Source organism: Salvia miltiorrhiza, chromosome 7 (assembly GCF_028751815.1).
Source record: "Salvia miltiorrhiza cultivar Shanhuang (shh) chromosome 7, IMPLAD_Smil_shh, whole genome shotgun sequence".
In the NCBI taxonomy this organism is placed as follows: domain Eukaryota; kingdom Viridiplantae; phylum Streptophyta; class Magnoliopsida; order Lamiales; family Lamiaceae; genus Salvia; species Salvia miltiorrhiza.
In genome coordinates, this window is record NC_080393.1 from 35,055,544 (window position 1) to 35,127,632 (window position 72,089).

General features: G+C 37.1%; 3 protein-coding genes and 2 long non-coding RNA genes across 6 annotated transcripts; 1 reads left to right on the plus strand and 4 right to left on the minus strand.

Moving 5' to 3' along the window:
- The first annotated feature begins 1,968 nt into the window (after window positions 1–1,968).
- LOC130996174 (probable transmembrane ascorbate ferrireductase 3) lies at window positions 1,969–3,499 on the plus strand. Of its 2 annotated transcripts, XM_057921684.1 has the most exons (4): window positions 1,969–2,314; window positions 2,394–2,442; window positions 2,809–3,008; window positions 3,090–3,499. In XM_057921684.1, exons 1-4 carry the CDS (start codon window positions 2,144–2,146, stop codon window positions 3,345–3,347), a joined length of 678 nt encoding a protein of 225 aa, XP_057777667.1. In that variant the 5' UTR covers window positions 1,969–2,143; the 3' UTR covers window positions 3,348–3,499. The 2 variants fall into 2 exon arrangements, with proteins under 2 accessions (XP_057777667.1, XP_057777666.1); XM_057921683.1 differs by having other exon boundaries at window positions 2,030–2,314; window positions 2,809–3,499.
- Window positions 3,500–3,544: 45 nt separating this feature from the next.
- LOC130996173 (protein OBERON 3) lies at window positions 3,545–7,236 on the minus strand. Its single transcript, XM_057921682.1, has 2 exons — window positions 5,153–7,236; window positions 3,545–4,362 (listed from the first exon to the last, which is right to left on the minus strand). The coding sequence occupies exons 1-2, from the start codon at window positions 7,029–7,031 to the stop codon at window positions 3,779–3,781; spliced, it is 2,463 nt and encodes an 820-aa protein (XP_057777665.1). The 5' UTR covers window positions 7,032–7,236; the 3' UTR covers window positions 3,545–3,778.
- Window positions 7,237–15,330: 8,094 nt separating this feature from the next.
- LOC130996175 (zinc finger protein 4-like) lies at window positions 15,331–17,858 on the minus strand. The gene is made up of 2 exons (XM_057921686.1): window positions 17,371–17,858; window positions 15,331–16,345 (listed from the first exon to the last, which is right to left on the minus strand). The coding sequence occupies exon 2, from the start codon at window positions 16,308–16,310 to the stop codon at window positions 15,606–15,608; it is 705 nt and encodes a 234-aa protein (XP_057777669.1). The 5' UTR covers window positions 16,311–16,345; window positions 17,371–17,858; the 3' UTR covers window positions 15,331–15,605.
- A 24,104-nt stretch (window positions 17,859–41,962) lies between these two features.
- On the minus strand, window positions 41,963–45,455 carry LOC130996176 (uncharacterized). The gene is made up of 3 exons (XR_009092424.1): window positions 44,957–45,455; window positions 42,818–42,882; window positions 41,963–42,222 (listed from the first exon to the last, which is right to left on the minus strand). It is a non-coding gene; the product is annotated as an uncharacterized LOC130996176 (long non-coding RNA).
- Window positions 45,456–51,540: 6,085 nt separating this feature from the next.
- Window positions 51,541–55,039, minus strand: LOC130996177 (uncharacterized). The gene is made up of 3 exons (XR_009092425.1): window positions 54,537–55,039; window positions 52,396–52,460; window positions 51,541–51,800 (listed from the first exon to the last, which is right to left on the minus strand). It is a non-coding gene; the product is annotated as an uncharacterized LOC130996177 (long non-coding RNA).
- Between the last annotated feature and the right edge of the window lie 17,050 nt (window positions 55,040–72,089).

Genomic DNA, 72,089 nt, shown 5'->3' on the forward strand with positions numbered 1-72,089 from the left:
CACACACATGTATGAAAGAGATCATATAGTACCAATTTTGAACAAAACATTTTGTTAATGTCGTGCACTAAGAACATGACACGTGGCTTAGGCTTTTCAAGGAAAAAAAAAAATGCACGCAAGAGTAAAATAAGAATAATAATTTTGAATAATATATATATTAATCTGAATTTCTTTAATGGATATAATTGAACATAAAAATACATATATATAAACACAAATATGCATAACTTTGCATATAAAAATATGCATGATGTATATATGAATTTTTGTGTACAAGGTTATCCATATTTTTGTTTATAAATATGCATATCTGTATTCACTAGCATAAAGAGCGTACGTTGTACGCATAATTAATGTTATTTTATTTGATAAAATAAAAAATATAAATATAATATTTATTATATTTAATTTTTCAATTACCAAGTTGGTCTATTTAATTCTATTATTTCTTACAACAATTTTTTTAGAAAATCTATTAGTTTATTACTTCTACTAAATATAATTTATTGGATAGATATATTTATTTATAAGCCTTATCAATAGCTATAGATATATGTTGGGGATGAATCCAACGATTTACGGATAAGGACATCGGGGTCGTCCGATACGATGGGCACTAGCAACCTGAAACACGAACAACGTTAAAGCCCTTCTTGGAGCACCGGTGGGTGTTGATGGAAGGGCCTCCGACGCTCAAGTCAGTAAACAATATTAATAAAAATCGTATTGAAAGCAATTGAAAGTAAATGAAAGAGTAAATCGGGTCGATCTGGTCGACGGAGTTGAAGGTGATTGAGCAATAAGCGAGGGCCGTTGGGTCGTCCCGATTGATTTGATCACCGGAAAACCTAAGGCTGAGAGCGTGGAGGTAGAATAGTGCGAGTGGGGAGAGAAGAGTGAGAGAACGTGTTGGAGTGCGAATGATCGTCTCTATATATTGACCTAATTGGTCTTTATTTATACTGTGATGACATGATGGCTAGGATTTTACTGCCACGTCATGTCAATCCTAGTTGTTCCGATATTCGTGGGGTTGATATCCCTGATTCGTTTCCTGCCTTCTTTCCCAAGTCGCTGTCTTCTCTAGGGTTTTGGTCGATGGACCCTAATGACCTAGAGTACGGGCTGGATTAATTGGAATTAATTCAGTTTTTTGGATTGGGCTAGACATTTGGGCCGCGAATATTTATTCAAATGGGTTATATACGAATTTTGCCCATTACAATATATATCACATAGATTTAGTGTAATATCTATCGAATTAAAATATATTTTATAAATATATAATATGTAAAATAACTTTAAAATAAAACATGTAATATGGGTAAAACAGGCATTACACATGTTGTGCACGAGACTCTTTTTATATTAGTAAATAGATTATTATTGCGAGCGGTGCAACGGCGAGAGGTACCTGTCGTGCATTTTTATATGCAATCTTATACATATTTGTATTTAACTACATGCATAATTTGTGTTCATAATTTTTGCTTTAATATCCAAAAATTTTATTCTCATTTTACCTCTAAGCATTTTTCTTTGGAAGGCCTTAGAAGTCCTCTTCCACGTATCGCGTTGTTAGCACGCCACATATACATAATATATGGTGCTGAATATAGTAGTACTACTACCTAAGGATACAGTAGCATCGAGAGCTTCAAATCAATTCCTACCCAACTCTATATGTATATATATACGTACGTGTGTTATTTAAATTCCTAAAACAATGGGCACTTGACAAATGAGTATGAAACATAATTTTGTTTTGGGTCCAAATATTCCTCCTGAGTACTTGGCGTTTGTTTAAAATAACAAAATAGAATTAGGAATTAATGTGCAATAGAAAAATGTTAGTCAGAAACTTACAAATATGTACTTCCCAAGTGTTGAGACGAAGAAAATAAAGTAATTTTTGTTTGAGATTAGAAAACTGTATAGATCGAAGCTTTAGTAATAATCTGGAACCACTTTTTCATATCCCTTGCTAAAGTATAAAGTCTTGTCCCCAAGAAAATATATACGAAACCAGCAACACAAGCAACTTAATTGTCCAAAGTTGATGCTATTTATAACTTGTATTTAGTCCCTATAAATATATAAGTTTAGGTGAGAGAAAGTCACAAATATAGCATCATTGAAAATGGACGTTGAGCATCACAGCCACAGGGGCAGGCATCACAGGTCAGCCTCCGGTCTGACCGTCGTGGCTCACTTCTTTGGCATACTCTCCACCATTCTCATGCTCGTCTGGCTGCTCCATTATCGAGAGGGCCTCGACCTCGACTCTGACGACGCCCGTCGCGTCTTCAACGTATATATACACATGTCATTCTTGTTTCATTAATTTGATTTCCAGCTCCATTCATGTTTGTTTGTGCTTGTGCATGCAGGTTCACCCCTTCCTCATGTTTTTTGGCTTCATTTTCATGGCCGGTGAAGGTATCAAATTAACAATCTTTAATATTAGTTTATCACCTCAACTTCATTTGTTTTTTTATCTATGATCTCAACTTTAATTTATATTTACTTGCAAAATTGTTTAGCTTTGTCCTGCATCCAAAATTCTGACAACACAACAAGCATGTTTTACGCGTGAGCCTAGTGTAGAAATTTTTGACATGGGACAAAACTAAACAAATTTGCTTCGAGGTATTCACAAAATAAATTAATGTTTGAGATCATAAATAAAAGAAATGCTAAAGTTGAGGTCATGAACTACTATTAACCAAAAAAACAATCCAAAACAACAAATTCTTGATAGTGATGATATAGTATATTAAAAAATCTAAGTGATGAATAATTCAGCTATGATGGCGTACAAGACTGTGAGAGCAGAGTGGCAAGTGAGGAAATTTGTTCACCTCTTCTTCCACTTGGTAGCGATTGTTTTAGGGATTGTTGGACTGCATGCTGCCTTCAAATATCACGATCAAGTCGGCCTCACCGACATGTATAGCTTGCATTCTTGGATTGGAATGGGCACTTTCACTCTCTACTGTGCTCAGGTACGTTTAGGCATGTATTCATCATCTCTTAACTTCTTGTATCGCACCGGAGCAAAACTAGTATATTCCTTTATATGGCAGTGGCTGCTTGGGATCGCCGTATTTCTGCCTCGAAGCTCCTCGGAGTCCAAGGCGAGGATTGCCCCGTGGCATGTCAACGGTGGCCGAGCACTCCTCTTCATGGCCGTCGCGACGGCCTTGACGGGGCTGATGCAGAAGGCGACCTCGATGAGGCTGCAGCACCAGAACGAGGGGCGTCTAATCAACTTTCTTGGCATCAGTATTCTGCTTTTCGGCATCGCTGTTGATGTTTCTGTCGCTCTTGCGCGTTATGCATGAACAAGTTTTTCTTTTTTTTCCTTTCCCTCGATTGGTTTCATGTTTCTTGGTGATTTGTGAGTGATTGTTCTAGTAGGAATTCTTGATTTGTTGTATATTTGGAGTTTCAATATTGTGTTGTGCAAATAAATGAAACATAATGATTGTATACACATAATTTGTAATTACGCATATATTGAGACATAATTGCGAAAACGTTCAAGGAATTAAATGATATTTTACCTAAAGAAAAGTAGACTTCTCTCACCATTGCTTGATCATTACACAATTTGGTGTTAGAAATCATACAAACAATACATAAGTTGAAACAGAGAATTCAAAAATCTGAGAAAAGGGGCAAAGTAAGCTACATATCATGGAAAGGCTTTTTCCAAAATCGAAAACAGATCATCTACGCAAATTCTGAGCCTAATTAATATTAGGAAAAATAATTACACTAACTGTTGCTTCGTTGCTTCCATTCTTTTGAGCAATCCAGAAATCTCCGACTGCATTCTGATCTTCATCTTGTAGTAATCGCAGTGCGAGTTCTCCAACATCTTGAGCTCGTCGAGCTTCTTCCGCCGCCTCTCCTCCGTCTCCTGCAGGCACAGCTTCGCTAGCTTCTCGGTATACTCCTCATCCAGCTTCTCAGTCTTGAGCCTCACCATCCGCCTGAAGCTCTCGATCTCCGTCCGCGCCTCATCGGCACGGCTCTGGAACATCCTGGCTTCGGCTTCCTTGATCCGCACGAGGCTCTCCAAGCTGTCAAAACCATCCTTCTTCGTGGGCTTGACGGACCACTCATCCTCCACAATCTTGTCACTCATCAGAGGAACTTTGACGTCGTTGTGATAAGGATGAAAGGGCGACGATTCCTGTCGTCCGCTCGAGGAGTTCATGTTGTAGAAAGATGGCTTTGGAGTGAGAGTATTGGAGAGTGGAAGAGTAGAAGCATCTTTTGCAAAGCTGGGTTGTTCGGTCAAATCTTTTGAAGACATGCTCGAACCGCCCATCTCCAAGAAAGCATCTGCAGCTGCTTTCAAGCAAAAAGGCAAACCGTGAAAATCGAACTCATCGCTCAATCAGTCAGCAAACGGCGTAAAATATGGCAGCAATCTATCAAAAGTTCATAATGCCGCTGGTATTTATTGAGATTAAGACTAGGAGTATGCCAAGAGAATTCCAAATCTTAAAATTCAATGTTTAGAGTTTCTCGGATCAACTCCAGGAAAGCAGCGCGAGAGATTGATTCTCGGATGAAACTTAGGCACCTAAATAAATAAGCAAGAACGCTATATATGTTCGAACCAGCCATATTTGCCTCTAAATGTACCAAAAAACTCATGCTACTGCTATTCATAACAACACTTTTTTTTCCAGAAGAAGAACACGATTAATTTGAAGAAATGAAAAGAGTTGTTTGAAAACCAATTTATATAGAACACAACGAATGTGAATTATGTGTAAAATCTCAACATCATATATCCAACCAAACTAAAGTCATCTTAAGACAATGATAGAATACATGAACACTATTATCATTTCACCATAGCAAGCCAAGCTTTCCGATCCTCAGTTTTGGACCAGTCAGAATACGACAATTTAACAAATAAGAAACTCACAACATCAAACTCGTCTAACTAAGAATTCTAAATTGATAGAAACGAACAGTTATCAATCAAATCAACCCCTTAAATGGCCAATCAGCCAAGTAATATATTGCAGCTTATCATTTCAGAAACACGTGAGAAGATGACGAGCACAACTTACGTAAGCATAATTACTAACTCAGACAAGCAGAAAGAAGAGTTTCGCAAACTCACAGTTGAAAAATTGGAAGATAGAATTGCAGACTTCTGGAGGAGTAATGATCTTGCTCCGAAGTTTGCTGATCATCTCATCAGCCTTTACATGCAACTCCTTTCCTTTGCGGTCTTCACTTCCTCCAAAGACCTTCCTGACACAGTCGAGCTCTTTTATGAGGGTATCTAGACCCCAATCCTTGGCACAAGACAGGAAGACATCCTTAACGAACCCAAACATCTCGGAAGCATGGCCGCAACCAAGGCAGTGAAATTGCATCTCGGTTGCCCCTGAAGACCCTTTTAGGCAGGGACCGGGCTTTATGAGATTTCTTTGAATGCCGCAGGCCGCATGACACCAGTGTGAACAAGCATCACAGCCAACCCAACTGCAAGTGTTGTTGGCACAATCGAAATTTAAACATACGGGACACATGCATTCACTGCAAAATCCCTTTTTCGTCGAGCAAATCTTGCAGTCACAATCCTCAACAGGTAACGACCTCCTGCAGTTTATGTTCCGGCACCTTTCAAGTAAGAAAATATCAACTAATTCAGAGACTGGGAGTCGGTTCTTGCTATGTAAAAAGCTTCCCAGCCCCATTTTAATCGCGACCAAAACTTCAAGTTGGCTCTTTTGGCACTTTGAGAGAGTCTCGTTGGTACTAAGGTCGGATCTTCTCTCAAGTCTCTTCTGAAGACCCACCAATTCATCTTTCCTTTCGGGGCTGTCAATGACATTCTTCAAGTACTCTTTAACAGATTCAACTGTTTCATCAGTGAGCTCCTGCATTACCTGAGCCATGACAGGAACAGACTCCGAAACAATCTCTCTAAGTATTCTCTCAGGTCGTGAAAGCTTACGCACTTTCACCACATCTATATCTTCTGAATCTCTCAAGTTCTCCATGTTCCTTCTCCTCGAATCACCCGACTGACCATCTGTCCGTGGTCTTGCAGGCAGCTCAGACGGGAAGAAGGAAAGATTTTCAGAGCTCGCAGTCCTATAAAGACTATTGTTACCAGAATCCTTATTCAAGCCATTGCGATTACCCATCCCAAACCCTCCTCCTCCACCCCCATGATTGGACAATGCAACAGTACCATCTCCAATCGGTCTAAAACGGCTGTGGACAGAACCATTAGTTCCCTCCCCACAATTCCAGATCTGATCACAGTCCCTCCTATGACTTCCAGCCGAATAATCATAATTCTCAGTCGAGTTCCTAGTAAGCGAGCAGCTAGGATTATGCGAATGGGGATGGGAATACGAGTAGGAAAGCGAGGCTGCTGTAAAATCATTCGAGTAAGTGGTCTGTGTATTATTGTTATACGACGGCCCCAAAGACTGAAGACTCCTACTAGGCCTTAATCTAGAGGGGAGATCCCCACCATTCTGAACACGGTTCGACCCGGCCAACGACAGGGAAACATCAGGAAGAGCCAAAGATAGGTTCAAAGACTCAACCTTTGGCTTCTTCTCCCTATTCTCAGCATCATTATCAGCCTCCCTTTTAGACGAATTCCCTCTGCTCTCGTTCAACTTAAGAAAATCCCTTTCCACCCACACATTATTTTCCTCTTCATTTTGATCCTCGGCTACCACTATCTCTTTCCCCTTATACCTACCACTAAATTTATCAAAAGAATTCAGCAACGAAACATCCTTTTCAAAGAACGGTTTCGAATTGTCGCAAAGATAGCTAAGAGTTAGCTCCTGAGACCCCAAATTCCCGGCCCGTTTAGCCTTTTCATCGAAACCACCGATCAATTTAACTTTATCTTGCGATTTTTCTCTAAGAAAATCAATACCCTTTTCCAAAAACTCGTTTTTTTCATGCGGGATATCCCTATTTTTCTCCCCCGACAACTCATCCGAATTATCTCGCTCTCTCTCCATCTTCAACTCAAAACCAGAAACGAAAAAGCAAAATAATTAGCAGAGAGAAAGAGCTGATAACTTACCGAGACAGAGCTCAAACTAATTCTGTAAAATTCAAAAGAATCTTAGGGCCTGGTTGAAATTTTCGAGCATTGACTCCACTGCTCTCTCTCTCTCGTCCCCGCTGTATATTTGGCAAGTTGCAACGGCTGAATTCTTTTTCACACTTTCAAGTCTTCTACGCGGATTTTGCTTTGCTGGAGCACTGAAATCCCCAAAATACCCCTTGAGTCAGTCAGAATTAACGCTTCCACTGCTCCAAAGTCTCATTGTCTCGATGACTTTTACGACCTTTTGGTTTGCTGCCAAATAAATATACTTCTTTCTCTAAATTTTAATATCCCAAAACTCAGTTAGTGCTCGGTCTCTCAAGACTTTTTTTGTTTTGTTTTTTAGAATGTGTCTCTCTCCTTTTTATATTCCTCATTAAATTAATTTATTCTCTTTCTAAACTGCACTGCTATAGTGCTATGTAATAAAATTGTCCAAGTCATCATAGATTTTAATAATATGGGAATTGTGAAAGCATAGAATTAGTGGTTGTAGAAATTTAAAAGTGTAGTTATATTTTTTCTTGATTCTTCTATTTTTTTTTCTATTTGAAAATGGTTGCATTAGGGACTAGTGCTTAATTTCACTATGCATTCAATACGCTTAAATCTGATGCCGTACTATTATAGATTTTTTTTTTTGAGATCATATTATTATAGATTTAATAATACTAATATAAATATTAATATAAAATTATTTCCATCCACAGTCTAAATATGCATAAATACGCTTCATTTCTAAATCTTTATTTACAATTAAAGGATGTTGTTCACTTTACAATTAGTTTTTTTTTTTTTTTCGAGGGGACACTTTACAATTAGTTAACAACTTTATGTTTAAGAAACAGAAACAACAAAGATAAGTGAATTTGGTTTAAATAATAGATCGATGATTTGATAGACGGTTCATTTTTGTTAAAAATTGACTATAATATTTGTAAATCGATATGAAACAATGGTGTCAAATGGCCACATTGAACATGCAAACACAATATTTGGCCACTAATTAAAAAAACACAAATTATGGCCATTAATTAGGCAATATGCCTAATATACCCCTAATTGGGCGGACTGGGTAGGGTCAGGAGCGCGGGTCGCGTGCCGGGTAGGATCAGGCATGCGGGTCGGGTTAGGCACTTATGGCACTATTAGTGCCATAAGTGCCAACGAATTTTTTTTTTACTCCCCCTGCCATGTCTACCCCCCGACCCCCTACCCCACCCACCCCCAAGCCAAAAGGAACTTTTTAAACACTTCCCCTGGGGTTTAGATTATCCATTTAGGGTTTAAATGTTCCATTTAGGGTTTAAATGATGTTGTTGTTTCTATATTTGTTCTGCATGTTTGGCACTTATGGCACTAATAGTGCCATAAGTGCTAAAAAGACCATTTTACTTTATTTTATTTTGGATTTTCGTTGGCACTTATGGCACTATTAGTGCCATAAAATAAAATAACAAAAGTAAAATAGGAACTTTTTAAACACTTCCCCTAGGGTTTAGATTATCCATTTAGGGTTTAAATGTTCCATTTAGGGTTTAGATGATGTTGTTGTTTCTATATTTGTTCTGCATGTTTGGCACTTATGGCACTAATAGTGCCATAAGTGCTAAAAAGACTATTTTACTTTATTTTATTTTGGATTTTCGTTGGCACTTATGGCACTATTAGTGCCATAAAATAAAATAACAAAAGTAAAATTTGATTTATTTTTATCTAGGGGGAGTAATTTTTTTTTTGTTTTTGACTTGGGGGTGGGTGGGGTCGGGGGTCTGGGGGGGAGACAGGGCAGGGGGAGTAAAAAAAAAATTTCGTTGGCACTTATGGCACTAATAGTGCCATAAGTGCCTAACCCGACCCGCGTGCTTGATTCTACCCGGCACGCGACCCGCGCTCCTGACCCTACCCAGTCCGCCCAATTAAGGGCAAAAACGTCCCAAAGCTATAAAAATAGCCAAAATTTATGTTTTTTCAATGAGTGGCCATAATTTGTGTTTTATGATTCATTTTGGCTATTCCAAAATTTTACTCAATCGATATTATAAGCATTAATCCTAGGATATTCGGCTGAGTTATTTGGGACTGAGTTATTAAAAATCGATAAATAAATCAGTCCCTAAACTTGCCGCTGGGCCTAATTGATTATTCCAATTTGTTTAGACCCTACCCTGCATATTAAATTGTAGTAGTAAACTTTTGAGTAATTTCCCAACTACAGTCCTCAAACTTTGTCTTTTGTTCATTTCACTCCTTCGAATTTCCATAATTCAACTCATAACACACCACTATTATAGTCTACGCACAACTTGCATTGCATTGCATGAGACCGGTCTCTCTCATATATAAGACCGGGCTGGGAGTAGGCCGAGGCTCACCTGAGAAGAAGTAAAAGAAAAAATTATCTATATGGATAATATTGAAGAAATGATAGTCATTATGATCAAAATATCTTTGTATTTTGTAATAGTAAAATAAATTGTTAAACACTTTTTTCGATTAAAAAAAATGTGTAACAATATGTTTTATACTGTTACACACTTTTGTGAAAATAGTATGTAACAACATATAATACAAAAAAATGTGTAACAATATGTTTTACACTGTTACAAACTTGTGTGAAAATAGTATGTAACAACATATAATACACTATTACACGATTTTCACAAAATCGTGTAATGGTTGCGAAAATCACGTTTATTTTACATTGTTATACAATTTTCACAAAATTGAGTAGTAGTCGAGAAAATCATGTGTATTTTATACTTTTACACACTTTTTTCGGAAAGGTGTGTATCAATTGCAATTTTTTTTTTTTTTTATCACTTTTGTTAGAAAAAGATCATTAAAAATATATTGATACATTTACACTAAAAAAATCTAATATTTCTTGTTTTTTATATTCGTGGATATATAGATGAAACGAGCTATAATGGCCCATTATCTCTATATATAAATATAATAGATAATAATAATTAAAAATGTAAAGATAAATTATAGATGTATAAGAGCACTCACAACGTGATTCGTTGGACGGCCTCGAGCTGCACTCCAATGAGTCGGTTGTCGCTGTCGCGCCCCTGGCCTCAAGGCCTGATTCTTTCCTCACGTTGAGCTCTTAAGGTTTTATATATGGCGCATGCTACGCACGTGCATATTTAAAAAAAATGATTTAAAATATTTCAATAACTATTTTTTTTTTTTAAATTCAACCCTTGGAGGCAACACTTTGTTTATTTAATTTATTTATTTTTTTCTTAGTAACCACTCATTCATCCTCGATTTTTACATTATCATACATCCCTTCTCCATTTATTCTTCTTCTTCATTATTCAACAACTTCTTCATCCCATTTTCCTCTTGAAAAAATGGATCGTGACTTCGCAAATTGGTGGAGCAAACAACCAAATCCCAACTTTTTTTCAGATGGACTTTTCTTCGTTCTCTCAAGGATCTAATGCCTTCAACACAGCGATCTTTTTTTTTTTTTTTTTTTTTTTTTTTTTGATCGGGCAAAGTCATGTTAGATGTTAGTAGTTAGTTCTCCATCCACTCCAAGAACCACCTTATCTCTCCCATTCACCAAATCCACCTTATATCTCCAATCTCCAATTCGCTCCCAAGAGGGATCGAACCCGGGTCACTTCACTTAAGTGAGGACCTGGTGGCCAGTGGGCTAAGCCCCCTGGTTAACACAGCGATCTTTGATGGTATCAAATTGAACAACACTCAACTTGAACGAGATAATGAAGTAGATGAGATTTCTTCTCTCCCCGAGATGACAAAGTCACACGCCAGCTAAACCTCGGCGGAGACCGAGCTTATTTGCTCACTTGGCCAAGCGACCCAATAACGTCATCAAGGGTGGTGATCAAAAGGCACTCATCTATTGGGGAGAAATGACCCAGAGATTCAACAAAGGTCGTCCTTTTGACACTCCGACTCACGACAACAAATAAATTAAGTCGCACTTCCAATGTGTCCAAAAGGACGTCAGACTTTGGGAGGCCATGTACGAGAATGTCGAGCGAATTGGGTGAGCAGCATGAGTGATGATTAAATAACTCAATAAGTTCAAGAAAAATATCAAGCCAACAATGAGGCTCTATTCAAATACTGTGGAGCTTGGCACCGGTGACGACGTCAATTCTTTGAAGCATTCGAAGAATTTCGAGGGGATGGAGGGGGAGTGCACAACGACGTCCTCCAATCCGAGCATAACAGCTAGGCCTATAAGCCAAAAGGCGCTGAAGCGCAATAAGGGTGTAACACCCCGATAATTTAGATTTATTTTATAAGTTTAATTAATAGTATTTTCTTGTATAGCTTATTTTTTTTAAAATAATTACATGATACATATAGATATGCACCATTAATTTTATCTAGACTATATTTATTATTATTATTATTAGTATTAGTATTATTTTTGTTTCCTATTAGAACTAGAACTCTTTAAAGACTAGTATAAATATGAGATCAATTTTCAAACCCTAAAAGAGATACATACGCAGAACTCGAAAGGAAGCATAAATCGGTACCTTCTTAAAATTCGTGAGTTTTTCCCAAATTCATGATGATTCGAATTAGTCTCCTGATGAAGTTGAATTCTTATGTTTTTTTTTCAAATTCTTTTAAATTTTAAATTATCAGGAGAGGAACTACTTGCTTAAAATTGATATTGTTTGTCTTCGTACAAAAGTTTGTAAACTGAAGCAAATATTATTGGGTTGGTTGAATTTATTTCTTTTGAGACTACTTAATTACTAGTTTGTATTTGCTAAAATGTCCATTTGGGAGACGATGATTTCACAAATAGTCTTGATTTCAATAAACTGGGAAAATTTCTTATTTGGCTATGATTTTTGTGTAAACTATTTTGTTTTGATTTTATTAATATTAAATTATAGTTAATAGTCATCATATGAATATTTTTTCCCTTTCACATGATGGCCTGCGAATTTGACCTATTAAATGACTTTAAATTATTTTTGTTTTTGATGAAGTCAGAGCCAGATTATACTATATATGGTTAGAGTTTTATATATACAAGTTTGAAGCAATTGATAGATATATTAATATATAAGGAAAATAGAGTTTTCTGAATATCTTGTTTTGAACTCATACTGTTACAGTTGTATTGATAATTTGATTATTGTGGAGCATATATGGCGTCTGGTTGTAGAGTCAGGATGGGGAAGTGTTTCCTTTGTTTTTATTTTTTTTTTCTTTATTTTATAATTTTTATTATCGTTATTTTTTTTAAATGATTAAAAGTTATAATTCTTTTAATTTACCACATAGCAGACTTCGTGCTTTCTTTTTAAGTATATACGATTATATATATATTTGGTTATAGAATTTTAGATTAAGGTTTTAGTTAGGTCCATATTGAAGTAATTATAATTTATGTGATTAGGTGCGGTGCTATTAAGACCCTCATTCTGGATTTTATTTAATTGCCTACGACTTTAAGGTGAGGGATTTTACGCTAATTCATATAGTTATATATATTTTTATTTTCGCGCTTGATTACTTGTTTACGTGCATCTCATTGATCTATGTATGTTATGTGCGATCATGGGAATTAAGCCATTGATCTATGTTATGTGTGATCATGGGACCTAAGCCATTGATCTATGTTATGTGCGATCATGGGACCTAAGCCATCGATCTATGTTATGTGCGATCATGGGACCTAAGCCATCGATCTATGTTATGTGCGATCATGGGACCTAAGCCATTGATCTATGTTGATAAGTTGATCATGGGACCTAAGCCATTGATCTATGTATGTGTTTGGTCATGGGACTTAAGCCATCGACTCAAACTATGATTATGTTTGTCAAGGGGCTCTAGTCTCTTGGCGTATGTTTGCAAGTATGATAACATGATTTAATTATATATGTGATGTATGTGGATATTTGTTATGTTCCTCACTGAGTATATTTTCAATATGCTCACCCCTTATCGTTTCAGTTTTGTAGTTTCAGAGTCGAAGTGGCCATGGAGGTGGAGAATGACTAGGGATAGATATTTTTGCATTGAACATTTTAGTTGAACTTATTAAGTTTTATTTTATTTTTATGATACTACTTTAGTTTTGGCAAATTGATTTCTAAATTGGTTTAAATTTTAATAGTCAAGAAGTTTTATTTTTGTCTATTAGTTCTTTAAATTTTGGATTGCAAAGTTTATGAAAATGGGGTGTTACAAAGGGGAAAGGCAAAAAGATCGAGTCGTCGGCGCAAGGGAAAAATGGAAAATACTACGTGGCGATCACCATTTTAATAGCAACAAAAACTTCAACTAACACAGTATGATTGTAGCACAATCAACAAGCAAAGTATCGTATTCGTATCCACAGGAACTGAATAATCGAAAACACTATGAATAATCCTAACAATCACTAAATCAATATCCAGGCAAAAGAACATAAATATGATGAAAAACTAAGACTAAACACAACTAATGCAAGTAAATAAAATCAGATAAACAAATCCAAGAAATAAACGATTGATCCTAGAGAATATATGTACGTTAATTAAACTTATGTGTTTAACCTATTGATTCAATTACCAATTTAATTCAGCTCTAATGGAATCACAATCCTATTCATAATCTTTACTAACGAACAACTATGAAAGTTAATTAATAATTTCTCTATCACATTCAAGTTTTAAGAGAATAAATTAACTCCAAATAGCTCACAAAGAATAATTTCCTATATCACACCTATCACATTCAAGTCTCAAGGTAAAATTATATCATGCATTTCTGAATCTGCTAAGCAATTATCACATTCAAGTCTCCAATTAAATTGCTAGATATGCAAATTATTGATCAGGTAATTCACAAGAAACACACACTAGGAATCATGAATCAGAAATTGAAAGACAAATTGATATCAATAAATCAAACACACAGATTCAATCTATACAAACCCTAAAATCAGAAATGAAAGTAGCTAGACATAGCAAAATAAAACAAAAATATAATTAAATAAAACTGATAAAAACCCGGAAAGAACTCAAGATGAACAAATCTTGAATTTTCAAGCCTTGCAGAAAATTTACATAAGCTATGAAAATTGAGAAAACAATAAATTCTAAAGCTAAGATATGAATATTGGTGTGGAAAAGTGTCCAATAGGCTAACAAAATAACCTATATATAGACAAAGGGAAAAACACAGTACAAAACTTGAAAATACAGATAAAAAGCGTATGGGCCCACTTTTAGAGATTTCCCACCTTACTTTCGCAGTCACGGGCCGTAGGTCTGACCGTGGGAACTCTCTGTACTGTTGTGCATTGGTAGTGGTCGCGCTTGCGGCTGCGGGTATGACCGTGGGGCAACTGATATTTCGCGCAACGTTTTTGTTTCAACCCTCTCTCATCTGAACTACGATTTGTGATCCGTTTGCGCCCACAAACCCATCAAGATGATCTACAATTTTCATTCAACTTCAATATTTCTATAAATTCCATCAAAGTACGAGCAAAGTATCACATTTCACAAGATAAAATAATTTAAGAACAAAACAATCATCAAACACTCAATTGCCTATAAAATTGACACCATGAGAACATTAAAAATCATATAAAAAAATGAGTGTTATCACACGACAATGAATAGAATCGCAAACTCCATCGAATATTTCAACCGAACACAACGTGAACTTGTCGACATCCAAATAATCGGAATGAGCATATAAGAAACGGGCCTGGAGAAATTGTATAGTAATTTTAATTATTTTAATTTCTTTTTAATTATTGTACGTTTGAATTTAAATTTAATGAAATTTTTTAATTTTAACATTCAATATTTATTTTAATTTTAAGATGCATTTAAATTTGAAAAAATACAAATAAATTAATTTTATAAAACATGTTTTAGAGAGAAGTGGCTCTTAAGTGGTATCCACTATTATAAAGCCCTCAAAGGGCCTCGCTCGATACGGATGCTCTAAGAGATGATGAGTGAAATCGTAAACAATAATAGAAACATTGGAGCAAGCTAATTATGAGAACATCAACGACATATATTGTGTTTGATTCAGAATCTAGCTAGTTGAAAATTGACCACCCCCCAAACTAGCAAGAGATTTAATTACTCCAAAACTTAAATTATCTACTTATTCTCACAAAACTACATCAACCTGATCTTGATTTGCTTCAATAAGACTACATATTGAGTGAATTACACAAGATAGAAATGAAAATTTTAACAGTACGTATAGCCCACATAATAAAGGGAAAGATAGATTGTTAATTAGAGTGATACAATATTAGTCTTCTTATCCCCCAACTAGCAAAATATAGCATCTCCACACCAAATTCATCTACCAAGAATATAAGTGTTTGAAGCAGGGCCTAAATCATCATCATCATCATCTTCATCTCTAGCACTCAAATCTTTGTACAATATTTATGCATCACATGTAAAACTCCAGAGCTCGAAGAAAATGGTAGGAGCCAAAAAAATTGTCAAAGTTTGAGGTTTAGGTCAGGAAGGGATGACTGGTCTGTCCTCGGAGGTGGAGCTGCCCCTTCCGCCATATCGGAGCACTGCCCAGAGTCGAGGGCCGGGTTTCCCCGGAAGCCCTCCATTTGTCGGAAGCTTCCCGGCCACGACAGCTCCCCTTCATTGTACTCCATATAGAGGGGCAATCCGAAGTAGCCTTGATCAACAAACCTAGCTCCGCCACCGCCACCACCACCTCCTCCTCCTCGTATCCCATGCTCCGGGTGCATGGAAGCATGAGCTTGGATCCCTAGAGACCGGAAGGCGGATCCGTGGAGGGGGAGGGATGCGAGGCTGGCATATCTGTCGGAGAACATCTCCATACGCATGGCCCTCTTGGCTAGCGTCCTCTCGCGCTTGTGCGCATTCTGGTGCCCTCCCAATGCCTGGGAGCTGTAGAACTTGCGGCGGCAGTAGTTGCACGAGAAGACTCGCGAGGATGGTGGAGGGGGGTGGTTGGCGACGGCCTCGGTAGGGACTTTGAGGTCAGGTTCACCGCAGCCATTGATGCCGAGGGTGAGGTCGAGCACGACGGGCTTGAAGGAGTCGTCGAGGCAGGAGGAGGCGTTTCTGCTCTCTTCCTTGGAATAGACGGAGGCGTTGGAGGCTACTTGGCTGCTCACTTCGGATTCATCCTCGGATTCCATGTTCAAATTTGGGGGCATCATAATGGATGGATTCAACCCCTTTATTACTCACTCACCTCAAATCAACAAGAAACTAATCAGTTTAATTTAGAGACACAAATAGTCCTCTAGTACAAACACCACTCACTATATACATGCTCCAAGGGGAGTTCACTTTGAGTGATAGGATTCAATAATTTTGAGCTCGTTTCATCGTTTAATCCTCCCAAATACTCAATCATGTATATTGTAAATCTAATCTACCATCCAAAGTAAACGTTTCATAAAAAAGCAACGAGAGATGATCAAGGACAAACGATGTATATATAATTCAGTAACCAAGAGAGGATTATGCATTTTGAAGACTATTCAAGAAATCAAACACTTAAGACACATCTAAAGAGTGACAATCTGAAAATATTTTAACATATATAATTGATACACCAAAAATTGGAATAGAACATCTAATGCTAATGCTGATATACATAGTTTACAAGCAAAACATTCATAAACCACCTCAAATTCAAGCCTATATGTATCATGCCCACATCAATTTATATCTTCTGCTCTAAATAAGGCTGAATAATTCAGAGATATATATGCAAATAGAGTTCAAGAAATGTTGTGTGTCACCATGAATTTACTTTGTAGAAATAGATGGGAATGGAATGGAATAATTCTAAGCAACTAGATTTCAGAAGATGTGGGTGTAGATTCATACTCAATAAAGGCCTATTTTGAAACAAGAACAAATTAGATGGGCAATAAAATGTTTTTCCTTGTTCCTGATAAAATGGTCCCAGTAACCTTAAAAGGCTGTATCTCACTCACCATATCTAAAGGAATTAATAAAAGAATCACAAACCAAAATTATGTGAGAGTAAAATTATAGCAAATTCACAATTTGTAACAAGGAATTCCCAGATCAAAAATCTTGTGACAGCATCAGAATTCTGTTATGGAGAAAAAAAGGAAGAAGTAAAACCAAACACATCCTTAAAATAAGATTTATGGAAGATCCAAATCAAGAACACACAGAGTCCATAGAAAGGGAAGGCTGCAAAGGTAAAAAAGTAGAGAGGTAAAAGGGGATGCAAGGTACCTTGAAGCAGGGGAGGGGCCTCAGCTTCAGAAGTGAAAAGACAGAATTTGCAGAAGGATTCTAGTTTTTACCAAAAATGGTTGAGTTGAGGAGAGAAACACAAGAATTGTTGGATGGAGATAAGATCATTAGAGAGAGAGAGAGAGAGAGAGAAGGTGGTGGGACGTCAGATAAGTCAGAGATTGATTAAACACACAGACAGCAGATGGGGGAGGGGACTGTTTTTGTTGGACTCCTTTAACTACTATCAAATGAAAAACATTTGCATTATGTGTAAATAACTATAAAGACAGAGAGAGAGAGAGAGAGAGAGAGAGAGTCCCACACAGCATAGAAACTAGTGTCTGTAGTGTAAGGATCCTTTCAATCTCTTACACCGCCCACCAACGAAAAAGCATGCTCAGAATCTGTTTTTTAAGTTCATTCATTCATGCAATTTATTTATTTTCCATTAATGCATCTCATTTTTGGAGCTGCCAACATAAATCATATTAACTGGCTGAATCATTGAACGGAGGAATATAAAATTCCCATTCTTTTTTTTTTTTCAGAATTAAAGATGGGCCAAAGTCCAATCATTCTCAATCAAATATCTATTTATTTTTATAATTCGTAAATAAAATGGGATAAATTCTATTTTTAAATAGGAAACTGGTATGGAGAATGGTAAAAAAATATAACCTACTCTAATCAAATAATAATATCCAATCATTGGCTGCAAACAACACCCTTAAGTTAAAGAATTAGGGTAGCTAAGTTGAGTAAATAAGGGGGCGAGATATTATTAACATAGGTTGATTTTCTTCTCTTGAATAATAATAATAAAAAGAGAAATCACATTCACAATCACAGGTGGAGTTTTAAACCTGACTTCAATTTCTATTGGACACTGGCCATGTGGTTGCATGGTTTACATTGTCCACATCATATACATAATTTTATTTGTATTTTAAAAAATAATTTTGTTATCGCACCAATGGAAATCTGGCCAGACTTGTGAATTTGATAATCGTCTAGATTTTGAGTGCACAATCAATTATTGCATTATTTACAACCTTATATACTTTATTGCCACTAAAATGATACTATATGTAATAGTCCTACCTAAGTACCTGAATTATATATTAATAACATAAGATAATACACTAAGCACGCTAAGAAAAAGCTAATAAAACGATTCGATCTATGAAGGAGTGGACATTACTTTATAAAGAAAAACTTTTTTGAAAGTTGAAAACAAACATCATTTGAGTTTACCTTTTTTTGGCCGTTCACACGACTTTCACTACTATACCTACATGTCTTTCAAAGTAGAAACAAAAATAAGTATATAAAGATAGCTAATTTGATTGGTGATAGATTTGGGCTCTGATAATTAGGGTCCGTCCACTTTAAAAGATTATCTTAATAAATAAAATAGTAAAATTATTTTTTTAATTTTATTTTGATGAATTAAAATACATTTATGAATTAGAGAATTGAAATGAAAGACTATAATTTTAAAAATAATGTCACATATTTACCACATTGTTCAATTAGTGAATTGTTATCTATGTTCAGCTAAAATCGTATGATGTTTTTGGCTGAAGTCGTGGTTTAAGATGGGAAGGACTTAGTTGCAAATTTGAATACACGGAGGTATTAAGTTTGCAATTAAGAGTTTCTGTTCGGTTTAATCTTGGCCGTAGAATTAGATCTTGTGGCTGTGATTAATCCTGAGCTAATTAGTTAGTTATAACTAATTAGTGATTACCTTCTTCTTCTTCGTGGAGTTTTTAGCTTTTAGTATTGCAGAGAAGAAAAAGAACAGAGATGAGAGAGTTGAAGTATTTCAAAGTCTGATTTAGATCTTCATTCTTGTTTTTCTTGTTCTTGGTTGTATTCTCTGTAAAAGTCAAAGTTTGATTGGTGAATAATACAGATCGTTCTTCTTGGCCCGTGGATGTAGGGTTTAACCCGAACCACGTAAGATTGGTGTTCCTGTGTTCGTTGTTTTTCTTTTGATTTCTCAACAAGTGGCGCCGTCTGTGGGAACCGGCAAGGCGCAATCGGTTCAATCATCATCATCGGAAGATAATGGCGTTGGCAAAGATGGAAACCGAGAAGTTCACCGGGAAGAATGATTTCGGGTTATGGAGGATTAAAATGAAGGCTCTGTTGACTCAGCAGGGTTTGGCATCTGCCTTGAAAGAGGCGGATAGTTCGACAAAAGCTTCGGGAGAAGGGGATGACAAGAAAGCAGTGGCTCAAATGGCGGAAATCAGGGAAAAGGCCCATAGTTTGATCATATTATGCTTGGGTGACAAAGTCTTGAGAGAAGTAGCAAAGGAAACCTCAGCCGCATGAGTTTGGGCAAAGCTTGAGTCTCTCTATATGGCCAAATCATTGGCTAATAGACTCTATATGAAACAAAGGCTCTATTCATTCAAGATTAAGGATGATAAGCCCATTGAAGATCAACTGGAAATCTTCAATAAGATCATTGATGATCATGAAAATGTCGATGTAAAGATTGATGGGGAGGATCAGGCAATCATCCTCTTAAATGCCCTGCCTAAGAGCTATGATCACCTCAAGGATGCCATGCTTTATGGCAGGGAAAAGGATATCTCAGTTGAGGAGGTACAATCTGCTTTGAAGGCAAAAGAACTTCAAAGATCTTCATCCTCTAAGCAAGAAGCATCTGGAGAAGGTTTGACTGCGAAGCATAAGAAGCCTTGGCAAGAATCTGGAAAGCAGAATTCAAAGAAAGCCAAGAAGGATTCCAAGAAACCTGAGATGAAAAAGGAAAAAGGATTCAGAGGAAGAAGATGGAAATAAGTGTTACCATTGCAAAAAACCAGGCCATTGGAAGAGAGACTGTCCAGCTTGGAAGAAGAAGAATGCTCAAGGAGGCCAATTAAAGCAAGCAGCTAACACCACCTCTGAACAATGTGATGTAGCTGAAGCATTAAATGAAACACCCATTGAAGATCGTTGGGTACTTGACTCCGGCTGCTCTTTTCACATGTGTCCACATGAAGGGTGGTTTACTGAGTTAGAACACCAAGATGGAGGAACTGTGTTGCTAGGAAACGATCATGCTTGTGCAGTGAAAGGAGTTGGCAGCATAAGGTTAAAGCTGCATAATGGATCAATTAGAACTCTTCAACAAGTAAGGTACATTCCATCTCTTAGAAGAAATTTAATATCCTTAGGTCTTCTTGAAGTTAAAGGATATGAATGGAAGTCTTCTAAAGCTGGAATGGATATTCTCAAGGATTCTGTTGTGATAATGAAAGGAGTAAGGCAAAATGGGTTATATTATCTCTTAGCTGAAACTGTAACTGGAGAAACCAGTAGTATAAGAGTTGATAACTCAGTTTTGTGGCATAAAAGGCTCGGGCATCTGGGTGAAAAAGGTTTAAATGAGTTATTGAAAAGGTCAGCAATCAATAACCCATCCACCATTCAGTTAAAGACCTGTGAGCAGTGCATTCTTGGCAAAAGCAAGAAACTACCCTATCAAACTGGTAAACATGTATCCAAAGCCCCTCTGAATTATGTTTACTCAGATTTATGGGGTCCCTCAAGGACAGAAAGCTTAGGAAAAGGAAGGTATTTCATGTCAATCATGGATGATTTCTCAAGGAAACTGTGGATATATATCTTGAAGGATAAGACAGAAGCTCTTGAGAAATTTAAGTTGTGGTGCAATGAAGTTGAAAATGAAAAGGGTACTAAGCTCAAGTGTCTTAGAACAGACAATGGCTTAGAGTTTGTATCTTCTGATTTTGCTGATTTCTGTGTTGAGAGGGGAATTAAACGGCATAAGACAGTACCAGGAAATCCCCAACAGAACGGGGTAATAGAGAGGATGAATAGAACAATTCTTGAGAAGGTGAGGTGTATGTTGTTTGAAGCTGGGCTTTCTAAAAGGTTCTGGGCAGAAGCTGCTATGACAGCAAGTCATCTTATAAATTGCTCTCCTTCATCTGCTATAGATCTCAGAATACCAGATGAAGTTTGGTATGGGAATACACCAAATTATGCTCATCTAAGGGTGTTTGGCTGCAGAGCTTATGCTCATATTAAGCAAGACAAGTTAGAACCTAGAGCATTGAGGTGTATTCTAATTGGGTATCCTAAAGGAATTAAAGGTTACAAGTTATGGTGTACTGAGGCTGGAAACAATAAGGTGGTGATAAGCAGGGATGTTACTTTTGATGAATCAAGTATGCCATTCTTACAAAGCAATCAACAAGAAATGAGTTCAGAGACCAACAACAGAGACAACATGATTTTGGTGGAGCGTTCTTCAGAAATAGCCGAAGAAGAAATAGTAGAGCCTGAGAAAGGAAATGGAGGTGATCCAGAAAATGAAGAGATTCACAGTGAGAGTCCCTGAGAAACTATCAGTTGGCTCGTGATAGAGAAAGGAGACATATAACACCTCCTCAAAGGTATGCTCATGCTGATATGGTTTATTATGCTTTATCAGTAGCTGAAGAGCTAGAATATCAGGAGCCAAAGAACTATGGTGAAGCTATTCGAGGTCCAAATAGGGAGAAGTGGTTGTTGGCCATGAAGGAGGAAATGGAATCACTAGAAAGGAATGGTACTTGGATATTAGTAACAAAACCTGCTGGTAGAAAACTAGTCTCTTGTAAGTGGATCTTCAAGAAAAAGGTGGAGTGTTTTGAAACTGGGCAAGTGAGATACAAGGCAAGACTTGTAGCTCGAGGTTTCACTCAAAATGAGGGTATTGACTACACTGAAGTGTTTTCTCCTGTGGTTAAACATACTTCAATAAGGGTTATGCTTGCTATGGTGGCTCAGTTTGATTTAGAATTGGAACAAATGGATGTAAAAATAGCTTTTCTGCATGGTGATCTAGAAGAAAATATTCTTATGCAGCAGCCCGAGGGATTTGTACACCATAATGAAAAGGATAAGGTATGTTTGCTGCAAAAATCATTGTATGGCTTGAAGCAAAGTCCTAGACAATGGCACTTAAAGTTTGATGAACATATGGAAAGGATAGGTTTTGTGAAATCTGAATATGATAATTGTGTTTATCTAAAAAGGAATAAGGGAGTTTCAGTGGTTTATCTATTGTTATATGTCGATGACATGCTCATTGCTGGTAAGGAGAAGTCTGAAATTCAAAAGGTAAAGGCTGATCTTAAGCAATGCTTTGACATGAAAGACTTGGGAGCTGCCAAGAGAATTCTTGGTATGGACATTAAAAGAGACAGAGCTGCTGGAACTCTATGGCTTGGGCAGGAGGATTATATACACAAGGTTTTGAAGAAGTTTAATTTGCATGAAGCTAAGACAGTAGCAGTGCATTTAGCTACTCATATTAAACTATCTGATAAACAGTGTCCTGCTACAGAGGCTGAGATAAGTGATATGAGAAATATTCCTTATTCAAATCTAGTTGGAAGCCTAATGTACACAATGGTGTGCACTAGGCCAGATATTTCTCATGCTGTAAGTGTAACAAGTAGATACATGTCAAAGCCTGGCAAGGAACACTGGGAAGCTCTTAAGAAGGTGCTTAGGTACTTAAAGGGCAGTGCAAGTAAGGGAATTTTGTTCAAAAGGGATTCAAGAAAGTCTGAAGCAGCTTTAAAGGGTTATTGTGACTCAGATTATGCAGCTAATCTTGACAACAGGAGGTCTCAATCAGGATATGTGTTCACTTTGTTTGGTTCAGCAATCAGTTGGAAGTCATCTCTACAACATGTTGTAGCTCTTTCTACAACAGAAGCTGAGTATATGGCTATTACTGAGGCTGTTAAGGAGGCAATGTGGCTCAAGGGTCTTCTGTCAGATTTTGATATAATTCAGGAATGTGTTGAGATTAATTGTGATAGTCAAAGCGTTCTTTGTTTGGTAAAGCATCAGACATTTCATGAGAGGTCCAAGCACATTGATATAAGGCTACATTTTGTTAGAGATATAGTTGAGAAGGGGATTGTTTTGATGAAGAAAGTTTCTACTGATGATAATGCAGCTGATATGTTAACAAAGGCTATTTCTGTTTCTAAGTTTGCTTACTGTTTGGAGATGATTCAGCTGGTTGCTCAGAATTAAGGTCTGAGTGTTGTTGGTGTTTGCAGGAGGTTTATCTTGATGGGAGTTTTGGTATCAAAGTTTGTTTATCGGAGTTGGAGGTTGATCTGTTTGTTCATGAAGTTTACTGAATTTAGCTGAACAGGTGGAAAATTGTTATCTATGTTCAGCTAAAATCGTATGATGTTTTTGGCTGAAGTCGTGGTTTAAGATGGGAAGGACTTAGTTGCAAATTTGAATACACGGAGGTATTAAGTTTGCGATTAAGAGTTTCTATTCGGTTTAATCTTGGCCGTAGAATTAGATCTTGTGGCTGTGATTAATCCTGAGCTAATTAGTTAGTTATAACTAATTAGTGATTACCTTCTTCTTCTTCGTGGAGTTTTTAGCTTTTAGTATTGCAGAGAAGAAAAAGAACAGAGAGGAGAGAGTTGAAGTATTTCAAAGTCTGATTTAGATCTTCATTCTTGTTTTTCTTGTTCTTGGTTGTATTCTCTGTAAAAGTCAAAGTTTGATTGGTGAATAATACAGATCGTTCTTCTTGGCCCGTGGGTGTAGGGTTTAACCCGAACCACGTAAGATTGGTGTTCCTGTGTTCGTTGTTTTTCTTTTGATTTCTCAACATGAATTCTAGCATCCAACGCCCAACACCTGATACCCGACAAGGTTCATCCCACGCTCGACACCCAACACCTAACACTCGCCAGCATGCAACTAAAATATCATTGTATTAGAGTAATATATTCATTTTTCTTTCTTTTTCTTTTTTCATATAATTTTATTCTTTCTCAAATGGTGGTATTTCATTTTTAAATTAATTACATATTATATATGAGATATATAAAATTTACACACACACACATAGATATATATATATATATATATATATTAATGTTCCCAAAATTAAAAAATCCGGCGAGATGACATGGCAAATACCCATGACATGTCAATTTCATGCCAAATCAGCTATGACATGTCATTTTTTTAATTTTTTAATAATTTTATTTATTTATAATTAATTTAAAAAAAATAAAAGTCATCTTCCCTAACCCATCCCCAAACACCCCCCAAACCTACCCCCTTCCCCAACCGCCGGCGCCACCCCAACCACCACCTCCCAAACACCCGGCCTGCAAACACCCCAAGCCTACCTCATTCCCCAAACCCCGTCCACCTCCTCCATCTACCCCCATCCCCACCCATGTCGCCGCCTCATCCACCCACGCCGCATCCGTCCACCTCCGTCGGTCGCCTCTTTCTCTCTCCATTTCCGGCTCGTCAACAGCCCTCGCCCAATTTCATCCCCATTTTAGTTTGTGGATTTGGGGATTTGTTGATTTAGGGATTTTTGGATTTGGGGATCTAGGGATTTTTTGGTTTGTTGTACGTGTATGTGGAGTTTCCGTCCACAGCGGTAGTGGGAGGAGCAATGGCGGCGGCAACTGTAGGGGTGTTTTGGTCTAGCGGCGGTGGCTATTGCTGCTGTGAAAATTGATGTGGAATCGGCGGCGGCGGTGGTGGAAGTTGAGGTGGAATCGGTGGTGGTGGCTTCAGATGGGCGGTGGCTTGAGATGGGTGGCAGTAGGGGTGTTGTGGTCTCGGCGGCAGTGGTGGTCTGGTGGCTGGAAGTCCGGAGCCCGGCAGCGGTGGTTGGAAGTTGAGGTGGAATCGGTGGTGGTGGCTTCAGATGGGCGGTGGCTTGAGATGGGTGGCAGTAGGGGTGTTGTGGTCTCGGCGGCAGTGGTGGTCTGGTGGCTGGAAGTCCGGAGCCCGGCAGCGGTGGTTGGAATTGAAAATCAAGATTTTTTGTTTTTTTTAATTGTAGTTGGAAATTAAAACGACGTCGTTTTGATTAAAACTAAACGACGTCGTTCCTTTGGCCGGCCGACATCGCCACGCTGGACATATATATATATATATATAATATGTTTATCACAATCTACATCCCAAAAGAAATGCACAATTTACATTATAAATATATATATATGCAGTTGTGTGGTCTGACTGGAGATTGGCTCGGAATCGTCCTGCTCAACGGAGCTCTCGGCCGCCGTCTGCCGTCGTCTGTGTAGGATGACATTCCATTCCTACGGGTTCTATCAAATGTAGTGTTGATGCCGCTTTCTTCAAAGCTGATCATACTATGGGCATCGGTATTGCTATCCGTAATCACGATGGTGATTTTGTGATCGGGAATGTTATTTTTTGCTAAGAAACGCATTTCAGTTCATATACTGAAGTTTTCAGTCTAAGATTGAAGTCGTAGTTTCAGTGCAGGTGAGGTATTTTGATTCATAGACTGATATCGTAAATACTGAACGGAGGGGCTTTTATGCAATTTTCGGATGCGGAGGGTTTTAGTTACTAAAGGTATTTCAGTTTCATTTTCTGTTTCCAATTGAATCAGTTATTATAAATAATTGGGTCATCTTCTTCTCATAGATATAGATGAGCGTTGATACAGAGAGAGAAATTCTTTGTGGTTCTACTCGATTATTTTCAAAGTTAGTTGATAATTGAATGTTTGAGAGATTCTTGTAATCATTCTAAGTTTGTTTCAATAAAATTCTCAGCTCGGATCCTGTCCCGTGGATGTAGGGATTTTCCCGAACTACGTAAAATCATTGTAGTGTTCTTTGTTGTTTTGATTTCGCCGATCGCACCAACAAGTGGCGCCGTCTGTAGGAAGGGAGACCACAATCGGCGAAAGGATGTCGATGCCAAGAATCGAATCGGAGAAGTTCACTGGTAAGAGCGGTTTTGGGTTATGGCGGATTAAGATGCGTGCGTTATTGACGCAACAAGGACTAGCTGCTGCATTGAAGAATGATGATGATGAATCAGCGTCATCTTCGATCAAAGATACCGATTCCAAAGAAAAGGTTGCGGCAATTACTGAGGCAAATCTCAAGATGGCAGAAATTCGTGAGAAGGCTCACAGTCTGATAATTTTGTGCATTGGCGATAAGGTTTTGCGGGAGATTGCAAAGGAGAAATCAACAGCGGCTGTTTGGTCAAAGCTTGAGGCAATCTATATGACAAAATCATTGACAAATAGATTGTACTTGAAGCAGAGACTGTATTCTTTCAAGATAATTGATGCAAAACCCTTAGAGGATCAGCTGGAGGCTTTCAATAAGGTGGTGGATGATCTTGAGAATGTGGATGTCAAGATTTGTGATGAGGATCAGGCCATTATCCTCCTCAATGCATTACCATCTTCCTTTGACCAATTGAAAGATGCGATGCTCTATGGTAGAGAGAAGGATATCTCTGTGGAAGAAGTGCAAGCTGCACTCAAGGCAAAGGAGTTACAGAAAAATTCCATTTCATCAACTAAACCAAAGGAGGGTGTTGGTGAGGGTTTGTCTGTAAAACAGAAGGAAGGAAAGTTTAAGAAGGGTAAGAAAGACCCCAAGAAAGGCAAACAAGACAAGGATAAAAAGGTTGATGATGCTGACACACAAAATTGTTACCACGGTAAGAAGCCAGGACATTGGAAGAGAGATTGTCTTGTATGGAAAAGAAATCAGAAGCAGTCAAACTGCAGTGAGAAGCCAGAGAAGAAGGAAGTGGAGCAATGTGAGATGGCAGAGGCACTGAATGTGGTTAAAAACCACATTAATGATCAGTGGGTTCTTGATTCTGGTTGCTCTTTCCACATGTGTCTAGTGGAAGAGTGGTTCTCATAATTAGAACACCAGAAGTTGGGCTCAGTGCTGCTTGGAAATGATCAGACATGCAGTGTTGAAGGCATTGGTAGTATAAAGCTCAGAATCCATGATGGTACAGTCAGAACTCTACAAAATGTCAGATTTATTCCTAAACTTAAAAGGAATCTCATATCTCTAAGAACTCTGGAAAGAAAGGGCTATCAGTGGAGTTCAGAGAAAGATGGATTGACTATCAGTAAGAATAAACAGGTAGTCATGAAAGGAGAAAGAAAAAATGGTCTCTATTGTCTGATAGCATAAACTGTTGTGGGAAACAACAATGCAATAAAGGTGGACTCTTCTATGCTATGGCACAAAATATTAGGTCATGTTGGTGAAAGAAGCCTAAACCATCTATTGAAACAAGGCATCATCAACAATCCTGGAAGTTTTAAGCTGGAGCAGCGTGAACAATGTATATTGGGTAAAAGCAAGAAATTACCATTTGAAGCAGGAAAGCATACTTCAAAGAACCCTTTGGATTATATATATTCTGATCTCTGGGGGCCTACCAAGAATGAAAGTCTCGGATCTTGTCCCGTGGATGTAGGGGTTTTCCCGAACCACGTAAAATCGTTGTAGTATTCTTTGTTGTTTTGATTTCGCCGATCGCACCAATAGGGAAGTCTCTTAAGCTGTCGGGTTGTCGTAGTATGGAGGAAGGCGAGTTGCTAGGTATCAAGGAAGCTCTATCTTGGATAAAAGACCTTGGTTACATGAAGGGCATTGTGGAATCTAATAGCAAAAGGGCGTGTGATGCCGTGTGTTCGAACGAGAGAAATATTTTGGGGTTGGGCATCATTGCCTCCTTTTGCTGAAAAGAGCTTCTACAGTTGCCGGATATCTTCATTCAACACGTTAGGCGAGAACAAAACGTCCGTCGCTCATTGTTTAGCGAAGGCTGTGAGAGATATTTTAACACATCATGTTTGGAATGAACCCCCGATTACTGTGGTGGGTCATCTCCACATTCCATGTTCTTGTGTTGAATAAAGTTGTCTATCTTTTCTCTCATAAAAAAAATTGTTCTTATTAAGGAAAGAATATGGAATTTAAAATTTGAATTTTGATTTGTAATTAAATATATTAATATCTTCTTTAATTATTGCATGAGGATGATAATTGTGTAAAATATTACTTCAATTAAAAATATGAAATAATTGACGGTAAATATCAGTTTTTGACTCATCGTTTGGGTATTTTCTTAAAAATATCCCACCTTAAGGATAATTAGAAAATAATACTCATCGTTTATTTTTTTCTTATTTGTGGCCCACAAAAATAATCCGACAATCAGTAATTGACATGTTCCAGCCAATTGCCATGCTGGTTGTACACGTGGAATAATAATAATAATAAAAAAAACTAAACAAATTCCACATCTTTGAAACTGCATCTGAAGTATGGCGGTGGACATGGGGTGGCAAAGGAGATGGCAGTGGGCGGCAGAGGATATGGTTGTCCGCCGCCACCTCTGAAATTCTAGCAGCAACATCGGTCGACGCCTTCCTTTCTCATGACTCTCATCATCTCTCTTACTCTCAATCTCTCTGCCATCTTTAACAGAAAACGCGCACACACACACTTTGGGGAAATTCATGCACCCACAAACACAGTGTCGCACCGCTGCGTCGGACAGTCCATGGTCTGGCTATGTCGCTCAGTCGATGCCCCTCTCTCCTCTCATCTCTGTTTACGGTAACACCAACATAACTATCTAATTTTCCCTCTCAAATTTTCGGTCGGGCGGCGGTGCACCACCGCCGGCCACCTCCTGCCCCTTCCTCACCTTTTTTCCCCTCTAGATTTGCCTCAATTTCTTACTTACACATAAATCCCCTAAATTTATCATCTCATTTTCCCTATCACATAATCCATGAATTTCTTAATTTATGAAAATCTCTAAAATTCATAGCCCCATTATTCTTCATTTCTTCTTCAATTTCCAGCGAGCAGTAACCGAAGCATCACTCTCTGCTGTCTCGACTCTCTCATCTTTCTTGCATGGGGCCTGAACGACGAACAACACTTGTCGGCACCATCCCGACACCGCCATTGTCTTCTTCCATCGATTCACTGAGGAATCGCCGTGGCCCCTATACCATCGCCGATAGCTTCACTCTCCCTAAACTACTTTTGATCGACGCTCGATCTGCGAGGGCAGTACAAACCATATAGACAAGGGGGTGGCAGAGGAGATGGCAGTGGGTAGGGGGCGGGGGCGGGGGAGGGAGAATGGAAATATGGTTTTTGGTTGAAAACAGTTTTTGTGAGATATTTCATATGATGTGGAATTCCTTTTGTCTCTCTTTTTTTTTTTTGCATGTACTGCCAACATAACAATTGACCGGAGCACGTCAATTACTGATTGTCGAATTATTTTTGTGCATCACAAACAAGAAAAAAAATAGAACGGTAGGTATTGTTTTATAATTATCCTTAGTGATATTTACCCAATAATTGACTATAATATTAAATGACCAAAATATCCAATTATGTATGTACATATTATGTAAATTTATCACTATCCAAAGAAATACTCAATCTGTCTACGAAAAGTATGGCACTTTTGCCATTTTAGGTGTCCACGAAAAGTACGACACTTTTCATTTTAAGACAAGACCCCACCCATTTTTTCTTATCTTTTATCCTTACAAACACCTCTTATTTACAAAAAAAATCATCATTAATTCAATCTCAATCACTCATTTCAAATTTTGGTGCGACCATTTCTCCGCTACATAAAAATCACCACTATTTTCTTAAAACATGTGCCCACCAAAAGTGTCATACTTTTGGTGGACGGATGGAGTATATATTAAGAAAACTGGAAAATTTAGTCATCTTATCCTTAATTATTATGCGGAATGTGAAAAGTATGCAAAATCATACTTAAATTTATATATATATATATATATATATATATATATATATATAGGGGAGGGCTAGAATAAAAACACTCTTAAGTGTATAAAATATAAATGATTTTCAGCCCTTAGATCATCAAGATCTACGGTTGATTCGTAACCCTTTTGGATGAATTCGTGGTCCTGGGTTCGAATCCCAAAGGTAGCAAAAATTTATTTTTCACAATTCGTAACCATGTTGGATGAATTCGTAACCATGTTGGATAAAATTCGTACATTAAAAAACGTTTATATTTATATTTTAAGAAGTGTTTTTACTGTAGCCCTCCCCATCTATATATATATATATATATATATACATATGTATATATATATATATATTTTTAGAATTACAAGAAGTATTTAATATATAATCAAATAAGCGACTCACACGCAGGCGGGACCTCTACACCACACAAAGGTGAAAAAATTACCCGCACGCAGGCGGGATCACTATCCACACAAAAGTGGAAAAACTATCCGCACGTAGACGGGATCACTACCCGCACGCAGATGAGATTAAACCCAAGACCTCTTATAAACGAGAATCTTTGAATGACTCAGCTTTGCTACTTGAGCTAGGTCTCATTGACAAAGTTGATACCTATACATTATTAATTTTGGATAGAAGTTTGAAATAAGCTACTTGCTTAAGAACATGATTTTTTTTTTCCCTAAAAAACAGAACATGATAAATTACTTAATTGAGAATTGAAGCAGGATATATGTAGATTTAAGTTAATTGCAAATGCCTCGAAAAATTAGTTAATCATTAATAATTTAATCTGAAGAGTTAGAACATAACTAATTAAAGTATTAACTTATTACATAAGATTTTATAATGGGAATACAACCTCATCAAAATAATGATTAAACATAAAAAGTCAATTAGGCCCAGCTCAAATAGCAAAACCGAACTACCCAAAAACTCTCATTTATTAGAGGACTTGGATTTAATCTCGTCTGCGTGCGGGTAGTTTTTTCACATTTATATGAGTAATTTTTCCACTTCTATGTGGTTAGTGATTCTACCTGCGTACTGATTATTTTTCTATCTATGTTTCCGTTCCACCTGCGTGCGAGTTACTTATTTGATTATATAATAAATATTTATTCTAATTTTAAAAAAAATGATTAAGCATAAAAAGTTGTGGATATTTTTATTCGTTGAACAGTTGAATCTATAAAGTGGTGGTCGTCGTAGAATGGAGTCAATGAGAGTCGATACAAAAATGTATTTTTGTATGAAACATCTTCTAGTGGCAATATACATGAATTTTATTTAAAAAAGAAATACGTCGTTGTATAATATCTCAACTAGCACATTGAACTAAGTCGAAGTCAACGCATGCTTTATTTAAAATATATCTAAAAAATAAATATAACAAAATAACTAAATCATTTTTCTAGATCTAGAGTACGAGGTCGATATCTTTCGTTTCAACTTAAATGTCATATTATGACTATATATCTCACATGTTTCGACAATTTTGATGGAATTGTGACATAGAGCCGGTCTCATATGCGGCTGTGTGACAATTTTGATAGAATTGAATTCGACCCATTCGCTTAATTTTATTCATAGTATCAATTATTTCTATTAAAATTGTATTTTTTTTCTTATAACAAAAACATAAAGAAACTATTCTCACTTTTCTCTAATGATGCCTTTAAAAATTATATTTATTCAATAAAAAAACCACATAGCAAATGTTACTTACTAAAAAAAATAGTACTAATCTATGTATTATATAAAAGAGCAGTATAACGGCTACTTTTTTCCACCAAAATTTCTCTCTCCTTATTTTTCTTTTTTATTTTGATTCTTTTATAAAAATCGTCAACTTTGATTAATAAAAAGATATTCAACATAAATGTTAAATTAAAGATAACGAAAAGATTTTTAATTTGAGATAAAAATTATAAAAAATAAATTTAAAACGAATAAGTTATTATCAATTAAAGTTACAAAATTATTTTTTTCTCTCTCATCTTTTATCTCTCATTTCTCTTTTATAATTTCTTTTAATTATCAATAAAAATCAATTAATTGGTAATTGAAAATACAAAACTTGAAAATTTATATATTTTCAAATTCGTGTTTTTATTGAAATTATATTGTGGATAATTAAAATTTTTTATTTAGATTTAGATTTATATTTATATTTAAATTATAGTATATATTTAATATGCATATTTATTTATTTAAAATATCGTTCAGTTTCGATATTGATCGTGCATCGCACGAGTGGGCGTGTGCTAGTTTTTTCCTAAAATCGTAGTACAACAACAACAACAACAACAGCAACAACATCGTGGTGCTGCCACCTGGCTGACTTCATGCCTTCAGCTTCCCCTGTGAGGAGGATTCTTCGTTCCACTATGGTGAGCTGGCTCCCTGCAGAGTCCCCATGGGTGAAGCTGAACACCGATGGTTCTTCTGACTCTCAGACGCAGCGTGGTGCTGGTGGAGGAGTGGTTCGTGATCACACTGGAGCTCTGTTTATTGCTTTATGCACCCCATGTGATGTCATCTCTAGTTTTGAGGCTGAGTTAGCTACTCTGCTCGAGGGCCTTAGGCTGGCTACTACTTTCTCAGCTCCTATCTGAGTTGAGTTGGATGTTGTAGCGATTGTTTTACTCATGTCTGCCGGGCATCATGGTCATGCTAGTATCCGTCATACTATTGCCTGGATCCGACAGCTTATTCAGCATCGGCGGGTCCGTTTCACTCACATACATAGCGAGGGAAACCGGCCTGCTTATTTCCTGGCTAGGAGAGGGCATCAGGCTCAGGCTTTGACTACTTTTGATTATCTTTTTGCTCATTATTTTTTTGCTCTAGTTAGGATGGACCAGCTTGGTTATCCTAACTTTAGGTTCAGATTTTGTGATGATAGTTAGCTCGTTGTGGTTTGTTTCTTTTTTGATGTTGTCTCAGTTTTATTTTGGACGTAGTCACTTTTGGGCTACATCTATGTATGTCTTTAGTTCGTTTGCTCTCTGTTTTTTCTTGTTGATTCTCTTGGGCGTTGTTACTTTTGGACAGCGTCATGTATGAGATACAGGTTGATGATTTATTTATAAGATTTTACCTTAGAAAAACAATAACAATAATAATAATAATAGCTGGTAAGTTATTTATAATTTCTTTTAAATACTAGTTACTTTTATTCAAAATAATTGTACTTTTATTCATAAGAACTATCATGTAAAAGTTAGGCATTTTCAAAAGTAATTATTATTTTTAATCATAAAAAATGTTAATTTTTGTTCGAAATAACTTTGACTTTTCTTCAAAAAAACTCACTTTAATAGTATATATTAAGAATACTTGTCAATTTTACTCAAAATATTTGTCAAACGTGTGGGCACTAAAAGGCAAGAGCACGCATAATATATTTCGTATACTATTTTACTGCAGTGCTTTTCGTCGTCGTTTTATTATTTTGTACTTAAATGTTTATAACTTAAATATATTTTATAAGAAAAAAAATAGAGAAAAAAAGCAGTAAAATTTGATCCCTGACTGCACCCCTTGTTTGTTCCCTGGGGACTTAATTAAATATTTTTAAATATTCTTTCTAGCGCTAATTAAGACTCACCTAAGAGGGTGTTTGGCTGAGCTTATAAGCTCTTTAAAACAGCTTATAAGCTGTTTAGGAGCTTATAAGTTCCTTCAAAGTGTTTGGCAAAATAAGCTCTTTAAGAGCTTATAAGCTCCAAAAATAAGCTCTAAGAGCTTATAAGCTCCCAAAAAAATAAGTTTCTCTACCCCAACTTATTTTCTCATTATCTTATAAGCAACACTCATTTTATAAAAATAATTCAACTATAATTTTTTATTTTCATTATATATCATTTTAATTTCATTTTTCTTCGATTTCTCTCTCTCTCTAATTTTTTTTTTCTCTCACTAACTAAAAATTCTCTCTTTAGCTTATAAGCTAAATTACCCAAACACTTTGACAACTTATAAGCTACTAATAAACTACATCTTATAAGCTCTTGAAACATCTTATAAGCTCCAAGAGCTTATAAGCTCTTTAAAATAAGCTTAGCCAAACGCCCTCTAAGTCTGGCTTCCCTTTTTCCCCAATTTAATCCTCTCGAATCATGCATAAATTCATATTGTCCAATATAATGACTTCTAATTAAATAATTGGAAATAGAAATAATAAAAAAATCCGTCCAAATGAGATTTCCATATTAGTGGCTAATAATAAAATTAATCCAGCAAAACTATTTGTAATTATGTCACGTCTAGTCAACCTCAAGCAACCTATGAATAAAATTTATCGTCTTATTTTTTGATAAATTATACAAGTACATAAAGAAATTTAAAGACCTGCATGACAATGAACTCGAACCCAAAATTTTAAGGACTTGAGCATTAACCACCTACCAGTAGGCGAACACACTGTACACAAATTTATCGTCTTGTACTCCCTTTAATGGTTGAGTAGTTTCATTGAATCCAAAGATCCTAGGGTCGATTCTTATTAAGAGTCTCTATTGTTATGAGCATATGATACTTGATTTTAAAATACGAACTAACATTTGCATTCCGTGCAATACAAGAAAACCTTTTTATATTTTTATATTTATATAAAATTGATGCCAACTCAATTATTATATTTATAATATAATATAAATTTAATTTTAACTGAATATATTTGAGCTAAAGATTGAGAAAATATAAAAGATAAAGAAGATTCACAATAATAAAATTGATATTATGAAAAGGAACAAAAAAGTTTAAAAAAATGAAAGTAAAAATAAAAATACAAATAAAAAAGAATTAAAAATAGATTTATTCAAAAAATGATGAGAGATGAAAGAGATTTTTTAAAAAATTATCTTTAAATAAATAGTAACTTTAACATTTTAAATCAAATATTTACATTAACTATGTTAAATTAAAGTTATTATCATGATCTTTAATTTGATATGCATATTACATATTTTATAATTAGTTGAATTCACAATTTTAGAAAGAAATAAAATAAATAAAATAAGAAGGTTAATTAAGAAAAAGGAAATAAAAAGAAAATATATAATTTATAGATAAACCTTCAATTTTATTATAACTACGAAATTACCACTCAATTTTAAAATCAATTTAAAATTAATTTCAAATTAAAATCTGGACTTTTTTATAGAGTGTAGAGTATCAATAATATAAGGTCTCTATAGTTTTTTGAGAATTATAAGGTCTCTATAGTTATGAGCATGTGATACTTTGATTTTTAAGTATGATTTATCAGTATTTTGTAATTTGCAGGTTATTGCATAGAAATATAAATTTATCTAGTACACACGAGAGATAATGGGTGCAGGTCTAGTGAACTATGAAAAATCTAAGATCTTTAAATTTTAAATTTGATTTTTTTTTTATTTCTTCTAGATATTAGATATATCCTCATTTAGTTGATCATGCATAATATCATCAAGTGTCATTGTTATTTATTTTAAAAATATACTAGTATTCATCATTTTAATTTGAATAATAATGTGATCGAATTCAAGATTTTGATATATTTATAATATTAAAATACGTGCATTAGGGTTTGGGACCTAAAAAGTTAGGTTCCATATTGGTGTGGTTTGGTTTTTCTTTCTTGCCTCGTTCAATATCGATTTTTATTTTTTCATATATTTTTCAGATTAGTTCGTTGTAATAGACGAGTACTCTTTTTTCTTTTACGGAATTTTCCTCATTGATTTTTTTTTCTGAACAGGTTTTAACGAGACTCGACCTTCTTTTGTGTCATTTCTACCTTCAAAAGTTGTTAGGTTTTTCCTTTTTTTTAATAAATTTTATTTATATATAATATTAAAACACATGCATTATAACAAGGCCCAATCCTAATCAAGACATAACATTAAAATACAATAATAAAAAAAAATCTTGAGTCAAATTAAAATTTACAAAAAGTTACGCATTTTCGCGCCTACAATAGTAGTAATACTGATACATAGTGATTATAGTATCGATCATAATCCCCCCAGACGGTATAACATAAGATTATTTCATCATGGTGTGTTGACTTTGGAGGAAAATATATTTTCACCTTTTATTTATTTATTTATTATTTTCACATATTTATTAAATAAAATAAAAATTCAAATAAAATGGAATATTTTCTCGAGCAGCTCATTTTCACTCAATTTCTCTTTAATGTTGGATAATATTATTTTTAAGTAATGTGGTGAAAATATTTAACAAACACATAATAAAAAAAGAAAAATATATAAAATTTTCTCAAATTTTATTATTCATTATGTTCTAATGAAACTTTTACCATCAAAGTAAATTCACTTTTATAAAAATAGAGGAAGGAACCGCCATAAAATGGCCACCCATAACTTTGCCATTACCACATCCCATGCTTCTCTGAGTGAAATAAGTGATGCAAAAATCATTCTTGGCCCTCTGCACACAACACACCACATGTTTCGTTTCATCAATTCTATTCATTCTCCTATTTTGCCCACACACAAAACCTGTGGACCATTTCCACCTACATAAAGTTGCATCATTCTTCTCTCAAAAAAAACAAGGTTGCATCATTCTCTCTAAAACTATTTATTGCTCATCATCAAATTTTATATCCCGACCCATAAGAATGAAATAAAAATTATATAATCACTCATCTACAATAATTTTAAATCAAGTCACCATTGGTTATTATAATGTAGGAGCTGTCCCTGTCACACTCGACGTTGTAGTCATCTTATCATTAATTATTATGCGGAATGTGAAAAGTATGCAAAATTATACTTCAAAAAGTTAAATCAGTACAAAAAAAAATTATCGGACACCGACGGAGTTAGCGACGGAAAATAATCCGTCGCTGATTACCGACGAAACAACGGCGAAATTTTGACGAAGATGTTTTTAAAAGTTTAACGACTAAATTATTAGAGATGAAAAATAATCCGCCGCTAACTTATTTTTTATTTTTTTTATTTTACCGACCGAATAGCGATGAAATTATTAGCGACGAAAAATAATTCGTCAATAGATATTATTTTTTATTATTTTTTTAGTCTTACCGACCGAATAGCGATTGAATTCTTAGCGACGAAAAATTATCCGTCGTTAAATATTACTATTAGTTTATTATTTTTTATTTTTTATTTATTTTTTAATTAATCCGTCGGTAATCCATCGGTAAATATTATTAATTTTTTTGTTATTTTTATTTTATTTTATAAAAAATATTATTTATTATTTATTTAATTTAATATTCCATTTTTTTTCTTATTTTTAAATTATTGAGAATATTTTAAAATTTATTGTTATTTTCAACAATAATATTTTTTTAACTAACGATAATAATATTATTTTAAATTTGATCGTATATTTTCCGTCATTCTTTCATCGGCATCATAAGTCTTAGATATCATCTCGACATATTCTAAGGTTATGAATAAATGATATTGTATATTAAAATAGAGTTTAATGAATTAATAGGTGCTAGTTATATCAATAATACGCGTGTTCTGTATTGGTGACCACTCGAAAGGAACTTCAAGGTTAAGCGTGCTTGACATAGAGGACAACTAAGATGGGTGACCCACTGAGAAGTTTGTCTTAACGTATGCAATTAAGTTCAAAATACATTATAAATACCAAAATACTTGTGGGGAATAAATCTAGATTGATAAAAATAAAAAATAAAAAAATATTTAAAAAAATTATTAAAAAAAAAAATTAGCGACAAAAATAAATTCTATTGCTGATTTCAGACGACGTCATCGTCGTCGCGTCCTCACCTATGAACGGTCCGTCGTCTTTTTCGTCGGTATTTAGAGATGGAGGCGAAATTCCGTCGGTACATTTTTTACCGACCACTTTCACGGCGACACACGGCGTCCGTTGGTATATGGCTTTACCAACAAAATTTTTGACTTTAGCGACGAAATTTTTTCATCAGTAATCGGCCAAATTCTTGTAGTGAATAAAGGGTGGGTAAATCTGATACCTTGACATTATTTTGGATATAATTTTAAAATAAGCTACTTATTTAAGAACATGATTTTTTTCAAGATAAATTACTTGATTGAGAATGGATGGAGGATATATGTAGATTTAAAAGATTTGCAAATGCCTCGAAAAAATTAATCATTAATAACTTAATCTGAAGAGTTTGAACATAACCAACTACAAAAGATTTTATAATCGGAATACAGCTTCATCAGACAATGAAAACATAAAAAGTTGTGGACGTTTTTATTCGTTGAAGAGTTGAATCTATAAAGTGGTGGTGGTTGTAGGATGGAGTCAGTAAGAGTCAATACAAAAATGTATTTTTGTATTAAATATCTTTTAGTGATAATATCACGCCCCAATTCTTAACTAAATAATTATAATTAAAGTGTGATCAATTCATAAAAGTAAATAAGAGAGAAATCTTGTTAAATCTGAATAATAAAATACTCCCTCCGTCCTAAACGAAATGTCCTGTTTTCCTTTTTGGGCTGTCCCAAATGAAATGTCATGTTTCCTTTTTTGGCAATACACTCTCTCTCTATACTTAATATTTAAATAATTTTCACCAACCCACTTTATCTACTTTATACACATTTCTTAATCTCCGTGCCGAAAAGAAATAGGCCATTTCGTTTGGGACGGAGGGAGTAACAAATTAGGCAACATCCTTTTAAATGAAGAAATATATGAAATAATACTAATTAATAAACAAAATAGGTAAATCTTAGAATCACAAGTTTGGTTTCATGCTTCTTGATGAGGACAAAAATATTCATCCCTTGAAAATCGGAAGATCAAAAAAAGATCAGCCCTAATTCGCCGATAACAGCGCTGTCGATAAGCCTGCAGCCTTGCAACCCTATTTTTGTGGGATTCATTCTTATCTTGAAGATCAAAATCCGTTCTACAAAGACAAGGATATCTTGAAGCTTTTGGTAAACATGAAGAATTATAGTTCTATTATAAGTACAAAAGGAGTCATATTCCTACTAGAATTCATAGTATTTTAGCCTAAAATATGTGTAAAACCTCGTTGTAAAGATCACCGTTTATCATATTTTGTACTCGCATAAACCAATCTCTGAGATTCAATACAAAGTCTCTAGATTTTCACACCATTCTCGTGTCAGTTTAGTTTTCCATTAGAGCTGTTATTTTTGGGCACAACAACTGGCGAAGTCTGTGGGATGTCAAAACCCGAGCTAGACGTTTGACGTTTCTTTTTCTTATTGTATTTTCTTTATTTTCAGGAAATCCGAAGAATAGCAAGGCAACAACGGAGAAGGATAATTTCAGCATCAACCGAGATCTCAATGAGGAATTCAACCAAGGAGAAACAGTTAATAATAGAATCGGGGACCTGGCGACAAGGTTGATCAACGAGGGAAACGAGATTACTAATCTCAATGCTACACCAATCAACAATGCTACTACTACATCAATGGTTGGAAACGGTCCGGCTATTGGACCGACTGACTCCATGAAGCAACCCTCAACCTCATGCTCATGAAATAATTTATGAGCATGGTAGGAACGTCAAGTTCTCCATTCACTACACCAGCACCACTAATCGCGGCACCTGGAGATAACCCGCCGACATAGAAAACTAATAAGGGTGCCAAGGGAAGTAGGCCTGCTCAGTCGTTGGAAGCTAAAGAAGGGGAAATATGGGGCCTAAAGAGAACCATGTTGGAGAAACCCAAGATAATCCTCAAGATCGTGTGATAATAGAAGATGAGGCAGAATTAACAAAGAGGCCCTCTGAAGATGTACGCCCCACTAGAAGAGATGAGATGGATCTGCAAATACAACTTGCCATCATGCAACAACAACTACAGGATTTACAGGCAGTTCTAAACACAAAGAAGGACGAGAGGAATCAACTTACGAAAATGATATTCCAATAATACCAAAAGCAGCACTAACAAGGAGACGTTTTGCTCACACCGAATAATGGGAAGCTAGATAAGAACCACTAACCAAGAGACCCACCAGCAGCGCTCTTAGAAGGCTTTGAGAAAGGCAAAACTACTTTTTAGAAGAAATCTTAGCAAACCTATTGCCAGCCCACTATAAGCCTGTGACACTGGATTACGATGGCAAAGAGGATCCGAAGGTCCTATGGCCAGATTCGAAGAACTCATGACGCTGCAATAGTATAATGAACGAATTCGGTGTAGGCTTTTCTCGACAACCCTGTCAGTACTAGCCCAACAATGGTTTCGCAAGTTAGAGCCAGGATCCATCCACAACTTCGATGATCTTTATGATCAATTTATGCATCAATTTGCCAGCTCCAAGAGAGCAGAGAAAAAAACCATATCATTAATGGAAATACAGCAGGAACCCCAAGAGACATTGAGAGATACGCCATCCGTTTCAACATGGCTTATTTGGAAGTGCCAGAAGCAGAATCACTTATAAAAGGGTAGGCTTTTATCCGAAGCCTTAAGCTTGGACCATTGTTCGATGCATTACAGATCACGATGTCCAAAAGTTTTGATGATTTGACGGCCCGCCTACCCGAATCCATACAATTAGAGGAGGCCAAAGTAGCTAGGAAAGCAGATCCCGATAGAAACTGGAGTAAACGATTTGAAAAAGAAGATGAACAAAAAGACACCAAATACTCAGATAAGCCGGCAACGAGGGTCCCAATTCCGAGAGGACCAATTGCCTTTGACGCTGCAACATCATAGCGACCAATGCCGCCAAGAGAAATTAACGAGATATACAGATTTGTGGAATAAACTACCTTAACCAGAAACCAAGCAGAGGTAGCTTCCATGTTGTTAAAGATAATGACTGGTTCAGGCCACCAAAGTCATATATATCAGGCCCCTGACAACCAGGGTCCAACGACTCACTCTGCAAGTTTCACAAAAAATTTGGGCATAGTATGGAGGAATGTGTGCACTTAAAATACGTACTGGAAGTCATGGTAAGAAAGGGGATATTAGACTGATTCGTAAAAAAAATAGCAAGACCAAGAGAACCAAGGCGACCACCCTCACCACCACGGGTACAGATTCACGAAGTAAGAATGATTACAGGAGGGGAGGTGGATGGCTCGTCGAACAGGGCCAGGAAAGCTGTAATCAAAATTGCCAGAGCTCGTGCAGGGCAGTTAATGGCGATCTCTACTACAAACATAGATGTCGAAATCTCCTTTAATCCAAGATGAAAGACCTTTGATCAGACCTTATAGTGATGCCTTAGTATGCATAGTAGTTCACCGTATTTTTGTCTAGACTGGGAGCTCAGTAAACATATTATACTAGGAATGTCTGCAAGCCATGAACATAAAGATAAGATTGAAAACATCCATGGATCCGCTTTATGCTTTTGCACTGGAGATGGTGGTTCCCAAACGGCGCATTGAGTTACCCCTCCCCTTAGGAAGTCCAAGGGCACGATGGACCAAGCTTGTAGAATTCATCGTGATCAACCAACAGAGGCCTAAATACAACATAATCTTGGGACGGCCAGCCCTCGACTCTTTTACAGCTGTGGTATCCATGTTATCTAAAAATAAAGTTCCCTGTCGAGATAGGGATATGAAAAGTTCATGGAAATCAAGTCATTGCCAAAGAATGTTATGTCCGGATTGTGAGTCAGCACACGAACAGGGTTGGGCCCCCACCGCAGACACAACATTGCCGCTAAAAAAAACAAATAACAGGACAACTTTGGGATCAAAAGAGGAATTTGAGGAAGTAAAAGAGCACTGCAGAAATCCAAAACAACTTTTAATTACACCAGGAGGACAATGCCTGAGTATTAAACTCATACCAGGCAAAACAGGCTTCATAACTTGTCACAGCCCACTATCCCAATGACGGGTTAACCGGGGTTATGACTTGGGGTGAACAATAAGAAACGGAAATTAAAGGGGATTTACTAAGTAACCAACATTAATAACAAACTAGTGGTATATATATATAACCACTTGGGTAATTCACAAATGAGTCTGCCATAACGACTAGACCCCAACTGAAAGTTAATTAAAATGAAGTAGTAATAAGTTCAAGTAGAAATGATAAATAAGTCAGAGTGTTTGCAGCGAAAAAAAACGTGTGAGTTATGCATATGGAGATGCATACTCAAGGTTTCATTACATAAACATCAAAAGGGAAATCCGCTCAACACCGATCCATTCCATCGCCTGCTCAACCTGCACATTTAGAAATACATGCAGGGCTGAGTATAAAAATACTCAGTGACATAAGCCGAAAATACAACATGCATACATATATAAATTGAACTGCCAACAGTAACACACAGGGGTTTTCTTGAATGACCTGCGCTTACTAAAACATTTCATTCATTTTCATAAAGGTGGATGCGCATCCCATTTTCAGTCTATATGATCCATATCTGTCCTTTCTGTCACGCGCCGGGAAGGAGGCCTCCTTACCACGGACGCCAAGACCGGTCGCAAGCGACTCGCGGTCTCCATGAGTGTACACGTTAACCCTAGCTAGCGACCTTTGTCTAGCATAGGATCCCAATTGGATTTCCTTTAAAGTTGGCGAACCAACACAGATAGGATACATATAAAAACATAAACATTTTTGGCAGTCAATCATTTCATAAACATTTCATTTCATTTCATGAACATTTCATTTTCATTTCATAAGAGTCATTTATCATTTGGGCATAATAATAAACTGAAATTAACAGTTAAAATCATCTCATGCATATATTCGTATAAGAGGCCTACGACACGCAGGGGATCTCTATATACGTATAGTAAAAGTAATGCCCACCTCAATTGTTCTTAAAGCTGGCGTGGAGTCGTTTCTTCTTCGGCTTCACTTTCTGTCGCCCGGTCCTTCATTGATGAAGAGTCGATAAGTTCGTGAAGAAATTGTCATAAGACAAAGTCTAATTCTACGTGCCTAGGGTATCTTTTAATGTTTTAGGGTTCTAGCATCCATAATTCGTTACATTAAAGACAGTCAAAAATCAATCATACCTCGTCTAATCTCATTCAAACACATAGGCAACACAAACACATAAGGCACATAAGAATCACAATCAATCATCATCAAAACATGCTCTGTTTTTTACACTGACTCAACTTCAAAATTTAATCTGTTCTGACTCCGACATCTCCTGGACTCGAGACTCATACCGAAAGAAAGATCTTCGAGTCTAGTTTCATATAAAAAAAAGTAGAGTCGAAAACTCCAAGTGGTTTGAGAGATATGACGTTTTTACCACGATCTACCATGTTCGGCAGTTTTGAACAATCGAAAACTTGGATTTTTGAAAAATAGTAAACGTTGTCAAACTGGGCTCAACTTTGGTGGATATCTAGCTAACACAATAAGGTTAATACCATAAAAATTTGGAAATCTAGATCACACAGGAAGATACTTAAATGAATGACTCTTTCCTCTGTTCTCTGAAATTCTCGGTAGTAATGTGCAGTTTAGGTTTTGCATTTTAAAGAAGTATCAAACGAAGTTGGAATGGCTTGAAATTTTACCAGGGTACTCAAGACTCATGTAGGGACTTGCTATAAAATTTTCAAAGCTATTAGACATCGAAAAACCGTCGATCAGAGTAGGCCAGTAGGCCTACGAAATTCATATTTATAAGTCCTTAAAAAAATAATTTATATAAATCAAGAAATAAGAGTTTAATCCCAAAAATATTCATTAAAAGTCCATCATAATTTAAATAAAAGAACGGACCTCATTTAAAATAAATAGTCCCAAACTCGTTACGCACATATACTAAATCTTTCATGAAACATCCTTTAAAATAAACTTTGATACATAGAAAATAATTCAACAACTTGAGCTCTTAAGAGGTTGTTTTGCAACAGACATCAAATCTGCCTCGGATCTCCAAATGAGGCTCCAAAAGACATTCTGGAAACTAGACATTTCAAGGATCATTCTCCAATTTGAATCGAATGAAAAAAAATTCAAACGAGCAAGATATGCCCTCTCAAAGATGGGTATTTAACAAGCAAAAATCTGAAAATTTCAGATTTCCAGATTACAACCAAGTCAGTGGGCTTTCTTTAAAAATTCATATCTCCCTTTACAAAACTCCACTGGGAACCCCAAGGGTCAATCTGGAAACTAGGGAGAGATCATAACACTCTACAGTTGGATTTACTCCAAGAGCATTCATGGTTTAGAAGATATGACTGTCTAAAGTTCAGTGCACAAAAAGAGTTCAAGTTTGGCAGATTTAGAACATAAATCGGAAAAACCACTTTAGGCTTCACAAAAAATTCTAAAACTGAACAAGTAAGTTCCCAACATGTCAGTGAATATTCAGTAGAAAGATAGGCTTGAGAATCAAAGATTTAAGTCGGCCTTTGCCACCTCAAAGTCGTAGGTTTGTAAAATCTACTGGATGGTACAAGGAATAAGAACTAGATTTCAAGAATTTATACCGGTTGTTTCCCTTACTCAAAAATGGTGAGACTGATGTCAAAAGAAAGATACGGGAGTCTAGAGTGACATATTCAAGTTTCAAAGGTTTTCACCGATTGAAACTTTACTTATGGCCTCCCAAAGATTGTTTACCAAAAATGTATTCCAGATGGGCAGTGATGTTTACAAATTCATAAATAAATCATAAGAGCTCCAAACCTTCTGAAATTTTACCAAAGTATAGAAAACATATGAAAGATGATACACAATTAATTTGGGAAATTTTGGGAACCGTTTGGATGGCTGGAATCGCCTTGCAAAACACTGCCGAGCAGTGTGCTTATGGCAGATTCGCTGCCTTACCTCATGCACGGTTTTTCACCCAATAAACTCTACCAAAATAATCATCCAAAATCATAAAACATATCCTCACATAATATAGCACACAAATGTGTAAAAATCCATGGCCATAAAGCATTTTCAGTTGAGAAAAAGCAAAGAAAAACTCACCCTCGAAGCACAACCTTCACTCTATAGTTTTCCCACACTCTCCCTTGCTTTGCTACTTCTCTTGGGGCTTCAAAGGCTTCTATGGAGTGTGATAATGGTGGGAGAAAAGTTGTGAGAGTGGGAGAAAGAATGTAGTGGTGGGGAAAAGGAGTAGTGTGGTGGAGAGGTAGGAGTAGTGGTAGGGAAAAAGATTAGTGGTAGGGAAAAGAAAATATTAGTGATGGTAGGGAAAAAGATTAGTGGTAGGGAAAAGAAAATATTAGTGGAGGATAATGGGGTGTTACATTAAGTAAATATAAAAATGTGGTGTAGTAATAACCCATGTGTAAGAAAAAAAATATATGTAAGACTAATCATCAATTAATAAAATGCTAGAGCATAAAACTCTTGTGATCAAAATTAGAATAAATAGCACTAACATTAGTGCACTCTCTCAATTTATAAATACATCATAGGAAAATAATTTGAGAAAAATATTGATGGAAAATTTTTATAACTCATCATTCCTAAATTTCTCGGTAAAAATAAATAAATACATAAATTTTTTTTTTTCGATTTGAAAACTCAAAATAAATCTTTGAGCTCCATCATTCTCTTAATGGACTCAAAATATATTTTGAGTGCATCATCCGTTGAAATAAAAATAAAAATAAATTATCACGTATGTAATCATCAAATTCACATAAGTCCGTATTTTATTAATGGATGCTGAACCCTAATTACCATAAGAAATCCTTAAATCAATAATTAAAAGTCTATAATCCTTAATAAAAGTCGGGGCATTACATACTATCCCCCTTAACATAAATTTCGTCCCGAAATTTGTACCTCAGAAAATAACTCTGAGTACTTCACTTTCCTGTTAGACGGTAGTCTATTATTGACCATGATATATTCATAGGTCCCTTACTATCGGTATTGACTTAGTCCTTAGTACCTGAACTTCCCGATCTAAGATAGATTTGGATCTTCCTTCGTAACTCAAATATTGACTAATAATAATGTTGTTCTTATGGATCATATGCTTTGAATCGTAAACATACTTCTCTATTTGCGACACATGGGATACATTACGCACATTCTCAAAGCTTAGCGCTAACGCCAACCAGTAAGTTATTGGGTCTATCCTTTCTACAATCTCGTATGAGCCTATAAAACGGGGTTTAGGTTTACCCTTTACACCGAATCTAACGATTCCTCTTGATGGAGAAACCTTCAGAAAAAATTTTCTTTACATCCTCAAACTATAGGTCCTTTCGGCGCTTGTCAGCATATGACTTCTGTCTATCCTGGGCCTCCTTGATTCCTTTTTCTGATTTGACGGACGATCTCAATCATCTCGCCATTTCATCCCAACAAAGTGGTGATCTATATTTCCTCAGGTATAACGCCTCATTTGCCAATCTATCGATAGTCGATTGATAACTGGTATTATATGTCTCACAATGAGTGGCAAAAACATGTTCTCAGCTTTCACCCCGGTTTAGCTCGGTCGTCCTCAACATACCTTATTAATAATTTCTATGTCGTTTAAGCGGAACTATAATGACTAATATCTCTAGAGCATTCTTAAGGCAACTTAAACAGTTTGTAAGGAGACCAACCATTTCGAGCATGTAGGCAGTCAGCCTAAAACGCCGTTATAAACTTTTATTCATTCATCGAAGGAATCTCGAGTCATGTGGGCATTGACTGCCCCCTTTCGTGACAACCTTTGCTTAAGTATGATGGATTCGAAAAAAATCCATCTCGACAACGAAATTCATTGGTTCGTTAAGGGCTCAGTTTGTCCCAAACACGACATTAAGCTTGACTTTATGAGCTCGAAGACTCAAAGTAACAATGTGATATGTTGTAAAACCTTCACTTGCTAGCACGCAAGACATATTTCAACAAATGAGGTTACATCTCGTTTCATTCCTCCTAACTAGAATTTTTCTAGATCTTAATACATCTTAGTACTTCCTGGTGACAGTATATGGGTGCCATGGCTTTATCTTATTCTTAAGTTCATTGTCATGGACATGCATATCTTCCCTTCAAAGAAGATAGTATTATCTGATTCGTCGTTGTAATTCTTGAAACTTCTTATCCTTATTCTTCCTCGTAGCTTCTCCATCTTTTCGTCCTTCCTTTTTGCTTCTACCACCATTTTTCTCAAACTGGGTATTGTCGCAATAACACTCGCTATTGTATTAGGTGGTTTAATCACTTCTATCCTCATCTTGTCAAAGTTTTTAATGAGTTCATCTTCCCTCGTGAGAAAGTATCATAACTTAGACGAGACTTTAGGACTCAATGCATCGGCTACTACATTGGCCTTGCCTGGGTGGTAGTTAATACCACAATCATAATCCTTTACTAGTTCGAGCCATATTCTTTGTCTCATGTTCAGATCCCTTTGCTTGAAAAAAAATATTTCAAGCTTTTATGATCGGTGAATATCTCACACCTAACTCCGTATAGGTGATGTCTCCATATTTTCAGTGCATGCACCACTGCAGCTAATTCTAAATCATGGGTTGGATAATTCAGTTCATGTGGTCTAAGTTGTCGCGATGCATATGCTATCACCTTTCCCTCTTGCATTAACACACAACCTAGTCCATTTTTCGACGCATCCGTGTAGATCACATATTCCCTGTCTGGTTCTGGAACTGCTAGCACTGGTGCAGTAGTTAACATGTCCTTGAGCTGCTGAAAACTTCTCTCGCACTCATCAGTCCAAGTATACTTGATTCCTTTCCCAAGTAACTGCGTCATTGGTCTTGCTATTTTTGAAAATCCTTCAATGAATCTTCGATAGTAGCCAGCTAATCCTAAGAAACTTCTTATCTCATTTGGAGTTGTTGGTGACCTCCATCCTTGTACTGCTTCAACCTTGATACCTTCTGACCTTAAGCCAAATCTCACATTTAGTGAATTTGATATAAAGACATTCACCCCTTAGTGTTTGCAACGCGATTCTCAATGTTTCTTATATTCTTCTTAATCTTGGAGTAGATAAGGATATCGTCTTTGAATACCAAGATGGACTTATCCAAGTAAGGATAGAATGCTCTGTTCATGAGGTCCATGAACACCACTGGCGCGTTTATTAATCCGAACGGCACAACTACGAATTCGTAGTGATCATATCTTATTCGGAAAGCCGTTTTGGGTATATCTTCATGTCTAACTTTTAACTGATGATACCCAAACTTCAAATCGATCTTAAAGATTACACTCACGCCTTTGAGTTGGTCGGATAAATAATCCTCAAGGTGCCTTCCTTCTTCTTGACAAATAACACAGGCGCTTTCCATGGGATACACTAGGTTTGATAAAACCTAGGTCCAATAATTCCTGTAATTGGATCTTTAGCTCCTCCAATTCCCTTGGAGCCATCCTATAAGGTGCCTTGGATACTGGTGCTGATCCTGGTTCAAAATCGATGGTAAATTCTACTTGTCTATCGAGTGGCAGCCCTGGTAAATTTTCTGAAAAATATCTCAGAATTCCCGTACAATCTCTACGTCTTCAATTATCCCTTTGGTCTCAACTCCTCCGATCAGGTATACCAGGAAAGCTTGGCAGTCTATCTTGTTCATCATCTTCCTCGCTTGTAAGGCTGAAATAATTGGTATCCTGTTCCCCAGGTTTATCTCAAAGCATCCATCCCCGAAAAGTTAAAAGCAATCTTCCGCTCCTTGCATAAAACTGTGGCGTAGTTCTTAGCTAACCAGTCAATCCCTAGGATTACATCAATGTCCTATATTGTATAAACTGCAAGTTGTTTACTATGACCTTAAATGATCCTATGTTTACCTCTTGGTTTGAGTAAGCATGTGTTTCTATCGTCGCCCCTCCTATGGGTAAAGAATTTCTCATGTCCAGATTAGCCCTTTTCAGGTATGAGTTTTAGGGTATTTGCACATGCACTTGCAGAGAAAGAATGCGAGGCACCCGTATCGAACAGAAGTATAACAGGTGTGTTGAGTAGCGTGCCCATACTTATTAGGTTTCCTTGTTTGCTTCCTTATTTATTCTTGTGCGGGGCATAGGTTCTAACTTAAGGGGGTTGTGGTGGATAGAGTAGTTGTTGGCCTAGAATGACCCTAAATGGTTGTGCTTGACCCGGTTGATTCGATCTTCACATCCCTCCTTGTGGCCTCGCTTGGAAATCTTTAGCAAAATGGCCCTTCTGACCATATTTAAAACATGTATTACTATCATCCAAACATATATCATAATATGACTTGGAAAACTTCGGCCATGGAGGTACCCCAGGCTGGCCCTACTTATCCTTAGCAGGTCCTATGTTTGTTTGATGTCCTTGTCCTTGCCTTTGGGCACTATGTTTCCTACCAAGGCCTCTTGCCATTTCGACTATCATAGTAGTCTTGCCTTCGTCCTTGATCATTTGCTTCCTGAGTTGAGTTTGGGTCGAGCAAATCTCGGGCCTACTACCTCGGCGTCCAGAGCTTGGCTGAACAATTCAGAGTTCATAAACTCAGTATAATTGTCGAGTACCTTAGGCCGGAGTGAAACTTGTCTATCATCTTTTCTTCTATGTCCACCTACTGTGGGGCCTAACGGACATGCTGCAGAAAATATGGTCATACTTGGTCATATCCCATCTTGTTTTGCTTTGGATTAAACACTTCTTTTCCTTTCCTCTTATAACGGCTATTAGAAATATAATTGTCATATACCCCCGTCTGAAAATCTTCTAAGACAAGTCTGACAGCTCTTCTTGAGTCATCGCTTTTCTTTTGGCCTTCAACCAAAATCTGCAAATTCAGTCAATTGGAATGCAACACAGAAAGTCGTTCATGTACGCAAACTCTATATTACGGTCTCAATTTGGATTCTGAATTTCTATCATAATGAGTGGTCGATAATATTCATAGGACAAAGACTAATCTCAACTAATTTAAACACAATGAGAGACAACTATACAAAGCTATAGTTTGGGTGGTATACTAGGTCAGTAGACTAATACTTCTTAGTCTTATCGATAAAGGGAATCTACTATGACAACTCACGAGTTGCAAGGCTCAAAATCAACACAACATCAAAGCAAGGTGTTGTAGAAATTGTTCAAGAGATTCAAAAGAATGACCAGAGGGTATGAAATGATTAACTACAAGGTCGAACAAAATGACCTCGAGTAAGAACCCGTCTGGCTTTTCAACCGAAAGTTGAAACATATAGGTTTTCAACCCAAAAGACGTCTACTGAGATTTGGATCATGTGGACTGGCCAGGTCCAACATCATCACTTCCCAGTCACACGGGAAACATTGTCCCGAACTTGAGAAGTCGTGGACATACTATACATAACGAAACTTGAGTTCGTAGTGGCAGCTTAAAGCTCAAACTTAAGGTTCTAGTCCTATTGAACTAGACTCTTATTCCCCAAGGTCTACATACAGACAGTCGAACCATATTTTCTTATATAACTTGTAGTCCCAAAGACATGGGCAACAGTCCAAAGGCGTGTATACTGAGCTATAACAATTCTTATGTCGTCGTCAAAAGCTATACTAAAATCCCGATATGCCCGAGTAGTCTCTGCTGGGTCAAACGCGGAGCTTTCCTAACTATCGGAATATGCCTGGACGTAACCCTCTTTAATAGATAAGGGAAAGTGTGAGTCTTCTTATACGTAAGTAGACGTAAAACTCTTAAATGTACAAGGTTATGAACATACTATGCATAACAAAACATAAGTTTCATTAAGACAACTAAACTTATTTTAAGGTCTTCTATTCTAGTGGACTCGGATCCCATTTCCCATGTATGTCACAAATATATATATAACCCGCAGACAATCAAATCACGCCCTTTTTATAATCTATCGTGTAACATAAGTCGATTCGATGTTCCATCGTGTATAAACATTCGAACGTAGAGACTTATGCTTAAACCCTTGATGCAATGTTTGCCTTGAATTCATCTTGTATCATCATTCCGTGCTTTTCCTTCAACGCGTACATGTCTTTTCATTCCTCTTTGTAATTCAAAAGAACCATTGTTTTCTTGTGGAAGCTGAAATGCTCTAAGTTCTCTATCATTCTTCTAAATCATCACTTCAAGAATCTAGATTGTAGAGATATCCTACTAATCCAGCAGTCTATGTTCTTTTAGAATCGTGATCATGCAACTTATAACAATCTATGTTTTCTGGGGAAAGCATGTGTCAATTCTCTATCATTCTTCTTATTATATCATCATAACTGCAATGATATGCCATGAAAGGCAAAACATTCAACATTTCATCATAGCATGCTCTTTACATAAACATCTTCATGAAACAGTTTAGAACAATAACATCTTTAAAACGTTGTAACTGCAGTTACCTTTTTCCTTGATTGAGCACGATGCAATGGAGTGTTGAGCGGTGTCGTATTAACCCACGTATGTCTAGTGAATCAAACTAGACTTGGCTTTTTAGAATAAGGTTTCTAGTGCCAGAGCAAACGAACTGCTCTGATACCACTCTGTCACAGCCCACTATCCCAATGACGGGTTAACCGGGGTTATGACTTGGGGTGAACAATAAGAAACGGAAATTAAAGGGGATTTACTAAGTAACCAACATTAATAACAAACTAGTGGTATATATATATAACCACTTGGGTAATTCACAAATGAGTCTGCCATAACGACTAGACCCCAACTGAAAGTTAATTAAAATGAAGTAGTAATAAGTTCAAGTAGAAATGATAAATAAGTCAGAGTGTTTGCAGCGAAAAAAAACGTGTGAGTTATGCATATGGAGATGCATACTCAAGGTTTCATTACATAAACATCAAAAGGGAAATCCGCTCAACACCGATCCATTCCATCGCCTGCTCAACCTGCACATTTAGAAATACATGCAGGGCTGAGTATAAAAATACTCAGTGACATAAGCCGAAAATACAACATGCATACATATATAAATTGAACTGCCAACAGTAACACACAGGGGTTTTCTTGAATGACCTGCGCTTACTAAAACATTTCATTCATTTTCATAAAGGTGGATGCGCATCCCATTTTCAGTCTATATGATCCATATCTGTCCTTTCTGTCACGCGCCGGGAAGGAGGCCTCCTTACCACGGACGCCAAGACCGGTCGCAAGCGACTCGCGGTCTCCATGAGTGTACACGTTAACCCTAGCTAGCGACCTTTGTCTAGCATAGGATCCCAATTGGATTTCCTTTAAAGTTGGCGAACCAACACAGATAGGATACATATAAAAACATAAACATTTTTGGCAGTCAATCATTTCATAAACATTTCATTTCATTTCATGAACATTTCATTTTCATTTCATAAGAGTCATTTATCATTTGGGCATAATAATAAACTGAAATTAACAGTTAAAATCATCTCATGCATATATTCGTATAAGAGGCCTACGACACGCAGGGGATCTCTATATACGTATAGTAAAAGTAATGCCCACCTCAATTGTTCTTAAAGCTGGCGTGGAGTCGTTTCTTCTTCGGCTTCACTTTCTGTCGCCCGGTCCTTCATTGATGAAGAGTCGATAAGTTCGTGAAGAAATTGTCATAAGACAAAGTCTAATTCTACGTGCCTAGGGTATCTTTTAATGTTTTAGGGTTCTAGCATCCATAATTCGTTACATTAAAGACAGTCAAAAATCAATCATACCTCGTCTAATCTCATTCAAACACATAGGCAACACAAACACATAAGGCACATAAGAATCACAATCAATCATCATCAAAACATGCTCTGTTTTTTACACTGACTCAACTTCAAAATTTAATCTGTTCTGACTCCGACATCTCCTGGACTCGAGACTCATACCGAAAGAAAGATCTTCGAGTCTAGTTTCATATAAAAAAAAAAGTAGAGTCGAAAACTCCAAGTGGTTTGAGAGATATGACGTTTTTACCACGATCTACCATGTTCGGCAGTTTTGAACAATCGAAAACTTGGATTTTTGAAAAATAGTAAACGTTGTCAAACTGGGCTCAACTTTGGTGGATATCTAGCTAACACAATAAGGTTAATACCATAAAAATTTGGAAATCTAGATCACACAGGAAGCTACTTAAATGAATGACTCTTTCCTCTGTTCTCTGAAATTCTCGGTAGTAATGTGCAGTTTAGGTTTTGCATTTTAAAGAAGTATCAAACGAAGTTGCAATGGCTTGAAATTTTACCAGGGTACTCAAGACTCATGTAGGGACTTGCTATAAAATATTCAAAGCTATTAGACATCGAAAAACCGTCGATCAGAGTAGGCCAGTAGGCCTACGAAATTCATATTTATAAGTCCTTAAAAAAATAATTTATATAAATCAAGAAATAAGAGTTTAATCCCAAAAATATTCATTAAAAGTCCATCATAATTTAAATAAAAGAACGGACCTCATTTAAAATAAATAGTCCCAAACTCGTTACGCACATATACTAAATCTTTCATGAAACATCCTTTAAAATAAACTTTGATACATAGAAAATAATTCAACAACTTGAGCTCTTAAGAGGTTGTTTTGCAACAGACATCAAATCTGCCTCGGATCTCCAAATGAGGCTCCAAAAGACATTCTGGAAACTAGACATTTCAAGGATCATTCTCCAATTTGAATCGAATGAAAAAAAATTCAAACGAGCAAGATATGCCCTCTCAAAGATGGGTATTTAACAAGCAAAAATCTGAAAATTTCAGATTTCCAGATTACAACCAAGTCAGTGGGCTTTCTTTAAAAATTCATATCTCCCTTTACAAAACTCCACTGGGAACCCCAAGGGTCAATCTGGAAACTAGGGAGAGATCATAACACTCTACAGTTGGATTTACTCCAAGAGCATTCATGGTTTAGAAGATATGACTGTCTAAAGTTCAGTGCACAAAAAGAGTTCAAGTTTGGCAGATTTAGAACATAAATCGGAAACACCACTTTAGGCTTCACAAAAAATTCTAAAACTGAACAAGTAAGTTCCCAACATGTCAGTGAATATTCAGTAGAAAGATAGGCTTGAGAATCAAAGATTTAAGTCGGCCTTTGCCACCTCAAAGTCGTAGGTTTGTAAAATCTACTGGATGGTACAAGGAATAAGAACTAGATTTCAAGAATTTATACCGGTTGTTTCCCTTACTCAAAAATGGTGAGACTGATGTCAAAAGAAAGATACGGGAGTCTAGAGTGACATATTCAAGTTTCAAAGGTTTTCACCGATTGAAACTTTACTTATGGCCTCCCAAAGATTGTTTACCAAAAATGTATTCCAGATGGGCAGTGATGTTTACAAATTCATAAATAAATCATAAGAGCTCCAAACCTTCTGAAATTTTACCAAAGTATAGAAAACATATGAAAGATGATACACAATTAATTTGGGAAATTTTGGGAACCGTTTGGATGGCTGGAATCGCCTTGCAAAACACTGCCGAGCAGTGTGCTTATGGCAGATTCGCTGCCTTACCTCATGCACGGTTTTTCACCCAATAAACTCTACCAAAATAATCATCCAAAATCATAAAACATATCCTCACATAATATAGCACACAAATGTGTAAAAATCCATGGCCATAAAGCATTTTCAGTTGAGAAAAAGCAAAGAAAAACTCACCCTCGAAGCACAACCTTCACTCTATAGTTTTCCCACACTCTCCCTTGCTTTGCTACTTCTCTTGGGGCTTCAAAGGCTTCTATGGAGTGTGATAATGGTGGGAGAAAAGTTGTGAGAGTGGGAGAAAGAATGTAGTGGTGGGGAAAAGGAGTAGTGTGGTGGAGAGGTAGGAGTAGTGGTAGGGAAAAAGATTAGTGGTAGGGAAAAGAAAATATTAGTGATGGTAGGGAAAAAGATTAGTGGTAGGGAAAAGAAAATATTAGTGGAGGATAATGGGGTGTTACATTAAGTAAATATAAAAATGTGGTGTAGTAATAACCCATGTGTAAGAAAAAAAATATATGTAAGACTAATCATCAATTAATAAAATGCTAGAGCATAAAACTCTTGTGATCAAAATTAGAATAAATAGCACTAACATTAGTGCACTCTCTCAATTTATAAATACATCATAGGAAAATAATTTGAGAAAAATATTGATGGAAAATTTTTATAACTCATCATTCCTAAATTTCTCGGTAAAAATAAATAAATACATAATTTTTTTTTTCGATTTGAAAACTCAAAATAAATCTTTGAGCTCCATCATTCTCTTAATGGACTCAAAATATATTTTGAGTGCATCATCCGTTGAAATAAAAATAAAAATAAATTATCACGTATGTGATCATCAAATTCACATAAGTCCGTATTTTATTAATGGATGCTGAACCCTAATTACCATAAGAAATCCTTAAATCAATAATTAAAAGTCTATAATCCTTAATAAAAGTCGGGGCATTACATAACTAAAATTGGATCGAATATGAGTCCACAAGTACAAGAAGATGTGATAAAATGTTTAAGAAGAAAAGCTGATTATTCACATTCAACACTATAGACTTGAAAGTAATCGATCGATGCTTAGCAGAACACAGGCTCAACGTGGATCCAAAGATCAAGCTTGTAAAATAGAAATTGCGATCACTTGGAGCGAAAAGGAGCTGCCATAAAAGAACAAGTTCGAGCACTTTTTTTCAAGAAGGACACAACGTAAAAGTGCAATATCGTACTTGGATATCTAATGCATTAATGGTCGCTAAGAAGGATAAGACATGGAGAATGTCTATTGACTTCAGAGATCTCAATGCTGCATGCCTAAAGGATCATTATCCACTGTCCAGGATTGACTAACTCGTGGACACCACAATAGGATGCCTATCAAAGGTATTATCAAATCAAGATGCACCTAGATGATATTAGTAAAACAGCCTTCGTTGTGTGTGAAGGAACGTTCGGGTTCGCCAGCATGCCATTCAGACTCAAGAATGCAGGTGCAACATATCAAAGGATGATGGACAAGATCTTTCAGAATCAAATAGGGAGAAACATGGCTGTATATGTAGATGATATGCTTGTAAAAAGTCTAAAAGCAACATCTCATCCCAAAGACTTGGAAGAAGTTTTTTCGGTCATCAGACAACACCGCCTCATGCTCAACCCTATAAAATGTGCTTTCGGGGGTCAAAACCGAGAAATGATTGGGTTATCAAGTCACGCCAAGAGAAATAGAGGTTAATGCGGATAAAGTTAAAGCTATTTTGGATATGTCTCCGCTCCAGAACATCAATGAAATACAAAAGCTTAATGGGACAATTACAGCGCTAAGTCGATTTATCTCACGCTCAGCTGATCGAAGCCTGTCCTTTTTCAAAGTACTAAGAAATGAGCGCCAATTTGCATGGGACGATGTGAAGGAATATTAAACTGAATTAATGCTCCGTTTGCCCGATGATCGTTTACCCCCCCACACTTAAATCCTTGCTTGTCCTCAAGCAACAGTCACAACATCGACAGAAAATCCATAAGCGATTCTTCTCACCAAGCAAACACAAACCAATCCAAGTCCTTCAAGATATCAATGTCCCCAATCAGATGCTCAAAGTTAAGGTTTAAAAATGCAACAAGAAGGTGATACAACTCAATCCGATCAGACCCGATTCTCCGCTAGGGGTGAATTTCCTAATGCAATTTCCTTTACAAACATATCTCATTCATTTTTCACATTCGTTCATTTTTCACATTTCACTTCTCTTTTTTTTTTTTTTTTTTTTTTTTTTTTTTTTTTTTGGGGTCAAGTTATTTTCGCTCTTAATAGATGGGCCAAAATTCACAAGATTGAACTTTTGGAGGTGATCCAAAAAATTCTCGTGTGGTTTCCCATGCTCATAATGAAACCATTAGAGGAGCAGAGACCCAAAGCTATCAGAACTCAACAACCAACCAAACAATTCAGCACAGAGAAAGATATTAGGAAATTGCACTGAAAACACTCCCCCTAGCATCTACCGGACAAATCACGTCAAGAGTTGCTCAACAGGGTGTTGCACCAAAACCTTAAGCTAATTACACCATGTTGGGAACAAATCAATCATGACAGACAAGGACAACAAACAACACAAACACAATCCAGAATCGCCATTGAATCACTATCAACATGCGATGCACTTAAAAACAAGCAAGAAGATCACAAGGTAAGGGGACCATTCGCCCCAACACAAGAAAGCCCAAGAACACAACAGGAAAACACCCACAGGATTTACAAATACCAACAAGCGCCCCCCCCACACTTAAAATCCGGCACTGTCCTCAGTGCAAACAAAAAGAGGGGTGAAAGAGGAAACTTCCCTAAATACCGATCAAGTGGTGAGTCTGTAGTGTCCCACAATGTCTGCCTCTCTCTCATCCATAGAGCAAGCAGTCTCCAACGCAACAACCTGCACCAAACAACAGAAACAACAAAACACAACATAAACAAAACGAAAGAAAAACGACACAAGGAAAAGCAAGCAAACATGGGTTGCCTCCCATGCAGCGCTAGATTTTAAGTCGCCAGCCCGACTAAGAGAACCCCTTAACCAAAATCCGATTGGAGCTTCAGCTGCCTTAGCGCCCTTGTAAGCACATCTTCTTGAATTGCAGCTGCGGGTCCTCCAAATGAGTCCTCCATACTCATATCCTTGAATGGCCCTCTATCCACGCATCCAACGAGATTGGGTAACCCAACCTCATTCAACTTCTCTTCCAATAGCAAAGCACACAGAAATCCTTGCTCTATATCATCTTCCTCTTGCAGCTTATCCCGAAATTCCTGCTCAAAGTCAGCCTCATCCTGCAAGTTAGCAAGGAATTCCTCCACAATCTCGTCCTCCTCCTGCAACTTATTAAGGGATTCCTGCACAATACAATCCTCATCCAAGGCGTCAAATGTTTCAACATACGAGCATATTTGAATTAAGGGGGTGGGGGTAGCAGGTTTTTTATCAAAAACAGAAAATGTTACCGCTCTACCTACCCCTACCATACTTACAGTTCCCGTACCCACATCGATGCGAGTATGGGTGGTAGCCATAAAGGGTCGGCCAAGTAGCACGAGATGCCCATTCTCGCCTCTAATCCCTTTTCCCACATCAAGTACAACAAAGTCAGCTAAAACACTAATCCCCCTCACGACTACCTCAACATCCTCGACAAGGCCTCGTGGGCTGCTAATGGAGCCGTCAGCTAGTTCTATCTTAATGTTCGTGCATTTCAGCTCTTTATTTCCCAACCTCTCAAAAATATCAAGCGGCATCAAATTGACTGCCGCGCCCAAATCAAGCATTCCCAAGACCTTTTCAACCCCTCCTAAGCTAATATCAACGATAAAGCTACCTGGATCTCCTTGCTTGGGTGGTGGTTGGTCTGGTGCAACAGTGACAGGTGGCAGTGGCTCACTAGGGCATTGGGTTGCCTTGATTGCTTGCACGGTTCTGCTTCTCCATTTCCCCGTGGTTATTGGGGTAGTTTCCTTGATTACCGCCACGGCATGAGCTTGACGCGGCTGTTTGTCCTGGTTTAGGAACTTCCCAGATGGCTGTTCTTGCTGCAGCTGATTTAGGGCTCCTGTAAGTTGCCCAACTGTAGTCTCGAGGCGCTTGATGGTAGCACTCTGAGACTCCATGTTCTGTTTGGTCATCTCCATGAAGGACTGCATGGTGTCCTCGAGAGACGGCTTCTGCGGTTGAGCTTGTTTCTGACACTGTTGGGGGGCATTCTGGTATTGCTGCTGCTGCTGAAAATTCCCTTGTTGCATAGGGAACTGTTGATACTGTTGATACTGCGGGGGCTGCTGCTGCTGATAAGCTTGAGTGTAGTTCTGCTGCTGAGCTCTCCAACCCGAATTGGAGCTTTGTTGCCCTTGATTAAAGATAGGCCTCTGTTCAAATTGAGTCCTCCCCGGATAGCTCTGAGCAGCAAAGACCTCTGCTTCTCCTTCAGGTGTGAATCCCCCCATGCGATGGCACGCGTTGGTTCCATGACCAAAATCGCCACACATTCCACATCCTTCTGCTGGTGGCGCGTGAACTGGTGGGGCTTCTGCCTGGTTCATCTTGAGGTGCTGAACTTGCCTCATCAATTCTGCTACTTGCTTCTGAAGCTCATTGTTGGGAGCTACTGCATTGGCTTCAACCCTCCTTCCTCTAGCTGATTTCTGTTGAGAACTCGCTGCAAGTGTGTTGAAAATCTCCTTGAGCTCATCAGCTGTCTTCCGGGCAATGTTGCCCCCTGCTGTACTGTCCACCATAAACTGTGCCGTCTGAATCAATCCGTCATAGAAGAACTGCATCAACATGACAGGTGATAACTGGTGCTGTGGGCACTGGCGGAGGAGCTCTTGGAATCTCTCCCAAGCCTCGTGGAGAGGCTCGTCAGCTCCTTGCATGAAGTTCATTATTTGGCTCCTAATCTCTTGAGTCTTGTGATTAGGGTAGTACTTGAGCATGAACTTCTCACACGCCTCTCCCCATGTAGTGATGGAGTTCGGCGGTAGGGACAGCAACCACGTTCTCGCCCGGTCTTTGAGTGCGTAGGGTAAGCACTTGAGTCTCAACTGATCCTCGGTGAGTTCCAGCAGTGGGAAGGTCTGCACTTGGGTGCAAAAATCACGGATGAACTGCAAGGCGTCCTCACTGGGCATCCCATAAAAAAAGCGGCAACAGGTTTGAATCATTGGGCTTCAGATTATAATTCCGGACCGCCGTGGGAAGCACTATCGCAGAAGTGCTAGTGGTCCCAATAACTGGCCTGGAAAAATCTCCCATGTACTGGACATTCTGCTCCGCCATTGCTTCTTGGTCAGGATTAGGCCGAGCTTCTTCTTTTTCTTCTTCAGAATGCACTGAAGGCGTCTCCTCCACGGCTTCCAGGATGGGATCGGAAGCAATTCTCTCTTCACAGTTTTTCTCTTGAAACTGTGATTCCACAAAACTTCTCGAACTGGACTCGGACTCCTTCTCCAGGCTTGAAAGAACCTCCCGAGGTCGATGAATGTTGTCGTAGTAAGGTGCAAGCTTTCTCTTCAAGCTTCTACGTCCTTGCATACACAACACGAACAAACAAATCAAACGCACCGGAGGGAGAAAATAACCGAGTCAAAAGAAATAAACAAAAATAAACACGGAAAACAATGCAACACAATCAAATGCCTAAAGCCTTCCCCGGCAACGGCGCCAAAATTTGACTCATCCTAAAACACCTAACGGATGGACTCGAATTTATACGAGGTCGTCCTAGGGTGGTAAGGTGACTCAAGTCGTCTCTCAAGGAAGGCTAAACAGGGCTTTGATCATGCTACGCACAGAAAACATGAAATAAACCTAAACACTCTAATCGGGTAATTGGGTCTGGCACTCTCTCCGATTAACTAGCGCGTAATTAAATAAGCTTGTAATTATCTAATGCAGAATCAACAGAAAGCATATAAATCTATCTAGGCGGAATGAGAAGGAAGCAGATTAAGAACGCAGGAAACTAAGAAACCTAGGGTTTTAACTAGCAATCTAGAAAGCATTAGATAAATCAATCAATCAAAAACAACGATTATCTAGGCGAGATTAAAGAACAACGATTCATCAATTGAACATGGAACAACGATTATCTAAGCAATGCAATAACGAGAAAGCTTGTAAAGATTAACTAATCAAAATGAAGAACTTACAATCGATCCAATGAAATCAACGATCTAGCGGAATCCACAAGTATCTAGAATGTTTCTATCTATCTAAACTATGGGAAAAAGCATAAAATCGCAGGTGGAGGCTGCTGGAGTCGGAAGTCTGAAATAAAACCCTCAAAATCGGATTTTATAGCAATTTCCGTAACTGCCAGATCTGCACAGGGGCGGCGGCCGCCGTGAGACGGCGGCGCCGTGGACGGCGGCCGCCGTGGGACGGCGCCGCCGTGATGCCCCTTCGCGGTTTCCTCCAAAAATTGTACGGCCCGCGCCGTGGGGCCGCGGCCGGCGTCTGGACGGCGGCCGCCGTGAGACGGCGGCGCCGTGGACGGCGGCCGCCGTGACACGGCGGCGCCGTGGTCCGTCTTCGCAGATTGCTCCCAAGGTTGCACGGCCTGCGCCGTGGGGCCGCGGCCGCCGTCTCCACGGCGGCCGCCGCCTGGCGGCGGCGGCCGTGAGCCTGACTCCAAAACATGCTCGAAACAATACCAAAACGCTCGGCAATTCGCGAATCCTGCACGCGACAATAGTACATCCAAAAAGATCATCGAGCACATGAAATATAGAGCAAAAAGGTACGAAACGAGCTCGAAAGCACAGCAGGAAAACTCACAAAATCATCACAAAATAGGGCTAAACAATCGTTTCTTGGATTATTATTAATTTATCATACAACGATTAATCCTAACATGCTCCTATGAATTTAAGTGATGCACGTTGGAGTTCAGAAATACCTGAAGAATTCAGAAGAATTCGTCAAACTCGCAGCTGAACAGACCAATCAGCTTCAAGCTTTTGTTTGAAGCCTCAAACGTCCTCAAATCGTATTCTGTCTAGAAATACGACTTCTTCATCTTCGAGAGAGCTTTCCGTGGCCGCCTGTTTCGCCTGAATCGGAGTTATGTGGAGGACGTTATGGCCGTTCTCCCGAATCTGCCAGAACTTGATTTCCTGCGAAAAATCTGACTCCAGCTCTGATCTTCTGAACTGTATCCCGCTCAGCTTTCACCGTTGGATGGACAACGAACTGTGAAAGTCCCAAGAGAGCAATACACGTTTCCCTGCGCCCCACAGCTCTCCAAACCCTGTGTTTGCCTGAGAGCTGACAGCTGTATTTATAATAAAATAAATACGTAGGAGGCGTAGATTAGGTGTAGGAGGCGTGTTCTCTCTCTTCTTGGGCTAGGAGACTTTGGGCCAGTCCAGGGACCAGATACAAGGAATAAAGATGGGCCTCAAATAAATTAATTATCTATGGTCAGCCCAAACCATGATTAATTTATAAATATTAGTTCATTCCACTAGAGAACCAATATTGACTTACGCCTTTATTGCCGGTGATGAGTCGGGGCTTGTATTTAGACTTATTAAATCTCCGTATTTAAAATATCCGACATCCATTAATTAATTAGAGCTCTGACAGCTTAAATTAATTAATCTCTTTGTAATCCTTAAGCAGTACCACTCAAACCTTATTATTGCGCCTGAACTTAATCAACCTGCAGGGTTTAGCGCAATAAACATTATTGAACTCCTTAAGGGGATGTCATTATCCTATACCGGATACGGGTACTAATACAGATAACCAAATATCATATATTGACCGCTATCACCCAAGATACAGAGTACTCAAGTTACTATATAACTCTCACCCATAGTAAGTCAAAGTGATATACGAATCAATATATATATTTGAAATCTTATTAGTATTAAGATTCTATTAAGTCACCGAGATCTTTGATTCTTCACTTAAGTCAGACAGAAGAATACATCTCACTGTGGTCCTATAAATACGTTATGACGTACCAGTATAGACAAGTAGTCAAGACAAACTACTTCCATCTATACCGCAGCCTAAACCAATGACTCGTCCTGAAGTCATCTCGGCTGTGATCATTTTATATCTCTTAAGATTATTCCAATTATATGGTCTTCTGTGATCTACAACACACCATATAATCTACTTGTATAGAGATAGAGAACATACATATGCAATCATGAACACAATCAGATAGGAGATTGGATAGTGAACTTAGGAAACATTGTATACAAGCATAAAACGTTCTTGCTTTCAGTATACAAATCCAACAATGTGCAAGTTGGAGAATCATTCAATGAATCTTCTGTAGTAACCCCCTAGACTGAGAAATCTCCTGATCTTGTTGACGTTAGATGGTACCTTCCATTTTGACTGCCTCGACCTTGGAAGGTTCTACTTTTATCCCCTCAGTTGACATGATGTGTCCGAGGAACATTACTTCTTTCAACTAAAATTCACAATTGTTGAGCTTGGCGAATAATCTTACATTTTGCAGAGTCTCGAGTACAATGTGCAAGTGTTCTTCGTGTTGTTCTTCAATCTAGAGTAGATGAGGAAGTCATTAATGAACACTCAAACGAAACTATCAAGATACTGATGGAACACCTTGTTCATCAGATCTATGGAAACTGTTAGGGCAATTGTTAATCCAAAGACACCACTGTGAATTCATAGTATTCGTAACGCTTTCTTAGGAATGTCTTCCTTTTTCATCTAGAGCTGATGGTAACCAGATCTTAGGTCAATATTGGAAAACCACTGGCTCCCTTCAGTTGGTCAAACAAGTCGTCTATGCTCGGAAGAGGATATTTATTCTTTATCGTGAGCTTGTTCAGATATCTGTAATAGATACACATCCTTAGTGCACCATCTTTCTTCTTGATGAATATGACTGGTGAAAATTAATACTAATCATATAGGATAATGCATATGCTCATAAGTAAATTAAATTAATATGAAATGCACAAAATTTAAAACAATTTAAATTCATAAAATTTTCATAAATCATTTTGTTAGAATTCAGTTCAAATTTTATTTTCATTTTCCGCACTGTAGGGGAATAGTAATAGCACGGCGGAGTAGGCAAAATAGTGACAACACGGTGTACCTTATGTAGGGTGTCGAGAGGATCTCGAGGTAGAGATATAAATTTCGATAATGAAAACGCAATCCACACAGTAAATTGACCGCAGTTACTTCAGAGGCACTCTCGTCCGAAAATCTGAAAATTAAATAAAATTTAGTGAAATAATGTTGGTTGACAACTATTGATTTTCAGTATTTTATATGGCTATCACAAAAAATGTCTCAAATATAATTGATCAATATATAAGTATAGTTAAAATACTCTCTCCATCCCAATAATAACGTCCCAAAAAAATGGGGCAAGCAAATTAAGAAAATATAGATAAAGTAATTAAAGATAAAGTAAACGATGAGAGAAATAGAGAGAGTAGTAAAAAAAATAAAAGAGAGATAAAGTAAATGAGAGAGAGAAGCTAGATAAAGTAAACTGTTTCCTTTTTGGGTCATGACATTATAAATGGGATTATGGGACGCGCAAAAAGAAAATTGAATTGCATCAGAACGTGACCTTTAAACCTGCAATAATATCAAAATAATACAAATATAATAGAATATTTTTAATTGTATATGGCTTATTTTGGGCTTTCTTTAAAAGAATGGGAATCCTTAATTCCATCATCATCAACCTTATTGTTAATTTTTTTTATTACTCCTTCCGTCTGCGAAAAGTATGACATTTTCACCATTTTGGGTGTTAACGAAAACTATGGCACTATCTACTTTAAAAAATGTTCTCATCTCTTGTTTGTTATCTTTTGTCCTTACAAATACCCTTTATTTACCAAAAAAAAAACGTCCTTAATTAATCTCAACCACTCATTATAAATTTTGGTGGGGCCTTTCTGTACTACATAAAAATAATCACCTATTTTATTAAAACCTATGCCCACCAAAAGGACATGGTTTTAGTGGACGAAAGAAATACAATTCATAAATTCAAAATTATTCAAATTTATATATAATTTTAAATTTTAGAAATTATAACAAAAATTCTATAACTTTGCACAGAGCGCAAATCTAGTAATACTAAAAAAATGATTTTCCGAAAATTCCAAACCAAAAATCTTGTTCCCCCATCCCCACCTTGGACTTTGGCGTAATTTCTAAAGACAAGTAATTGGAGCACTAAACCCAAAAGCTAAACTCCACTAATTGCGCATTAGAGTAACATTATCTCAATCTCAAACATATATAGATTTGGACAAGATCGTCTCATCTATTATCTTTTCCTTTCTTTATTCCTATTTGTTTTTTATGAAGTTTATTCTGATTATTTGTTCCAAAACATAAATTAATCACCAAGTAATCTAGTAGCCATAAATTATTAGCTAGTGGAAGGAATGTTGATTCTTATCGAGCCCCTAACCTTAAAATTTTAAATTGGTGTTGTACTGTTTTTGACCTTTCTAAACTTCATGAGCTGTCATAATTTATATAGTAGTATATTTTAATATTGTATACCATATTATTATACGTACTTCCATTTTATACTATATACGCTAATGAATGTGCAAAATTGGATGTCCACGTGTGATTATTATAAAACAAAAACTAAAGTCATGCATAATTTAGCAATTTTCATTATAATATTTTCATAATTAACCGAAGATTATTATTAGATGAAACACCAAGCTCTCTCAAAAAAAAAAGATGAAACACCAAGCGATATAAAATTGCATGTCTTATTTAATTATTTATTATATTACCCGTCTCATTAATAATGTCCTGTTATTTTTGGGCTCAAAAATTAAGAAGGGCATAATTAGTGTATGAGGTGAATTGAATGGAAGGTATTTAAAGATTATTTTAAATGACTTAGTGAGTTATTAATATTTTAAATAGTTACTTTATACTAAAAATAGTATGAAACATTATTAGTGAAACGTTTTAATATCGTAATTGGGACATTACTAACAGGACAAAGTGAGTATATTACATTTGAATTGGGAAACTTTTATCCAACAAAGTAAGTATATTACATTTGAATTGGGAAATTTGTGGATAAAAGTTTTTCATCGATGAATGATGATGAATTTATATTGTGTATGATAAAATTGAGTTAATTTTTCATCAATAATAAGAGAGAATCTTACAAAGGAATACTTGGTGATGGTATTTGGATACAACCTGAAAAACTCTACTGGCGATTTCAGGTTTTGGTATTCTTGGATAATTCGAACTGGTTGTAGCTGCGGCTTGAGGTGCTTCTTCTTTTTCTTGTTGCTTTGGTTTTGCTGCTCTTCCATTCTTTTTTCTGTTGTACCCTTACCCTTCTTTGGTACCCCTGGTACCTTGAGTTTTAATACAATTTGACACCTTTCCTGATAAAAAAAAAAAAAAAATTTGGGTGGTATAGAGTGAAAATGGGGGTATAGAAGTGCACCGGACTGCCTTGCCAAATTCTTGCCAGGCATTCGAATCTTCGAAAATAGAGATACATACAAAACAATATATTAAAAAAGTATTACTCCACATTTTCCAATACATGGAAGAGATATTTATAAGTTATAACCCATTACTTGCGAAGGTAGAAGGATAAGTTTAGCTTTATAAAATCTCAACAAACCATAATGGGTTGAACTCGACCCAATTAGATCAATTCTCGTAAGCCCATATCAGTGTCTTTTTGCATAACTTCAACATATATATATATATAGAGGGAGCATTCTAATTAGATCCCCTATATATAATAAAATTTTAAATTATTTTATAAGAATTAATTTAATGTATTTTATGGCTGATATTTATTTGGAGAAAAAAATACTGAATTCGAATTTTGGAGGGACCAAAAATTTTATTAATTTTTTAAATATCGTTATTCAACATTATATACTTCCTTATTCAATACTATAGTATTACTTTATTCATTAATCTCACGATCCCGCGAAAAATAGAAATTTTGTTGGAACCTACCCCTATATAGGAGAGCGTTTTAATGAGGTTCTCTATATTTGGTGAGATCTTAAATTGATTTATAAATATTTATTTAATGTATCTTATGGCTGATATTTATCTATAGGGAATTTTTTTTTACCTAGGTTCAAATCTTGGAGGGAGCAAAAATTTTATCAATTTTTTAATATCGTTATTTATCACTATATCCTTTCTTATTCAACACTATATAGTGTCTTATTCATTATACTCATTGTCTCATGAAAAATAGCAATCTCACTAGAATTTACCCCTATATAGGTAGTATATAGTGTTGAATAATAATATTAAAAAAATAGTAAAATTTTCGCTCCATCCAAGATTTGAACTCGGGTAAAAAAATTTCCGCTCCAAATAAATATTAGTCATAGAATTTATTAAACCAATCATTACAAATCAATCTAAGATCTCACCACATAGGATCTCATTAAAATGCTCCCATATATAAGAGTAGGTTCGAGTAAAATTGTTATTTTTTACGAGATCGTGAGACTAATGAATAAGGTAATACTCCCTCCGTCCATGAAAGAACTTCCTAGGAGGGAGTGGCACGGGTTTTAAGAAAAAATATTGTTGAGTGTATTGAGAATGGATAAAAGGTAGTTGAGTGTATTGGGAGTGGTGAAAAGGTGTTATAATTAATATTGGGAGTTGTGAAAAGTGAAAAGTAAGAGGATTATAAGTGGTGGGGTATAATCCAAAAATAGGTAGGAAAATTCTTTTGTGGACGTCCCAAAAAGAAAGATAGGATGTTCTTTCGTGGACGGAGGGAGTATATATATAGTATTGAAGTCATCCAATATATTAAATTAATGTAAGATCTCAATATATATATATATATATATATATATATATATATTTTTTTGTTAAGGACATCCAGTTTCTTTTTCATTCAGCATGTGTTGTATTTTTTGTGATATTTAAAATTAGTTTGAATATTTCAGTCGAATATGATTCCTTTGCCGAATAGCAGATTTGATGAAAATTTATATTTCTAAACAGAATTTTAAAAACATGTCTTGTTGACATTGGCTTTTGGGGGAGAGAGAATTGACTTCTACATATATATAATTTACATTTTTGTCGTTAATAAATGCATTAGCAATCAGTCACACTTTTTAATGATTATGTGAGGTGTATAAAATTTAGGCAATCATATCACTCCCACTCGGTAGATTATTTTGTTTATATAAAGTACATAATTTTTTGTTTTATTTCTTTTTATTAATGTTATTTATCTAATATGATAAGTCAAATGTTCATTGCTTTCTTATGAATTAATTGACCTTTCAATATTTTTATATAAAATTATGCTTCCTCCACCTCATTAATAATATTAGTAATGTCTCAATTTTTATATTGAAATTATCCCATTAATAATATCTCATATCATATTTAACAAAAAAAATTATCTATTTACTTAATTTATTATTAACAATGGATCCCATTAACTAATTGTCATTGTTGCATCTCAAATATGTGTAATCCTAATTATCATGTTCTACGATCAAACCTCTATCGCCGACGCTGATAGATTGGACACAAAATATTGGGAGATCGTGAAGCGGACGTGCTGCGTGGAGCCCAGCCAGACTACGAGACTGAGTATTTCTGCTTTGTTGCGGGCAGCAGGATCTGTCGTTGTCGGCGACTACTTCGGCAACTGAACGAAGTCGACGCACGAATGTTGAAGGGGAATGAAGGTTTCATCATTGCGGCAGAGAGCCTCGGGGTTGCGATACAAAGAACAGTGTACAACGAGAATGAGATTCTCGATGGCGCGGAAGAGTGGTTGGCGGAGTTTCGGAATCTGATCGGGAAGTGCCTATTCGGCATTGCCGGATAGCCGCAGTTCGATCTCTACGATGTCGACTACGGTTGGAGACAACAGCAGATGTTCGAATCGATCGGCTTTAATATGCTGAATTGAAAATTTTATTAAGAAAGAAGGAGAAAAAAAATACATAGGAAAATAGCCGAGCCTTATTAAAACATCCTAAAGGATATCAACCTGAAGGAGATAAAAGAGTACTCGCCCAAAACCAAAAGAGAGAAACGATGGAGATAGAGCTGAGTTGAAGCGACTTCGGGAGCTTCGGCCGAACCATCGCCCCCAAGTCGCCCCGGTCCTCACCCACCATCGGAAAACAGGCCAAGATGCTAAACCGCAGAACAGTAGTGGCAAAAAAACCTAGCAAGAGCAGGAAAAGTGAAGAGCAAACAAAATCCAACGGAGCACCCAAGTACGAGCGAAAAAATGCGACATGAACCAACTAACACTACCGAGCCCACGCACAAAAGAGGGAGTATGAACATCCTCATAAACAAGTTGAGAAATCTCAGGAATAAAATGAAGCCAGAAACCTTCCTGAGATAAATTAGAAGCAAGGAAGTCAGCCACTCTATTACCTTCCCGGTAAATATGCGAGCAACGAATATTGTAAGGCTCGACACCCTTGAGTGTAGCGAGCCATCGGAACCGTCGTTGCTGACCTACTATTGATAGCATTAACCACAAAGGTGGAGTCCGACTCCACCCAAAGGTTGGACCAATGATTAACCGCAACCCTCTCAAGAATAACAAGAAGCGCAAACAATTCTGCCTCAAAGGCAAAACCAGCTCCAACAGAGAAATGAAAGCACGCCACAACAGAACTGAAAGCATTGTGGACCACCCCACCGGCATGAATAGCCGCGGGCTCACCCCGCAGCAAACCATCAATGTTCACTTTAAGCTAACACAGCGGAGGGAATAACCACGAGACCTCCATCGAAATCGGGATATGGTAAGGGTTTCCCGGAACCCCAAGACGACGTTGAACACCAAGTTCATGCACCGAGTTGGCCATACTGCCCATCTTGAAATTACCTGCCGCCTCCATGAAGGTGAGCTTGAACAGACGAATCATAGCATGAGAAGAAGCCGGGATGTTATTGAAAATCAGTTGATTACAGGCGAACCAAATGCCCCAAAGAAGAGTAACAACCCCAAGTCTCCATAAACACGACACTTGCGCTAGCGCTAAGATGCATAGTGAAGATGATCAAGCTGCCAATATCATAAACCACCGGAAGGTCCATCCCAAACCAATCGAAGAAAAGTCTCCAAATATCCTTAGCAAAATCGCACTCCCAGAAGACATGGTCAATAGATTCGGCTGCCTTGTAACAAAGAGAACAAAAATTTGGATCAATGAAACCACAACGTTGAAAAGCATCTAGAGTATGAAGACGGCCTTAGATGATACATCAACAAGTAATAGAAAGACGAGCAGGGATGAACGGAGCCCATATCCACTTGCCCCAATCCACAGTAGAAAAAGAAGGAACGAAATTTTCAAAAGCAAGCCCAACAAAAAGCTCCCAAAAACGTGAGTAAATCCAAGCTCGTTCATCATTCTCCTCAACGATCAGGGGTAGAGATAATATCAAAAGCAACACCTGGAAACGTCTCCAGAAAAGAGTCAGGGAAATGCCACATACGATCAAAATAATAATCTGAAACTCTATGCAAGAGGAACGAAGCCATGTAGGACGAAATCTGAAGTTTGTCGGCAAGTCGATATCCCAACCAATTGTCATACCAAAAGGATATAGAATCCCCATTACCGATGATGCAAAACGTATCCTGAACAATCTGATGAATCGGCTCCCTTACCTCGAGCCCAATAGAGGACGAAAACCAGCGAGAGACCGGCCTCAACACCGGTGAAAGATAGCGACGTCGAAAGAGCTCAAAACCCATGGACTTCTCTTTACGCACCAGCCAACACAAACGAAACATAAAACTCTTATTAATATTCGAGAAACTCTTGATGCCCAGCCCACCATGCACCTTAGGTGCACAAACAAGGCTCCAAGCCACAGAGGAACGGGCCTTAGCAGAAATACTCCCGGTCCAAATAAACGAGCAACGCACCTTATCAAGATCATGAAGAAGCTTAACCGGCCATTTATAAATAAGCATAGTATGCACAACCATACTCTGGATCACCAAAGAAACTAAACAAACCCTCCCAGCCATAGATAAGTGTAACCCCTTCCAACAGGAGAATTTAGAGAGAATATAACCCCTAATCTTAACAAGCTGAGAAGCAAAGGCAATCCCCGGGAAAACTGGCACCCCCAAATATGTGAAAGGGAGGGAGCCGATCGAAAACTGAAGAACCCGGCGAAGACGCCGTTGAACATAAGTAGCAACTCGTTTACCAAAGTATATGGTAGACTTAGCCGTGTTACAATGCTGACCCGAGACTTGAGCATAGAGTTGCAAGATAGAACTAATCATAATACACGATCTCTTAGACTTCTGGCAGAAAAGAAGAACATCGTCCGCATACAGGAGATGTGAAGGAAAGCTCAGCTGTCGAGACATATACATCGGAGAGATGAACCCATTAGCAGCCGTGTAAAGCAACACCTGACTCAAAACATCCTCGGCCAGACAAAAAATAATAGGAGAAAGAGGGTCACCCTGTCTGACCCTCATACTACAGGAAAAATATCCATGGAGCGAACCATTAAACATCACCGATATTCGGGCTAAAGAGAAGATGATATGAATCCAATTCTAGAATACGCTAGGCAGGGGCGGAGCCAGACTTTTGATTCAGGGGGGTCCAAAAAAATTTTAACGTAACTTTGAAAGTGTGGCAAAGTAAATCACTCATCTTTTATAATTTTTGCAATTTCATCCCCCAATTTTTTCGATTGTCGAATTGTTAACTTAAAGTTTGTGTGAATTATTTCTTCATGTAATATTCATGTTACGATGTAGTTTTCAATAAAATTACTACATATTATAAATTATGATGCAAATACAAGATACAGTCTCTTTCTAATTTGGAAAAAAAAATAATTGAAATTGTACGAAACGACATCGTTTAGGCCTCACAAAAACGATGTCGTCTTTACTAATCCACGTAAGTTGCAATTCAACACTCTGACGATCTAAAAAAATAGGGGACGTAATTGAAAAAATTGAAAAAATAGTGATTTAATTCGCCACAGTCAAAAGTCATGTTAAAATTACAAATTTGAAATAGTTTGTGATTTTATTTGCAAAAATCTCATAAAACTTTGTAAGATAAAGTAACTTTCAATATCAAATTAAAAAAATAAATCTCTAAAATCCAATCCAATCCAATCATGATATATAACACTAAATTAATTATGTGTCCACTTCTTCAAAACGTCTTAACTCTAAATATTGCATACCAATTACAGTTTAAAATATCTCAACATAATAATAATGTAGATAAAATTATACTATATTTTTTACTTTTAATATAAAATTACGAAAATACCCCTACTATTTTTGAAAATCCCAGGGGGGCCCAGTGACCCCCCTGCCCCACCCCTAGCTCCGCCCCTGACGCTAGGGAAACCGAAAGCTTGTAGCACCTCATCAACAAACACCTAATTAAGAGTATCAAAAGCTTTCTTAATATCAACCTTCAGTGCCATATTATTACCATGACGAGACCGGTTCATACAATTCACTCCCTCTGAAGCTAGACCGCCCCACCACAAATCCAAATTGATTCGGCGAAACGATGGTCGGGACGATAACATTAAGCCTCGTGGCCAAGACATTGTGATAATTTTAAAAAGAAAATTCTCAAGAACGATCGGCCTATAATCCATAATCGACATCGCATCCGCCTTCTTAGGGAGCAGAGTC

What these genes read in the sequence shown, in the direction of transcription:
- LOC130996175 (XM_057921686.1), bottom strand. Translation starts at nt 16,310, where the DNA reads ATGATGCCCCCAAATTTGAACATGGAATCCGAGGATGAATCCGAAGTG.
- LOC130996174 (XM_057921683.1), top strand. Translation starts at nt 2,144, where the DNA reads ATGGACGTTGAGCATCACAGCCACAGGGGCAGGCATCACAGGTCAGCC. An exon ending in ACGCCCGTCGCGTCTTCAAC is followed by an intron (nt 2,315 to 2,393) that starts GTATATATACAC and finishes TTGTGCATGCAG; the next exon opens with GTTCACCCCTTCCTCATGTT. An exon ending in CATTTTCATGGCCGGTGAAG is followed by an intron (nt 2,443 to 2,808) that starts GTATCAAATTAA and finishes TGAATAATTCAG; the next exon opens with CTATGATGGCGTACAAGACT.
- LOC130996173 (XM_057921682.1), bottom strand. Translation starts at nt 7,031, where the DNA reads ATGGAGAGAGAGCGAGATAATTCGGATGAGTTGTCGGGGGAGAAAAAT. An exon ending in TATCTTCCAATTTTTCAACT is followed by an intron (nt 4,363 to 5,152) that starts GTGAGTTTGCGA and finishes GCTTGAAAGCAG; the next exon opens with CTGCAGATGCTTTCTTGGAG.